This window comes from Oncorhynchus nerka, linkage group LG18 (genome assembly GCF_034236695.1).
Source record: "Oncorhynchus nerka isolate Pitt River linkage group LG18, Oner_Uvic_2.0, whole genome shotgun sequence".
Taxonomy (NCBI): Eukaryota; Metazoa; Chordata; class Actinopteri; order Salmoniformes; family Salmonidae; genus Oncorhynchus; species Oncorhynchus nerka.
In genome coordinates this window covers 14,006,876-14,075,762 of record NC_088413.1, presented here as the reverse complement: position 1 = coordinate 14,075,762, position 68,887 = coordinate 14,006,876, and the positions used below count along the sequence as shown (strand labels likewise).

The 68,887-nt window shown below is 46.2% G+C and overlaps 2 protein-coding genes, 4 non-coding genes and 1 pseudogene across 10 annotated transcripts; 2 read left to right on the top strand and 5 right to left on the bottom strand.

Annotated features, from left to right (window-relative positions):
* Positions 1-9,535: 9,535 nt before the first annotated feature.
* Positions 9,536-9,609, bottom strand: trnai-aau (transfer RNA isoleucine (anticodon AAU)). The gene has a single exon. It is a non-coding gene; the product is annotated as a tRNA-Ile (tRNA).
* A 4,362-nt stretch (positions 9,610-13,971) lies between these two features.
* On the top strand, positions 13,972-29,034 carry LOC135561999 (short coiled-coil protein B-like; annotated as a pseudogene).
* A 2,611-nt stretch (positions 29,035-31,645) lies between these two features.
* clgn (calmegin) lies at positions 31,646-51,952 on the bottom strand. Of its 4 annotated transcripts, XR_010459636.1 has the most exons (15): positions 51,758-51,952; positions 50,087-50,320; positions 49,406-49,538; positions 48,618-48,759; positions 48,383-48,464; positions 47,551-47,743; positions 42,913-43,102; positions 41,584-41,697; positions 41,154-41,310; positions 39,213-39,428; positions 37,409-37,525; positions 34,392-34,548; positions 33,730-33,884; positions 32,819-33,451; positions 31,646-32,782 (listed from the first exon to the last, which is right to left on the bottom strand). XR_010459636.1 is itself a non-coding variant. In XM_065003541.1 (14 exons), the coding sequence occupies exons 2-14, from the start codon at positions 50,318-50,320 to the stop codon at positions 33,365-33,367; spliced, it is 1,977 nt and encodes a 658-aa protein (XP_064859613.1). In that variant the 5' UTR covers positions 51,758-51,952; the 3' UTR covers positions 31,646-33,364. The 4 variants fall into 4 exon arrangements, 3 of the variants coding, with proteins under 3 accessions (XP_064859613.1, XP_064859614.1, XP_064859615.1); XM_065003541.1 differs by having other exon boundaries at positions 31,646-33,451; XM_065003542.1 differs by having other exon boundaries at positions 31,646-33,448.
* Positions 51,953-52,366: 414 nt separating this feature from the next.
* On the top strand, positions 52,367-60,702 carry exosc9 (exosome component 9). Of its 2 annotated transcripts, none has more exons than XM_065003544.1 (12): positions 52,367-52,538; positions 52,838-52,932; positions 54,608-54,727; positions 54,883-54,985; positions 55,856-55,993; positions 56,254-56,336; positions 56,934-57,066; positions 57,967-58,055; positions 58,220-58,366; positions 58,553-58,704; positions 59,091-59,163; positions 60,255-60,702. In XM_065003544.1, exons 1-12 carry the CDS (start codon positions 52,473-52,475, stop codon positions 60,340-60,342), a joined length of 1,287 nt encoding a protein of 428 aa, XP_064859616.1. In that variant the 5' UTR covers positions 52,367-52,472; the 3' UTR covers positions 60,343-60,702. The 2 variants fall into 2 exon arrangements, with proteins under 2 accessions (XP_064859616.1, XP_064859617.1); XM_065003545.1 differs by having other exon boundaries at positions 59,091-59,167; positions 60,259-60,332.
* Positions 60,703-61,998: 1,296 nt separating this feature from the next.
* trnaq-cug (transfer RNA glutamine (anticodon CUG)) lies at positions 61,999-62,070 on the bottom strand. Its single transcript has one exon. It is a non-coding gene; the product is annotated as a tRNA-Gln (tRNA).
* Positions 62,071-62,454: 384 nt separating this feature from the next.
* trnai-aau (transfer RNA isoleucine (anticodon AAU)) lies at positions 62,455-62,528 on the bottom strand. Its single transcript has one exon. It is a non-coding gene; the product is annotated as a tRNA-Ile (tRNA).
* Positions 62,529-62,832: 304 nt separating this feature from the next.
* trnaq-cug (transfer RNA glutamine (anticodon CUG)) lies at positions 62,833-62,904 on the bottom strand. The gene has a single exon. It is a non-coding gene; the product is annotated as a tRNA-Gln (tRNA).
* Positions 62,905-68,887: the final 5,983 nt, after the last annotated feature.

The following is a 68,887-nucleotide window of genomic DNA, read 5'->3' as shown; positions in this document are numbered from 1 at the left end:
GAGAGAGTAAGGAGTGGAGAAAGACAGAAAGAGAGAGTAAGGAGTGGAGAAAGACAGAAAGAGAGAGTAAGGAGTGGAGAAAGACAGAAGAGAGAGTAAGGAGTGGGAGAAAGAGAGAGTAAGGAGTGGAGAAAGAGAGAGTAAGGAGTGGAGAAAGAGAGAGTAAGGAGTGGAGAAAGACAGAAAGAGAGAGTAAGGAGTGGAGAAAGACAGAAAGAGAGAGTAAGGAGTGGAGAAAGACAGAAAGAGAGAGAGTAAGGAGTGGAGAAAGACAGAAAGAGAGAGTAAGGAGTGGAGAAAGACAGAAAGAGAGAGTAAGGAGTGGAGAAAGACAGAAAGAGAGAGTAAGGAGTGGAGAAAGGAGAGTAAGGAGTGGAGAAAGAGAGAGTAAGGAGTGGAGAAAGACAGAAAGAGAGAGTAAGGAGTGGAGAAAGACAGAAAGAGAGAGTAGTGGAGAAAGACAGAGTAAGGAGGAGAAAGACAGAAAGAGAGAGTAAGGAGTGGAGAAAGACAGAGTAAGGAGTGGAGAAAGAGAGTAAGGAGTGGAGAAAGACAGAAAGAGAGAGTAAGGAGTGGAGAAAGACAAAAGAGAGAGTAAGGAGTGAGAAAGACAGAAAGAGAGAAAGGAGTGGAGAAAGACAGAGTGGAGAAAGACAGAAAGAGAGAGTAAGGAGTGGAGAAAGAGAGAGAAAGAGAGAGTAAGGAGTGGAGAAAGACAGAAAGAGAGAGTAAGGAGTGGAGAAAGACAGAAAGAGAGAGTAAGGAGTGGAGAAAGACAGAAAGAGAGAGTAAGGAGTGGAGAAAAGACAGTAAGGAGTGGAGAAAGAGAGAGAGTAAGGAGTGGAGAAAGACAGAGAAGAGTAAATGGTGGAGAAAGACAAAGAGAGAGTAAGGAGTGGAGAAAGACAGAAAGAGAGTAAGAGTGGAGAGAAAGACAGAAAAGTAAGGAGTGGAGAAAGAGTGGAGAAAGACAGAAAGAGAGTAAGGAGTGGAGAAAGACAGAAAGAGAGAGTAAGGAGTGGAGAAAGACAGAAAGAGAGAGTAAGGAGTGGAGAAAGACAGAAAGAGAGAGTAAGGAGTGGAGAAAGACAGAGAGTAAGGAGTGGAGAAAGACAGAAAGAGAGAGTAAGGAGAGAAAGAGAGAGTAAGGAGTGGAGAAAGACAGAGTAAGGAGTGGAGAAAGACAGAAAGAGAGTAAGGTGAGAGAAAGACAGAAAGAGAGAGTAAGGAGTGGAGAAAGACAGAAAGAGAGAGTAAGGAGTGGAGAAAGACAGAGTAAGAGTGGAGAAAGAGAGAGTAAGGAGTGGAGAAAGACAGAAAGAGAGAGTAAGGAGTGGACAAAGAGAGAAAGAGAGAGTAAGGAGTGGAGAAAGACAGAAAGAGAGAGTAAGGAGTGGAGAAAGACAGAAAGAGAGAGTAAGGAGTGGAGAAAGACAGAAAGAGAGAGTAAGGAGTGGAGAAAGAGAGAGTAAGGAGTGGAGAAAGACAGAGAGTAAGGAGTGGAGAAAGACAGAAAGAGAGAGTAAGGAGTGGAGAAAGAGTGGAGAAAAAGAGAGAGTAAGGAGTGGAGAAAGACAGAAAAAGAGAGTAAGGAGTGGAGAAAGACAGAGTAAGGAGTGGAGAAAAAGAGAGAGAGAGTAAAGAAGGAGTGGAGAAAGACAGAAAGAGAGAGTAAGGAGTGGAGAAAGAGAGAAAAGAGAGTAAGGAGTGGAGAAAGACAGAAAGAGAGAGTAAGGAGTGGAGAAAGAGAGAGAAGTGGAGAAAGAGAGTGGAGAAAGACAGAGTAAGAGTGGAGAAAGACAGAAAGAGAGAGTAAGGAGTGGAGAAAGACAGAAAGAGAGAGTAAGGAGTGGAGAAAGAGTAAGGAGTGGAGAAAGACAGAAAAGAGAGTAAGGAGTGGAGAAAGAGAGAGTAAGGAGTGGAGAAAGAGAGAGTAAGAAGTGGAGAAAGAGAAAGAGAGAGTAAGGAGTGGAGAAAGACAGAAAGAGAGTAAGGAGTGGAGAAAGACAGAAAGAGAGAGTAAGGAGTGGAGAAAGGAGAAAGAAAGACAGAGTAAGGAGTGGAGAAAACAGAAAGAGAGAGTAAGGAGTGGAGAAAGACAGAAAGAGAGAGTAAGGAGTGAGAAAGACAGAAAGAGAGAGTAAGGAGTGGAGAAAGACAGAAAGAGAGAGTAAGGAGTGGAGAAAGACAGAGTAAGGAGAGAGAAAGAGAGAGTGGAGAAAGACAGAAAGAGAGAGTAAGGAGTGGAGAAAGAGAGAGTAAGGGTGGAGAAAGACAGAGTAAGGAGTGGAGAAAGACAGAAAGAGAGAGTAAGGAGTGGAGAAAGACAGAAAGAGAGAGTAAGGAGTGGAGAAAGACAGAAAGAGAGAGTAAGGAGTGGAGAAAGACAGAGTAAGGAGTGGAGAAAGAGAGAGTAAGGAGTGGAGAAAGACAGAAAGAGAGAGTAAGGAGTGGAGAAAGAGAGAAAGAGAGAGTAAGGAGTGGAGAAAGACAGAAAAGAGAGAGTAAGGAGTGGAGAAAGACAGAGAGAGAGAGTAAGGAGTGGAGAAAGACAGAAAGAGAGAGTAAGGAGTGGAGAAAGACAGAGAGTAAGAGTGGAGAAAGACAGAGTAAGGAGTGGAGAAAGACAGAAAGAGAGAGTAAGGAGTGGAGAAAGACAGAAAGAGAGAGTAAGGAGTGGAGAAAGACAGAAAGAGAGAGTAAGGAGTGGAGAAAGAAAGAGTGGAAAAGAGAAAGAGAGAGTAAGGAGTGGAGAAAGACAGAAAGAGAGAGTAAGGAGTGGAAAGACAGAAAGAGAGAGTAAGGAGTGGAGAAAGACAGAAAGAGAGAGTAAGGAGTGGAGAAAGACAGAGTAAGGAGTGGAGAAAGAGAGAGTAAGGAGTGGAGAAAGACAGAAAGAGAGAGTAAGGAGTGGAGAAAGACAGAAAGAGAGAGAGTAAGGAGTGGAGAAAGGAGAAAGACAGAGTAAGGAGTGGAGAAAGACAGAAAGAGAGAGTAAGGAGTGAAAGACAGAAAGAGAGAGTAAGGAGTGGAGAAAACAGAAAGAGAGAGTAAGGAGTGGAGAAAGACAGAAAGAGAGTAAGGAGTGGAGAAAGAGAGAGTAAGAAGTGGAGAAAGACAGAAAGAGAGAGTAAGGAGTGGAGAAAGACAGAAAGAGAGTAAGGAGTGGAGAAAGACAGAAAGAGAGAGTAAGGAGTGGAGAAAGACAGAAAGAGAGAGTAAGGAGGGGAAAAGAGAAAGGAGTGGAAAGAAAGAGAGTAAGGAGTGGAGAAAGACAGAAAAGAGAGAGTAAGGAGTGGAGAAAGACAGAAAGAGAGAGTAAGGAGTGGAGAAAGACAGAGTAAGGAGTGGAGAAAGAGAGAGTAAGGAGTGGAGAAAGACAGAAAGAGAGAGTAAGGAGTGGAGAAAGACAGAAAGAGAGAGTAAGGAGTGGAGAAAGACAGAAAGAGAGTAAGAGAGTGGAGAAAGAGAGAGTAAGAGTGGAGAGAGAGTAAGGAGTGGAGAAAGACAGAAAGAGAGAGTAAGGAGTGGAGAAAGGAGAAAGAGAGAGTAAGGAGTGGAGAAAGACAGAAAGAGAGAGTAAGGAGTGGAGAAAGACAGAAAGAGAGAGTAAGGAGTGGAGAAAGACAGAAAGAGAGAGTAAGGAGTGGAGAAAGAGAGAGTAAGGAGTGGAGAAAGACAGAAAGAGAGAGTAAGGAGTGGAGAAAGAGAGAGTAAGGAGTGGAGAAAGAGAGAAAGGAGTGGAGTGGAAAGACAGAAAGAGAGTAAGGAGTGGAGAAAGACAGAAAGAGAGAGTAAGGAGTGGAGAAAGAGAGGGAGTGGAGAAAGAGAGAGTAAGGAGTGGAGAAAGAGAGAGTAAAGTGGAGAGAGTAAGGAGTGGAGAAAGACAGAAAGAGAGAGTAAGGAGTGGAGAAAGACAGAAAGAGAGAGTAAGGAGTGGAGAAAGAGTAAGAGTAAGGAGTGGAGAAAGAGAGAGTAAAGGAGTGGAGAAAGACAGAAAGAGAGAGTAAGGAGTGGAGAAAGAGAGAGTAAGGAGAGAAAGTAAGGAGTGGAGAAAGACAGAGAGAGAGAGTAAGGAGTGGAGAAAGACAGAAAGAGTAAGGAGTGGAGAAAAAGAGAGAGTAAGGAGTGGAGAGTGGAGAAAGACAGAGTAAGGAGTGGAGAAAGACAGAAAGAGAGAGTAAGGAGTGGAGAAAGACAGAAAGAGAGAAAGGAGTGGAGAAAGACAGAAAGAGAGAGTAAGGAGTGGAGAAAGACAGAAAGAGAGAGTAAGGAGTGGAGAAAGACAGAGAGAGAGAGTAAGGAGTGGAGAAAGACAGAAAGAGAGAGTAAGGAGTGGAGAAAGAGACAGAGTGGAGAAAGACAGAGTAAGGAGTGGAGAAAGACAGAAAGAGAGAGTAAGGAGTGGAGAAAGACAGAAGAGAGTAAGAGTGGAGAAAGACAGAAAGAGAGTAAGGAGTGGAGAAAGACAGAGTAAGAGTGGAGAAAGAGAGAGTAAGGAGGAGAAAGACAGAGAGTAAGGAGTGGACAAAGAAAGAGAGAGTAAGGAGTGGAGAAAGACAGAAAGAGAGAGTAAGGAGTGGAGAATTGTAGAGAGAGTGGAGAAAGACAGAGTAAGAGAGGAGTGGAGAAAGTAAGGAGTGGAGAAAGACAGAGTAAGGAGTGGAGAAAGACAGAAAGAGAGAGTAAGGAGTGGAGAAAGACAGAAAGAGAGAGTAAGGAGTGGAGATAAGACAGAAAGAGAGAGTAAGGAGTGGAGAAAGAGAGAGAAAGAGTGGAGAAAGACAGAAAGAGAGAGTAAGGAGTGGACAAACCAGTAAGGAGTGGAGAAAGAGAGAGTAAGAGTGGAGTGGAGAAAGACAGAGTAAGAGTGGAGAAAGAGAGAGAAAGAGAGAGTAAGGAGTGGAGAAAGACAGAGGAGTAAGACAGAAAGACAGAGAGTAAGGAGTGGGAAAGACAGAAAGAGAGAGTAAGGAGTGGAGAAAGACAGAAAGAGAGAGTAAGGAGTGGAGAAAAAGAGAGAGTAAGGAGTGGAGAAAGAGAGAGTAAGGAGTGGAGAAAGACAGAAAGAGAGAGTAAGGAGTGGAGAAAGACAGAAAAAGAGAGTAAGGAGTGAGAAAGACAGAAAGAGAGAGTAAGGAGTGGAGAAAGACAGAAAGAGAGAGTAAGGAGTGGAGAAAGAGAGAGTAAGGAGTGGAGAAAGACAGAGTAAGGAGTGGAGAAAGACAGAAAGAGAGAGTAAGGAGTGGAGAAAAAGACAGAAAAGAGAGTAAGGAGTGGAGAAAGACAGAAAGAGAGAGTAAGGAGTGGAGAAAGACAGAGTAAGGAGTGGAGAAAGAGAGAGTAAGGAGTGGAGAAAGACAGAAAAGAGAGTAAGAAGTGGAGAAAGACAGAAAGAGAGAGTAAGAGAGAAGAGAGTAAGGAGTGGAGAAAGACAGAGTAAGGAGGAGAAAGAGAGAAAGAGAGAGTAAGGAGTGGAGAAAGACAGAAAAGGAGTGGAGAAAGACAGAAAGAGAGAGTAAGGAGTGGAGAAAGAAGAAAGAGAGTAAGTGGAAAAGAGTAAGGAGGAGAAAGAGAGTAAGGAGTGGAAAGACAGAAGAGAGAGTAAGGAGTGGAGAAAGACAGAAAAAGAGTAAGAGTGGAGAAAGAGAGAGTAAGGAGAGAAAGGAGAAAGACAGAAAGAAAGAGAGAGTAAGAGTGGAGAAAGACAGAAAGAGAGAGTAAGGAGTGGAGAAAGACAGAGAGAGAGAGTAAGGAGTGGAGAAAGACAGAAAGAGAGAGTAAGGAGTGGAGAAAGAGAGAGTTTTGAGAAAGACAGAGTAAGGAGTGGAGAAAGACAGAAAAGAGAGAGTGGAGAAAGACAGAAAGAGAGTGGAGAAAGACAGAAAGAGAGAGTAAGGAGTGAGAAAGACAGAAAGAGAGAGTAAGGAGTGGAGAAAAAGAAAGGTGGAGAAAAGAGAGTAAGGAGTGGAGAAAGACAGAAAGAGAGAGAAAGGGAGTGGACAAAGAGAGAAAAGAGAGTAAGGAGTGGAGAAAGACAGAAAGAGAGAGTAAGGAGTGGAGAAAGACAGAAAGAGAGAGTAAGGAGTGGAGAAAGACAGAAAGAGAGAGTAAGGAGTGGAGAAAGAGAGAGTAAGGAGTGGAGAAAGACAGAGTAAGGAGGAGAAAGACAGAAAGAGAGAGTAAGGAGTGGAGAAAGACAGAAAGAGAGAGTAAGGAGTGGAGAAAGACAGAAGAGAGAGTGGAGTGGAGAAAGAGAGAGTAAGGAGTGGAGAAAGAGAGAGTAAGGAGTGGAGAAAGACAGAAAGAGAGAGTAAGGAGTGGACAAAGAGAGAAAAGAGAGAAAGAGAGAGAGTAAAGTGGAGAAAAGAGAGTAAGGAGTGGAGAAAGACAGAAAGAGAGTGGAGTGGAGAAAGACAGAAAGAGAGAGTAAGGAGTGGAGAAAGAGAGAGTAAGGAGTGGAGAAAGACAGAAAGAGAGAGTAAAGTGGAGAAAGAGAGAGTAAGGAGTGGAGAAAGACAGAGAGAAAGACAGAGAAAAGAGAGTAAGGAGTGGAGAAAGACAGACAGAGTAAGGAGTGGAGAAAAGAGACAGAGTAAGGAGTGGAGAAAGACAGAAAGAGAGAGTAAGGAGTGGAGAAAGACAGAAAGAGAGAGTAAGGAGTGGAGAAAGAGAGAGTAAGGAGGAGAAAGGAGAAAGAAAGAGAGAGTAAGGAGTGGAGAAAGACAGAAAGAGAGAGTAAGGAGTGGAGAAAGAGAGAGTAAGGAGTGGAGAAAGAGAGAGTAAGGAGTGGAGAAAGAGAGAGTAAGGAGTGGAGAAAGACAGAAAGAGAGAGTAAGGAGTGGAGAAAGACAGAAAGAGAGAGTAAGGAGTGGAGAAAGACAGAAAGAGAGAGTAAGGATGGAAAAGACAGAGAGTAAGAGTGGAGAAAGAAGAAGAGAGTGGAGAAAAGACAGAAAGAGAGAGTAAGGAGTGGAGAAAGAAAGAGAGAGTAAGGTGGAGAAAGACAGAAAGAGAAGGGAGGAGAAAGACAGAAAGAGTAAGGAGTGGAGAAAGAGTGAAGTGGAGAAAGACAGAAAGTAAGGAGTGGAGAAAGACAGAGTAAGGAGTAGAAGGGTGGAGAAAGACAGAAAGAGAGAGTAAGGAGTGGAAAAGACAGAGAAAGAGAGAGTAAAGTGGAGAAAGACAGAGTAAGGAGTGGAGAAAGACAGAAAGAGAGAGTAAGGAGTGGAGAAAGACAGAAAAGAGAGTAAGAGTGGAGAAAGACAGAGTGGAGAAAGACAGAAAGAGAGAGTAAGGAGTGGAGAAAGACAGAAAGAGAGAGTAAGGAGTGGAGAAAGACAGAGTAAGGAGTGGAGAAAAGACAGAAAAGAGAGTAAGGAGTGAGAAAGACAGAGTGGAAAGAGAGAGTAAGGAGTGGAGAAAGAAGAAACAGAGTAAGGAGTGGACAAAGAGAGAAAGAAAGAGAGAGTAAGGAGTGGAGAAAGACAGAAAGAGTGGAGAAAGACAGAGTAAGGAGTGGAGAAAGAGAGAAAGAAGAGAGAGTAAGACATACACAGTGGAGAAAGACAGAGTAAGGAGTGGAGAAAGACAGAAAGAGAGTAGGAAGAAAGAAAAAAGGTGGAGAAAGACAGAAAGAAGCCAGAGTAAGAGAGTGGAGAAAGACAGAGAAAGAAAAGTGGAGAAAGAGAGAGTAAGGAGTGGAGAAAGACAGAAAGAGAGTGGAGTGGAAAAGACAGAAAGAGAGAGTAAGGAGTGGAGAAAGACAGAAGAGAGAGTAAGGAGTGGAGAAAGACAGAGTAACCCAGAGAGAGTAAGTGGAGAAAGACAGAAAGAGAGTAATTGAGTGGAAAAGACAGAAAGAGAGAGTAAGGAGTGGAGAAAGACAGAAAGACAGAGGTAGTGGAGAAAAGTGGAGAAAGACAGTACTAAAAAGAGAGTAAGGGAGAAAGACAGAAAGGAGAGTAAGGAGTGGAGAAAGACAGAAAGAGAGAGTAAGGAGTGGAGAAAGACAGAAAGAGAGAGTAAGGAGTGGAGAAAGAGAAAGAGAGAGTAAGGAGTGGAGAAAGAGAGAGTAAGGAGTGGAGAAAGACAGAAAGAGAGAAAGGAGTGGAGAAAGACAGAAAGAGAGTAAGGAGAGGAGAAAGACAGAAAGAGAGAGTAAGGAGTGGAGAAAGACAGAAAGAGAGAGTAAAGAGAGAAAGAGTGGAGAAAAAGACAGGAGTGGAGAAAGAACTTCTTTATGTAAAGAGAGTAAGGAGTGGAGAAAGACAGAAAGAGAGAGTAAGGAGTGGAGAAAGACAGAAAGAGAGAGTAAGGAGTGGAGAAAGACAGAAAGAGAGAGTAAGGAGTGGAGAAAGACAGAGAGAGAGAGTAAGGAGTGGAGAAAGACAGAAAGAGAGAGTAAGGAGTGGAGTAAGAGAGAGAGGAGTGGAGAAAGACAGAGTAAGGAGTGGAGAAAGACAGAAAGAGAGAGAGTAAGAGTGGAGAAAGACAGAGTAAGGAGTGGAGAAAGAGAGAGTAAGGAGTGGAGAAAGACAGAAAGAGAGAGTAAGGAGTGGACAAAGAAGAAAGAGAGAGTAAGGAGTGGAGAAAGACAGAAAGAGAGAGTAAGGAGTGGAGAAAGACAGAGAGAGAGAGTATGAGTAAGGAGTGGAGAAAGACAGAAAGAGAGAGTAAGGAGTGGAGTGGAGAAAGACAGAGTAAGGAGTGGAGAAAGACAGAAAGAGAGAGTAAGGAGTGGAGAAAGACAGAAGAGAGAGTAAGGAGTGGAGAAAGACAGAAAGAGAGAGTAAGGAGTGGAGAAAGACAGAGTAAGAGTGGAGAAAGAGAGAGTAAGGAGTGGAGAAAGACAGAAAGAGAGAGTAAGGAGTGGAGAAAGACAGAAAAGAGAGTAAGGAGTGGAGAAAGACAGAGAAAGAGTGGAGAAAGAGAGAGTAAGGAGGTGGAGAAAGACAGAAAGAGAGAGTAAGGAGTGGAGAAAAGAGAGTAAAGTGGAGAAAGACAGAGTAAGGAGTGGAGAAAACAGAAGAGAGAGTAAGGAGTGGAGAAAGAAAGAGAGAGTAAGGAGTGGAGAAAGACAGAGTAAGGAGTGGAGAAAGAGAGAGTAAGGAGTGGAGAAAGACAGAAAGAGAGAGTAAGGAGGGAAAGAGAGAAAGAGAGAGTAGGTGGAGAAAGACAGAGTGGAGAAAGACAGAGTAAGGAGTGGAGAAAGAGAGAGTAAGGAGTGGAGAAAGACAGAGTAAGGAGAAAGAGTAAGGAGAAAGACAGAAAGAGAGAGTAAGGAGTGGAGAAAGACAGAAAGAGAGAGTAAGGAGTGGAGAAAGACAGAAAGAGAGAGTAAGGAGTGGAGAAAGACAGTGGAGAAAGAGAGAGTAAGGAGTGGAGAAAAGACAGAGAGAGAAAACAGAGTAAGGAGTGGAGAAAGACAGAGAGAGAGAGTTATACTACTAATTTAAAATGCACATTGTAGACCCCAATCAATACAGTTATGTGACACTGTAGACATACACAGTAAAGTAAAAACAAAATCTCCTGGCCAGTACGGGTATCGAACCCACGACCTTCGCGTTATTAGCACGACGCTCTAACCAACTGAGCTAACCGGCCTTAGATAATGCTCATTCGACGGATAAAGGTGGAAATAACTACACCGTACTAAATAAGAGCTCAAGACATTCCATAACAAATCCATCACCTATTGAGAAATAAACTATGAGCCCCTAAGCAAGCTGGTTCGGGGCTCTGTTCACAAACACACCCCACAGGGCTCCAGGACAGCAACACAATTATGTGTGTGGATGAAGCTCTTAATTTGGCATTGGGAAAAACACGAGATGTGGGCGGGGCTAGGTCTACAAAGGGTGCCAAATTAAAAATAAAAATAAATTTAACTCACAAAAGCCATGAGGCCGATAAGTAAAGCTTATTAAAGATCAGTGATACTATCAAGACTGGTGTGCGGTTTCCTTTTCCCTGGAACTTCTTTATGTATAATGTTTACTGTATATTTTTATTGTTTATTTCACTTTTGTATATTATCTACTTCACTCGCTTTGGCAATGTTAACATATGTTTCCCATGCCAATAAAGCCCCTTGAGGTGAATTGAAATTGAATTGAGAGAGAGAGATAGATAAGCAATGAAACACAGAAAGAGAGAGTAAGGAGTGGAGAAAGACAAGAGAGAGTAAGAAGTGGAGAAAGACAGAAAGAGAGAGTAAGGAGTGGAGAAAGACAGAGTAAGGAGAGGAGAAAAAGAGAGAGAGAAAGTGGAGAAAGAAGAGAGAGTAAGGAGTGGAGAGACAAAGAGAGAGAGAGTAAGGAGTGGAGGACAGAAAGAGAGAGTAAGGAGTGGAGAAAGAGAGAGTAAGGAGTGGAGAAAGACAGAAAGAGAGAGTAAGGAGGAGAAAGACAGAAAGAGAGAGAGTAAGGAGTGGAGAAAAGAGTAAGAGTGGAGAAAGAGTGGAGTAAAAAGAGAGAGAGTAAGGAGTGGAGAAAGACAGAAAGAGAGAGTAAGGAGTGGAGAAAGACAGAAAGAGAGAGTAAGGAGTGGAGAAAGACAGAAAGAGAGAGTAAGGAGTGGAGAAAGACAGAAAGAGAGAGTAAGGAGTGGAGAAAGACAGAGAGAGAGAAGGGAGAAAGACAGAAAGAGAGAGTAAGGAGTGGAGAAAGAGAGAGTAAGGAGTGGAGAAAGACAGAGTAAGGAGTGGAGAAAGACAGAAAGAGAGAGTAAGGAGTGGAGAAAGACAGAAAGAGAGAGTAAGGAGTGGAGAAAGACAGAAAGAGAGAGTAAGGAGTGGAGAAAGACAGAGTAAGGAGTGGAGAAAGAGAGAGTAAGGAGTGGAGAAAGACAGAAAGAGAGAGTAAGGAGTGGACAAAGAGAGAAAGAGAGAGTAAGGAGTGGAGAAAGACAGAAAGAGAGAGTAAGGAGTGGAGAAAGACAGAGTAAGGAGAGAGAGTAAGGAGTGGAGAAAGAGTGGAGAAAGAGAGAGTAAGGAGTGGAGAAAGACAGAAAGAGAGAGTAAGGAGTGGAGAAAGACAGAAAGAGAGAGTAAGGAGTGGAGAAAGACAGAAAGAGAGAGTAAGAGTGGAGAAAGAGAGTAAGGAGTGGAGAAAGACAGAGAGAGAGTAAGAGAAAGGAGAAAGAGAGAGTAAGGAGTGGAGGACAGAAAGAGAGAGTAAGGAGTGGAGAAAGACAGAAAGAGAGAGTAAGGAGTGGAGAAAGAGAGAAAGAGAGAAGAGTTAAACTACTAAAAGGAGTAAGGAGTGGATAAAGACAGAAAGAGAGAGTAAGGAGTGGAGAAAGACAGAGTAAGGAGTGGAGAAAGACAGAGTAAGGAGTGGAGAAAGACAGAAAGAGAGAGTAAGGAGTGGAGAAAGACAGAAAGAGAGAGTAAGGAGAGAAAGACAGAAAGAGAGTAAGGGTGGAGAAAGACAGAAAGAGAGAGTAAGGTGGAGAAAGACAGAAAGAGAGAGTAAGGAGGAGGCCAGAAAAAAGAGTAAGGAGTGGAGAAAGACAGAGTAAGGAGTGGAGAAAGACAGTTATAGAGTAAGGGTTTAGAAATGACAGTAGACAGAATCAATAGAGTATGTGACTCTGGAGAAAGACAGTAAAGTGAAAGACAGAAAAGAAAAGGAGTGGAGAAAGGAGAAAGAGAAAGAGAGAAAAGAGAGAGTGGAGAAAGAGAGGAGGAGTGGAGAAAGAGAGAAAGAGAGAGTAAGGAGTGGAGAAAGACAGAAAGAGAGAGTAAGGAGGTGGAAGAAAGAGAGAGTAAGTGGAGAGAGGAGTAAGGAGTGGAGAAAGACAGAAGTGGAGAAAGAGAGCTCAAGACATTCCAAAGAAATCCATCACCTATTGAGAAAGACAAGTAAGACAGAGTAAGGAGTGGAGAAAAGAGTAAGGAGTGGAGAAAGACAGAAAGAGAGAGTCTGTGGAGAAAGACAGAAAGAGAGAGTAAGGCTGGAGAAAGACAGAGTAAGGAGTGGAGAAAGACAGATTAAGGAGTGGAGAAAGACAAAGAGAGAGTAAGGATTGGAGAAAGGAGAAAGACAGAGAGGAGTGGAGAAAGACAGAAAGAGAGAGTAAGAGTCTGGAGAAAGACCAAATTAAAAAGAAAAAAGACTGGAGAAAGCCAGAGAGAGTAAGGAGTGGAGAAAACAGAAAGAGAGAGTTAGTGGAGAAAGACAGAAAGAGAGAGTATCAAGAGTGGAGAAAGACAGAAGAGAAAGAGATTTTAAGGAGTGGAGAAAGACAGAAAGAGAGAGTAAGGAGTGGAGAAAGACAGAAAGATGAGTAAGGAGTGGAAAGAAGAGTAAAGAGAGAGTAAGGACTGAAATGGAGAAAGAGAGAAGAGAGGAGTGGAGAAAGACAGAAAGAGAGAGTAAGGAGTGGAGAAAGACAGAAAGAGAGAGTAAGGAGTGGAGAAAGACAGAGAAAAGAGAGAGAGTAAGGAGTGGAGAAAGACAGAGAGAGAGTAAGGGTGGAGAAAGACAGAAAGAGAGAGTAAGGAGTGGAGAAAGACAGAGTAAGAGTGGAGAAAGACAGAGTAAGAGTGGAGAAAGACAGAAAGAGAAAAACAGAGTAAGGAGTGGAGAAAGACAGAGAGAGAGAGTTATACTACTAATTTAAAATGCACAGAGACCCCAATCAATACAGTTATGTGACACTGTAGACATACAGAGAGTAAAGTAAAACAAAAGGAGTACGGGTATCGAACCCACGAGTTATTAGCACGAGCTCTAACCAACTGAGCTAACCGGCCTTAGATAATGAGACGGATAAAGGTGGAAATAACTACACCGTACTAAATAAGAGCTCAAGACATTCCATAACAAATCCATCACCTATTGAGAAAGTAAGCAAGCTGGTTCGGGGCTCTGTTCACAAAGACACCCACAGGGCTCCAGGACAGCAACACAATTATGTGTGTGGATGAAGCTCTTAATTTGGCATTGGGAAAACACGAGATGTGGGCGGGGAGGTCTACACAAGGGTGCCAAATTAAAAATAAAAATAAATTTAAGACAAAAGCCATGAGATAAGTAAAGCTTATTAAAGATCAGTGATACTATCAAGAGTGGTGTGAGAGTTTCCTTTTCCTGGAACTTCTTTATGTATAATGTTTACTGTATATTTTTATTGTTTATTTCACTTTTGTATATTATCTACTTCACTGGAAATGTTAACATATGTTTCAGCCAATAAAGCCCCTTGAGTTGAATTGAAATTGAAGAAAGATAGATAACAATGAAACACAGAAAGAGAGAGTAAGGAGTGGAGAAAGACAGAGAGAGAGAGTAAGGAGTGGAGAGAGACAGAAAGAGAGAGTAAGGAGTGAAGAAAGAGAGAGTAAGGAGTGGAGAAAGAGAGAGTAAGGAGTGGAGAAAGAGAGAGCAAGGAGTGGAGAAAGACAGAAAGAGAGTAAGGAGTGGAGAAAGAGAGAGTAAGGAGTGGAGAAAGACAGAGTAAGGAGTGGAGAAAGACAGAAAGAGAGTAAGGAGTGGAGAAAGAGAGAGTAAGGAGTGGAGAAAGAGAGAGTAAGGAGTGGAGAAAGACAGAAAGAGAGTAAGGAGTGGAGAAAGAGAGAGTAAGGAGTGGAGAAAGAGAGAGTAAAGGAGTGGAGAAAGACAGAAAGAGAGAGTAAAGGAGTGGAGAAAGAGCGTGCAGCTGTCTGCTGGTTCTTTACCTCTCTGTACTTAATGTCCTTCTCTAGTTAATGTGTGACCAAGTGAGCATGGGGAAAGGTAGGTGTGTGTGTGTGTGTGTGTGTATGTGTGTGTGTGTGTGTGTGTGTGTGTGTGTGTGTGTGTGTATGTATGTGTGTGTGTGTGTGTGTGTATGTGTGTTTATGGCACTTGATTGTGTTTCTTTTCAACCAACAAATAACCCTCCTGAACTTTGAATCCTTTATGAGCCAATCAGCAACTGCTTCCCAGGACAAAACTAGTGTCACCTGTCCAGTAACTAAGGTTATCTGGGCAGGTAACCGTGACAACATAAATAATTCAGAAGGAGAGGGAGCCAGCCGCCTGTGAAAAAGAGAGACAGAGAGAGAGAGAGAGAGACGGGGGTGAAGGAGAGGCAAGGGAGTGACACAGACGAAGAAAGCAGGTTGAGAAAACAAATGTCCAAAAAGAGGGACTGTGAGAAAAGAGTCAAACGATAAGGAGAGATAGAAAGCAGGAGTGAGGGAGTGAAAAACAGGCCGACGGGGAGAATGGAACGGTTAGGCTAGAGACCAGAGACCAGAGTCCAGAGACCAGAGACCAGAGACCAGAGTCCAGAGATCAGAGACCAGAGACCAGAGTCCAGAGTCCAGAGAGAAAAATAAACTACGAGGGTGAATCAGGGAAAACTCCAGTCCGGTCATGGAAGCAGAGCTGGAAGAAGAGGACGGGAGTTTCACTAACATCTCCCTCGCCGATGACAGACCTACAGGTAAGACAAACTCACCTTTAATTACAAAGCTAGTAGCTCTGTCCATTCACCTACACACCTGCAGGGGAGAGGGGGGTAAAGTTGAGCCACCCTTGTTTCTAGGAAACCACAGACAGACAGACAGACAAACACACACACAGACACACACACACACACACATACTGTAAAGGCCTCATTCCCCCAGAGAGACAGAGACAAACACACTGTAAAAGCCAGAGAGACAGAGACAAACACAAAGCTACAGAACACAGAGGTACAATAAGCTACAGAACTATAACCTACAGAACAGAGGTACTATAACCTACAGAACACTGAGGTACTATAAGCTACAGAACCTTAGGACTAGAGGTACAGAACCTTAGGACTGGAGGTACAGAACCTTAGGACTGGAGGTACAGAACCTTAGGACTAGAGGTACAGAACCTTAGGACTGGAGGTACAGAACCTTAGGACTAGAGGTACAGAACCTTAGGACTAGAGGTACAGAACCTTAGGACTAGAGGTACAGCACCTTAGGACTAGAGGTACAGAACCTTAGGACTAGAGGTACAGAACCTTAGGACTAGAGGTACAGAACCTTAGGACTAGAGGTACAGAACCTTAGGACTTAGGACTAGAGGTACAGAACTCAGACAGAGGTACAGGACTAGAGGTACAGAACCTTAGGACTAGAGGTACAGAACCTTAGGACTAGAGGTACAGAACCTTAGGACTAGAGGTACAGCACCTTAGGGCTAGAGGTACAGCACCTTAGGACTAGAGGTACAGCACCTTAGGGCTAGAGGTACAGAACCTTAGGACTAGAGGTACAGGTGTTGCCAACCGCTGTTGCTCCGCTAGCCTGTCTAGCTGCAGTGTGTGTGTGTTTACGGTGTCTGAGGCTGTACTATCGGCACAAACAGATACAACCTTCAGAAACAATGTACGCATACAGACGCACACAGTGCTGCCACACCTAATCGGATGTCAAATGTCCTTCACGTTTTCCCTTCATCAGACTACTAGTCTACGTCTAGTGGAAGGAGCAAGTAGACAAGAGGAGGGAATGAGTTCATACAAGCGTATTGTTTCGGGGCCCAATAAATGTGGTGTTATATTTTGCTTCCGGCTGTGTCTGTTTGCATTGCGCTGCTCCCCCTGTCGGCCGCGTCGGTTCCTACACCCAGATAATGCGAGGACGTCCCATCGCCGACTGTCATACATGGAAATCCGCAGTGTCGTCTAGCACATAACAACGTTATCCACACAAAACCCCGGCTAACGTTTTGACACAATATTGTTATTATATCGAAGGGTAAGTGACTGACATTTCAGAAATGTAACGAGACTACGAGGCTTGTCGTTGTTGAGAATCGCACGTCAATTCTACGGATTTGACAGATTTTCTGAGATTTTAGCTGTCTAACTTGCTACTGTAACGAGCATTGTGACTAACTACGAGTTAGTTAGGTACACAAACTAACATCATAATATCGCGGTTATTAATGTGATAGCCGGTAGTTAGATACAGGAGTCGTTTTCTTCCTTCTCTGTAAAAGGTGAGCATATCGTATGAACCAGCTAGATGGCTAACATTAGCCTGCCGCTATGCTAACTTACCAGCTGGCTGGTCTTGGGTGTGTTTAGTTACTGTAACAGCTAGAGAGACAGCTAGCTGGCTGGTCTTGGGTGTGTTGTTGTTTAGTTACTGTAACAGCTAGAGAGACAGCTAGCTGGCTGGTCTTGGGTGTGTTTAGTTACTGTAACAGCTAGAGAGACAGCTAGCTGGCTGGTCTTGGGTGTGTTTAGTTTAACAGCTTACTTGGGTGTGTTTAGTTACTGTAACAGCTAGAGAGACAGCTAGCTGGCTGGTCTTGGGTGTGTTTAGTTACTGTAACAGCTAGAGAGACAGCTAGCTGGCTGGTCCTGGGTGTGTTGTTTAGTTACTGTAACAGCTAGAGAGACAGCTAGCTGGCTGGTCTTGGGTGTGTTGTTTAGTTACTGTAACAGCTAGAGAGACAGCTAGCTGGCTGGTCCTGGGGGTGTTGTTTAGTTACTGTAACAGCTAGAGAGACAGCTAGCTGGCTGGTCCTGGGTGTGTTTAGTTACTGTAACAGCTAGAGAGACAGCTAGCTGGCTGGTCCTGGGTGTGTTTAGTTACTGTAACAGCTAGAGAGACAGCTAGCTGGCTGGTCTTGGGTGTGTTTAGTTACTGTAACAGCTAGAGAGACAGCTAGCTGGCTGGTCCTGGGTGTTGTTTAGTTACTGTAACACTAGAGAGACAGCTAGCTGGCTGGTCCTGGGTGTGTTTAGTTACTGTAACAGACAGCTAGCTGGCTGGTCTTGGGTGTGTTGTTTAGTTACTGTAACAGCTAGAGAGACAGCTAGCTGGCTGGTCCTGGGGTGTTGTTTAGTTACTGTAACAGCTAGAGAGACAGCTAGCTGGCTGGTCTGGGTGTGTTTAGTTACTGTAACAGCTAGAGAGACAGCTAGCTGGCTGGTCCTGGGTGTGTGTTTAGTTACTGTAACAGCTAGAGAGACAGCTAGCTGGCTGGTCTTGGGTTGTTTAGTTACTGTAACAGCTAGAGAGACAGCTAGCTGGCTGGTCCTGGGTGTGTTTAGTTACTGTAACAGCTAGAGAGACAGCTAGCTGGCTGGTCTTGGGTGTTGTTTAGTTACTGTAACAGCTAGAGAGACAGCTAGCTGGCTGGTCCTGGGTGTGTTGTTTAGTTACTGTAACAGCTAGAGAGACAGCTAGCTGGCTGGTCCTGGGTGTTGTTTAGTTACTGTAACAGCTAGAGAGACAGCTAGCTGGCTGGGTGTGTTTAGTTACTGTAACAGCTAGAGAGACAGCTAGCTGGCTGGTCTTGGGGTGTGTTTAGTTACTGTAACAGCTAGAGAGAGAGCTGGCTGGTCTTGGGTGTGACAGCTAGAGAGACAGCTAGCTGGCTGGTCCTAGAGACAGGGTGTCTTGTTGTTTAGTTACTGTAACAGCTAGAGAGACAGCTAGCTGGCTGGTCTTGGGTGTGTTTAGTTACTGTAACAGCTAGAGAGACAGCTAGCTGGCTGGTTCTTCCTGGGTGTGTTTAGTTACTGTAACAGCTAGAGAGACAGCTAGCTGGCTGGTCTTGGGTTGTTTAGTTACTGTAACAGCTAGAGAGACAGCTAGCTGGCTGGTCCTGGGGTGTGTTTAGTTACTGTAACAGCTAGAGAGACAGCTACTGGGGGTGTTGTTTAGTTACTGTAACAGCTAGAGAGACAGCTAGCTGGCTGGTCCTGGGTGTTGTTTAGTTACTGTAACAGCTAGAGAGACAGCTAGCTGGCTGGTCCTGGGTGTGTTTAGTTACTGTGCTCTTAGCTGGCTGGTCCTGGGTGTGTTTAGTTACTGTAACAGCTAGAGAGACAGCTAGCTGGCTGGTCCTGGGTGTGTTTAGTTACTGTAACAGCTAGAGAGACAGCTAGCTGGCTGGTCCTGGGTGTGTTTAGTTACTGTAACAGCTAGAGAGACAGCTAGCTGGCTGGTCCTGGGTGTGTTTAGTTACTGTAACAGCTAGAGAGACAGCTAGCTGGCTGGTCCTGGGTGTGTTGTTTAGTTACTGTAACAGCTAGAGAGACAGCTAGCTGGCTGGTCCTGGGTGTGTCTAGTTACTGTAACAGCTAGAGAGACAGCTAGCTGGCTGGTCCTGGGTGTGTTGTTTAGTTACTGTAACAGCTTCGAGAGACAGCTAGCTGGCTGGTCCTGGGTGTGTTTAGTTACTGTAACAGCTAGAGGACAGCTAGCTGGCTGGTCCTGGGTGTGTTTAGTTACTGTAACAGCTAGAGAGACAGCTAGCTGGCTGGTCCTGGGGCTGTGTTTAGTTACTGTAACAGCTGGACAGCTAGCTGGCTGGTCCTGGGTGTGTTTAGTTACTGTAACAGCTAGAGAGACAGCTAGCTGGCTGGTCCTGGGGGTGTGTTTAGTTACTGTAACAGCTAGAGAGACAGCTAGCTGGCTGGTCCTGGGGGTGTGTTTAGTTACTGTAACAGCTAGAGAGACAGCTAGCTGGCTGGTCCTGGGTGTGTTTAGTTACTGTAACAGCTAGAGAGACAGCTAGCTGGCTGGTCCTGGGGGTGTGTTTAGTTACTGTAACAGCTAGAGAGACAGCTAGCTGGCTGGTCCTGGGGGTGTGTTTAGTTACTGTAACAGCTAGAGAGACTGCTAACATCACGTGTCATCTTGGCCTCTTATGTCTTCCTCTGTCTTCTTGTTTGGGTATGTAGATGATGGTAGCCAGCTAACGTAGTAGTACTGGTGTTCACTTCTCTAGCTACTTTTACCCGTTGTTAGAGTAGTCCGTTAGGCAGGTGGAGGAGTTAACTGGGGACCGTTAGTTGGAGACCAAGGGCTTTTGGTTTCGGGACAGATGTCCCTGAATGAGATGGCAACATCCTGCACATGTTACGTTGCTTTGGACCTTTGTATCACAGTGGTTTAAGGCACTGCATCTCAGTGCTGCGTCACTACAGACCGTGGTTCAGCGGTCTGAGGCGTCACTACAGACCGTGGTTCAGCGGTCTGAGGCGTCACTACAGACCCTGGTTCAGCGGTCTGAGGCACTACAGACCCTGGTTCAGCGGTCGAAAGGCACTGTGTCTCAGTGCTAGGCGTCACTACAGACCCTGGTTCAGCGGTCTGAGGCACTGTGTCTCAGTGCTAGAGGCGTCACTACAGACCCTGGTTCAGCGGTCTAAGGCACTGTGTCTCAGTGCTAGAGGCGTCACTACAGACCCTGGTTCAGCGGTCTAAGGCACTGTGTCTCAGTGCTAGAGGCGTCACTACAGACCCTGGTTCAGCGGTCTAAGGCACTGTGTCTCAGTGCTAGAGACGTCACTACAGACCCTGGTTCGATTCCAGGCTGTATCACCACCGGCCGTGATTGGGAGTCCCGTAGGGCGGCGCACAATTGTCCCAGCGCTTGTCCTGCTTAGGGTTTGGCCGGGGGTTTGGCCGTCGTAAATAATAATTTGTTCCTAACTGACTTACCCAGTTAAATAAAGATGTATAATATAAATCATATGATCTAACTATATGTTTCGCTCACCTTGATGTGTCTACAGGGGACAGAGGAACTGCAGTCCTGCTCACCAAACAGGACAACGAGGACTTCACCATGAACTGTCACATGGATGGTAATGAACAACAACACATCCTCTGGTCTGCCTGCCTGCCTGCCTGCCTGTCTGATTACGTGTGTGTTCAGTAATATAGTGTGTGTGTGTTCAGTAATATAGTGTGTGTGTGTTCAGTAATATAGTGTGTGTTGTGTTTGTCAGGAGACATGGAGAACCAGGTTGAGATGGAGGAGAAGACGAGGCTCATCAACCAGGTGCTGGAGCTACAACACACACTGGAAGGTAACATCTCTCTGTTACACATCTCTCTCTCTGTTACACACATCTCTCTCTCTGTTACACACATCTCTCTCTCTCTGTTACACACATCTCGCTCTCTGTTACACATCTCTCTCTGTTACACACATCTCTCTCTCTGTTACACACATCTCGCTTCCTGTTACACATCTCTCTCTCTGTTACACACACCTCTCTCTCTGTTACACACATCTCTCTCTCTGTTACACACATCTCTCTCTGTTACACACATCTCTCTCTCTGTTACACACATCTCTCTCTCTGTTACACACATCTCTCTCTGTTACACACATCTCTCTCTGTTACACACCTCTCTCTCTGTTACACACATCTCTCTCTCTGTTACACACACCTCTCTCTCTGTTACACACATCTCTCTCTCTGTTACACACATCTCTCTCTCTGTTACACACATCTCTCTCTCTGTTACACACATCTCTCTCTCTGTTACACACATCTCTCTCTCTGTTACACACATCCTCTCTCTCTGTTACACACACATCTCTCTCTGTTACACACATGTTCATCTCTCTCTCTGTTACACACATCTCTCTCTCTGTTACACAGTGGAGGTGTGTTCTCTCTCTCTCTGTTACACACATCTCTCTCTCTCTGTTACACATCTCTCTCTCTGTTACACATCTCTCTCTCTGTTACACACATCTCTCTCTCTGTTACACACATCTCTCTCTCTGTTACACACATCTCTCTCTGTTACACACATCTCTCTCTGTTACACACATCTCTCTCTGTTACACACATCTCTCTCTGTTACACACATCTCTCTCTCTCTGTTACACACATCTCTCTCTCTGTTACACATCTCTCTCTGTTACACATCTCTCTCTGTTACACACATCTCTCTCTCTGTTACACACATCTCTCTGTCTCTGTTACACACATCATCTCTCTGTTACACACATCTCTCTCTGTTACACACATCTCTCTCTCTGTTACACACAGGTGTGTTCATCTCAGTGGAAGGTGTGTTCTCTCTGTTACACACATCTCATCTCTCTGTTACACAGTGGAAGGTGTGTTCATCTCTCTCTCTGTTACACAGTGGAAGGTGTGTTCATGTCTCTCTCTGTTACACAGTGGAAGGTGTGTTCATGTCTCCTCTCTGTTACACAGTGGAAGGTGTGTTCATGTCTCCTCTCTGTTACACAGTGGAAGGTGTGTTCATGTCTCTCCTCTCTGTTACACAGTGGAAGGTGTGTTCATGTCTCTCCTCTCTGTTACACAGTGGAAGGTGTGTTCATGTCTCTCCTCTCTGTTACACAGTGGAAGGTGTGTTCATGTCTCTGTTACACAGTGGAAGGTGTGTTCATGTCTCTGTTACACAGTGGAAGGTGTGTTCATGTCTCTCTGTTACACAGTGGAAGGTGTGTTCATGTCTCTGTTACACAGTGGAAGGTGTGTTCATGTCTCCTCTCTGTTACACAGTGGAAGGTGTGTTCATGTCTCTCTGTTACACAGTGGAAGGTGTGTTCATGTCTCTGTTACACAGTGGAAGGTGTGTTCATGTCTCTGTTACACAGTGGAAGGTGTGTTCATGTCTCTGTTACACAGTGGAAGGTGTGTTCATGTCTCTGTTACACAGTGGAAGGTGTGTTCATGTCTCCTCTCTGTTACACAGTGGAAGGTGTGTTCATGTCTCTCCTCTCTGTTACACAGTGGAAGGTGTGTTCATGTCTCTCCTCTCTGTTACACAGTGGAAGGTGTGTTCATGTCTCTCTGTTACACAGTGGAAGGTGTGTTCATGTCTCCTCTCTGTTACACAGTGGAAGGTGTGTTCATGTCTCTCTGTTACACAGTGGAAGGTGTGTTCATGTCTCTCTGTTACACAGTGGAAGGTGTGTTCATGTCTCTCCTCTCTGTTACACAGTGGAAGGTGTGTTCATGTCTCCTCTCTGTTACACAGTGGAAGGTGTGTTCATGTCTCTCTGTTACACAGTGGAAGGTGTGTTCATGTCTCTGTTACACAGTGGAAGGTGTGTTCATGTCTCCTCTCTGTTACACAGTGGAAGGTGTGTTCATGTCTACACCTCTCTGTTACACAGTGGAAGGTGTGTTCATGTCTCCTCTCTGTTACACAGTGGAAGGTGTGTTCATGTCTCTCTGTTACACAGTGGAAGGTGTGTTCCTCTCTGTTACACAGTGGAAGGTGTGTTCATGTCTCTGTTACACAGTGGAAGGTGTGTTCATGTCTCTGTTACACAGTGGAAGGTGTGTTCATGTCTGTTACACTCCTCTCTGTTACACAGTGGAAGGTGTGTTCATGTCTCTCTCTGTTACACAGTGGAAGGTGTGTTCATGTCTCTCCTCTCTGTTACACAGTGGAAGGTGTGTTCATGTCTCTCTCTGTTACACAGTGGAAGGTGTGTTCATGTCTCCTCCTCTCTGTTACACAGTGGAAGGTGTGTTCATGTCTCTCTCTGTTACACAGTGGAAGGTGTGTTCATGTCTCCTCTCTGTTACACAGTGGAAGGTGTGTTCATGTCTCTCTCTCTGTTCAGTGGAAGGTGTGTTCATGTCTCTGTTACAGTGGAAGGTGTGATTCATCTTCTCTCTGTTACACAGTGGAAGGTGTGTTCATGTCCTCCTCTCTGTTACACAGTGGAAGGTGTGTTCATGTCCCTCTCTGTTACACAGTGGAAGGTGTGTTCATGTCCTCTCTGTTCACAGTCTGTTCAAGTGGAAGGTGGTCATGTCTCTAATTCTCTGTTACACAGTGGAAGTGTGTTCATGTCTCTGTGTTACACAGTGGAAGGTGTGTCCCATTTGTTACACAGGGAAGGTGTGTTATGTCTCTCTGTTACACAGTGGAAGGTGTGTTCATGTCTCTGTTACACAGTGGAAGGTGTCATGTTCATTCTCTGTTACACAGTGGAAGGTGTGTTCATGTCTCTGTTACACAGTGGAAGGTGTGTTCATTGATGTGGTCTCTGTTACACAGTGGAAGGTGTGTTCATGTCTGTTCCATGTCTCTGTTACACAGTGGAAGGTGTGTTCATGTCTCTTGTTACACAGTGGAAGGTGTGTTCATGTCTCTGTTACACAGTGGAAGTCTCTGTTACACAGTGGAAGGAGTGTCTCTCTGTTGGCACAGTGGAAGGTGCTAAAACATGTCTAGTCTGTTACACAGTGGAAGGTGTGTTCATGTCTCTCCTCTCTTGTTACACAGTGGAAGGTGTGTTCATGTCTCTGTTACACAGTGGAAGGTGTGTTCATGTCTCTCTCTGTTACACAGTGGAAGGTGTGTTCATGTCTAGTCTGTTACACAGTGGAAGGTATGTTCATGTCTCCTCTCTGTTACACAGTGGAAGGTGTGTTAGTCTCTGTTACACAGTGGAATGTGTTTCTCATCTGATGTGGAATAAGCTAAAACAGTCTAGTCTGTTACACAGTGGAAGGAGTGTTTGTCTCTGTTACAAGTGGAAGGTGTAAAACAGTCTCTGTTCAGTGGAAGGAGGATATTTCTCATTGATGTACACAGTGGAAGGTAAAACAGTCTCTGTCTACACAGTGGAGGGTGTATTTGTCATCTGATGTGGAATAAGCTAAAACAGTCTCTCTGGCAGGGAAGGTGTATTTGTCATTGATGTGGAATGCTAAAACAGTCTAGTCTGGCAGTGGGAGGTGTGTTTGTCTTGATGTGGAAGTGGAAGCTAAAACAGTCTAGTCTGGCAGTGGAAGGTGTGTTCATGTCATTGATCTGTTACACAGTGGAGTCTGGCAGGGGATGTGTTCATGTCTCTCTGTTACACAGTGGAAGTATTTGGCATCTCTGATGTGGAATAAGCTAAAACAGTCTAGTCTGGCAGGGAGGTGTTTCATGTCTCTGTTACACAGTGGAATGTAAAACAGTCTAGTCTGTTACACAGTGGAAGGTGTATTTGTCTCTGATGTGGAAATGTAAAACAGTCTAGTCTGGCAGGGAGGAGTATTTGGCATTGATGTGGAATAAGCTAAAACAGTCTAGTCTGGCAGGGAGGAGTATTTGTCATTGATGTTGGAATAAGCTAAAACAGTCTAGTCTGGCAGTGGAAGGAGTATTTGTCTCATTGATGTACACAGTGAAAAGCTAAGGTTTCTCTAGTCTGTTTCATCCACAGTGGAAGGTGTTCATGTCTGTCCTCTCTGTTACACAGTGGAAGGTAAAACATGTCTATTCTGTTACACAGTGGAAGGTGTGTTCATGTCTCTCTGTTACACAGTTGATGTGGAATGTCTCTGTTACAAAACATGTCTCCTCTCTGTTACACAGTGGAAGGTGTGTTTGTCTCTGTTACACAGTGGAAGGTGTGTTCAAAACAGATCTGTTCAGTGGCAGGTGTGTTCATGATCTGTTACACAGTGGAAGGTGTGATGTCTCTGTTACACAGTGGAAGTCGTGTCTCTCCTCTCTGTTACACATGTGTTCTCCTCTCTGTTACACAGTGGAAGGTGTGTTCATGTCCTCTCTGTTACACAGTGGAAGGTGTGTTCAAACCTGTTACACAGTGGAAGGTGTGTTCATGTCTCTCTGTTACACAGGGAGGTGTGTTCATGAACCACATGTCTCTGTTACACAGTGGAAGGTGTGTTCATGTCTCTGTTACACAAAGGTCATGTCTCTGTTACACAGTGGAAGGTGTGTTCATGCAACATCCTCTCTGTTACACAGTGGAATCATGTCTCTCTGTTACACAGTGGAAGGTGTGTTCAGTCTACACAGTGGAAGGTGTGTTCATGTCTCTCTCTCTGTTACACAGTGAAGGTGTGTTCATGTTCTGTTACACAGTGGAAGGTGTGTTCATGTCTCTCCTCTCTGTTACAAGTGGAAGGTGTGTTCATGTCTTTCTGTTACACAGTGGAAGGTGTGTTCATGGCTCTGACAGTGGAAGGTGTGTTATGTCTCCTCCTCTCTGTTACACAAAGGTGTGTTCATGTCTCCTCTCTGTTACACAGTGGAAGGTGTGTTCATGGCTCTGTTACACAGTGGAAGTTATGTCTCTACTCTCTGTTACACAGTGGAAGGTGTGTTATGTCTCTCCTCTCTGTTACACAGTGGAAGGTGTATTTGTCATCTCCTCTCTGTTACACAGTGGAAGGTGTGTTCATGTCTCCTCTCTGTTACACAGTGGAAGGTGTGTTCATGTCTCCTCTCTGTTACACAGTGGAAGGTGTGTTCATGTCTCTCCTCCTCTCCAACTACACAGTGGAAGTGTTACATTCTTGTTTGACCTGGAAGGTGTGTTTACCCTCCTCCTGTTACACAGTGGAAGGTGTGTTCATGATTTAACTGTTTTTATGTCTCTCTGTTACTGTTTTGTGTTGTTCATGTCTCTGTTACACAGTGGAAGTGAGTTATGACATCAGACCTCTGTTTGGAATTTTGATGACTTGTTGTTACACAGTGGAATGTGTGTTCATGTCTGTTACACAAACTCTCTGTTACACAGTGGAAATATGTCTCTCCTCTCAAACACAGTGGAAGGTGTGTTCATGTCTCTGTTACACAGTGGAAGGTGTGTTCATGTCTCTGTTACACAGTGGAAGGTGTGTTCATCTGTTACACTCTGTTCTCTCTCTGTTACACAGTGGAAGGTGTGTTCAAACAGTGGAAGTGTGTTCATGTCTCTGTTACACAGTGGAAGGTGTGTTCATGTCTCTGTTACACAGTGGAAGGTGTGTTCATGTCTCTGTTACACAGTGGAAGGTGTGTTCATGTCTCTCTGTTACACAGTGGAAGGTGTGTTCATGTCTCTCTCTCTGTTACACAGTGGAAGGTGTGTTCATGTCTCTCATCTGATTACACAGTGGAAGGTGTGTACATGTCTCTCCTCTCTGTTACACAGTGGAAGGTGTGTTCATTCTCTCCTCTCTGTTACACAGTGGAAGGTGTGTTCATCTCTGTTACACAGTGGAAGGTGTGTTCATGTCTCTGTTACACAGTGGAATGTGTTCATGTCTCTGTTACACAGTGGAAGGTGTGTTCATGTCTCTCCTCTCTGTTACACAGTGGAAGGTGTGTTCATGCTCTCTGTTCCACAGTGGAAGGTGTGTTCATGTCTCTCAGTGGAAGGTGTGTTCATGTCTCTGTTACACATGGAAGGTGTGTTCATGTCTCCCTCTCTGTTACACAGTGGAAGGTGTGTTCATGTCTCTGTTCTGTTACACAGTGGAAGGTGTGTTCATGTCTCTACACAGTGGAAGGTGTGTTCATCCCTGTTACACAGTGGAAGGGTGTTCATATCCTCTCTGTTACACAGTGGAAGGTGTGTTCATGTCTCTCCTCTCTGTTACACAGTGGAAGGTGTACCCATGTCTCTGTTACACAGTGGAAGGTGGATTCATGGAAGGTCGTCACCTCTGGAGTGGAAGGTGTGTTCATGTCTCTGTTACACAGTGGAAGGTGTGCTTCATGTCCTGTTACACAGGAAGGGTGTTTATGTCTCCTCTGTCATGTGAGGCTCCAGTTGTGTTAATGGAGCTCCTAAATGGGTCTCGATTCTATCTGGCAACCAAGTTTTGTGTGGAGGTGTAAAACATTCAGTCTAGGCAGGAGGGAGGAGTATTTGGCATTGATGTGGAATAAGGTAAAACAGTCTAGTCTGGCAGGGAGGAGTATTTGTCATTGATGTGGAATAAGCTAAAACAATCAGTCTAGTCTGGCAGTGAGGAGTATTTGGCATTGATGTGGAATAAGCTAAAACATTCAGTCTAGTCTGGCAGGGAGGAGTATTTGTCATTGATGTGGAATAAGCCAAAACATTCAGTCTAGTCTGGCAGGGAGGAGCATTTGGCATTGATGTGGAATAAGCTAAAACAGTCTAGTCTGGCAGGGAGGAGATTTGGCATTGATGTGGAATAAGCTAAAACAGTCTAGTCTGGCAGGGAGGAGTATTTGTCATTGATGTGGAATAAGCCAAAACATTCAGTCTAGTCTGGCAGGGAGGAGTATTTGGCATTGATGTGGAATAAGCCAAAACATACCCAGTCTAGTCCAGGGAGGAGTATTTGGCATTGATGTGGAATAAGCCAAAACATTCAGTCTGGCAGGGAGGGAGGAGTATTTGTCATTGATGTGGAATAAGCCAAAACATTCAGTCTAGTCTGGCAGGAGGGAGAGTATTTGGCATTGATGTGGAATAAGCTAAAACATTCGGGGTCTAGTCTGGTAGGGAGGAGTATTTGTCATTGATGTGGAATAAGCCAAAACATTCAGTCTAATCTGGCAGGATGGAGGAGTATTTGGCATTGATATGGAATAAGGTAAAACAGTCCAGTCTGGCAGGAGGGTATTTGGCATTGACCATGGAGGTAAAACAGTCTAGTCTGGTAGGGAGGAGCATTTGGCATTGATGTGGAATAAGCTAAAACAGTCTAGTCTGGCAGGGAGGAGTATTTGGCAATGATGTGGAATAAGCTAAAACAGTCTAGTCTGGCAGGGAGGAGTATTTGGCATTGATATGGAATAAGGTAAAACAGTCTAGTCTGGCAGGAGGAGTATTTGGCATTGATTGGAATAAGGTAAAACAGTCTAGTCTGGCAGGGAGGAGTATTTGGCATTGATATGGAATAAGCTAAAACAGTCTAGTCTGGAAGGGGATTCATATTGGCACCATGAGGATTCCCAAATGCATGTGGAATAAGTAAAACAGTCTAGTCTGGCAGGGAGGGTATTTGTCAATGATGGAATAAGCTAAAACAGTCTAGTCTGGCAGGGAGGAGTCCACCATTGATGTGGAATAAGCCAAAACATTCAGTCTAGTCTGGTAGGGAGGAGTATTTTGCATTGATGTGGAATAAGCTAAAACATTCAGTCTAGTCCACCAGGGAGGAGTATTTGGCATTGATGTGGAATAAGCTAAAACAGTCTAGTCTGGCAGGGAGGAGTATTTGGCATTGATGTGGAATAAGCTAAAACAGTCTAGTCTGGCAGGAAGGGGTATTTGTCATTGATGTGGAATAAGCTAAAACAATCAGTCTAGTCTGGCAGGGAGGAGTATTTGGCATTGATGTGGAATAAGCTAAAACATTCAGTCTAGTCTGGCAGGGAGGAGTATTTTCATTGATGTGGAATAAGCCAAAACATTCAGTCTAGTCTGGTAGGGATGAGCATTTGGCATTGATGTGGAATAAGCTAAAACAATCAGTCTAGTCTGGCAGGGAGGAGCATTTGGCATTGATGTGGAATAAGCTAAAACAGTCTAGTCTGGCAGGGAGGAGTATTTGTCATTGATGTGGAATAAGCTAAAACAATCAGTCTAGTCTGGCAGGGAGGAGTATTTGTCATTGATGTGGAATAAGAAAACATTCAGTCTAGTCTGGTAGGGAGGAGTATTTGGCATTGATGTGAATAAGCCAAAACAGTCTAGTCCAGGAAGAGTATTTGGCATTGATGTGGAATAAGTCAAAACATTCAGTCTAGGCAGGATGAGGAGGAGTATTTGTCATTGATGTGGAATAAGCTAAAACATTCAGTCTAGTCTGGCAGAGGGAGGGAGGAGTATTTGGCATTGATATGGAATAAAAATATTCAGTTTAGTCTGGCAGGGATGAGTATTTGGCATTGATGTGGAATAAGCCAAAAACCCAGTCCAGTCTGGTAGGGAGGATTATTTGGCATTGATGTGGAATAAGGTAAAACATCAGTCTAGTCTGGTAGGGAGGAGCATTTGGCATTGATGTGGAATGGTAAAACAGTCTAGTCCAGGGAGGAGGGCAATGATTGGAATAAGCTAAAACAGTCTAGTCACCATGGAGTGATTTGTCATTGATGTGGAATAAGCCAAAACATTCAGTCTACCCAGTCCACCAGGAATGGGAATTCAAAACATTCAGTCTAGTCCATGGAGTGATTTGTCATTGATGTGGAATAAGCCTGGTATTCAGTCCAGTCCACCAGGAAGGGGATTCATTGATATGGAATAACCATGGAGTGATGTGTTTCATCCATCATTACTTAGGCGGGGTGGCCTCCCTGTCAACCTCTGTTGCACCCAGTCCACAAGGAAGGGGAAACACTGGTCTGTCTAGTTCTAAGTGATCTGTTGTTCCAGATCTGTCCACCGTGTGGATGCGGTCAAAGAGGAGAACCTGAAGTTGAAGTCGGAGAACCAGGTTCTAGGCCACCATCGAGAACCTCATGTCGGCCTCCAGTGTGTTCCAAACCCCGACAACAAGAGCAAACGGAAGTCCACCAGGAAGGGGAGTTGAGACCACCTACAAAAGCCTGGAGCAGGTCTGTTTGTGCCGACACAAACCTGGCATGATGGCACAGACAGACTGGCACCAGGAACCTGCAACATCTCCTCTCCCAAATGACAGCATGGAGGTAGATGATGTTTGTTGACCACAGTTCTAGGGACAGATCCACCAGGTTCCAAATGGCAGATTATTTCCTAAGTAGTGCACTATGTAATGCACAGAATGCCATAAGCTCTGGTTAAAAGTAGTGTACTATGTAGGAATAGGATGCCATGAGCTCTGATTTAAAAGTAGTGTATATGTAGAGTAGTCTGATCCTAGATCTGTGGTTAGGGGCAACCCATTCCAGACCCAGGAATCCTTCCACTCCAACTCACCCCTATGGTCCAGTTTACATTCTTGTTTGACCTCTTTTTACCCTGGTATGCTACCCAGTCCACCAGGAAGGGGTTTTATAATTCACCATTATATGTTTTGTGTTGTCATGTCAAGGGGATTCATCTCTAATGAGTTATGACATCAGTCCTTTTTACCAGGACTGGTTGGATTGGAAGGAACCATGGACTTGTTGATGTGAATATGGCCAAACTCCCTGGCCCCAAAATATGAATCAAACATATTGAATCCACCAGGAAGGGGATTATAATAACGTCACCATGGACTGTTCTCTCTCATCTGATTGGTCAAAAGGTCCCTGTGTCTTTTTTTAAAAATTGCCACCCTTATTGTCCACCAGAAATATGAATGGTGTTGTTTTTTTAAGCACCATGGAGTGATGTGTGTTGTCGTCCCTGGTATGCTACCCAGTCCACCAGGAAGGGGATTCATATCGTCACCATGGAGTGATGTGTGTTGTCGTCCCTGGTATGCTACCCAGTCCACCAGGAAGGGGATTCATATCGTCACCATGGAGTGATGTGTGTTGTCGTCCCTGGTATGCTACCCAGTCCACCAGGAAGGGGATTCATATCGTCACCATGGAGTGCTGTGTGGAGTCAGTAGGGGAAGGCAAAAGCACAGTGAACGTGTATTCTGCTGTACATAACAAACGATGCCCTCTTGAATGCAACCCTGGACTAGGGTCAAGTTACACTACAGGGTGAGACGGCCTCCTTTACCTATGATGGGTGGAGGGAGGGAGGAAAGGGAGGACAGAAGAGAGCTCTGCTTTTTACAGTTAAGAACCTTGAGTGGTATTGATTAGAACACTCAGGCTGTAGAACACTCCGGAAGGTTCCGTCAGTGCATTAACAGAGCTGCTGATAAGGAACGTTGTTATTCCTGCTTATGGTAATGGACTGTGGAAGCATGACTGTGCTGTCCTAGGCTGGTTATAGTAGAGAGAAATAAGGTACAGGTACCAGCACGAGATTCTATGAGAGCCTTTATCAGGGATGTGATCAGGACAACATGAAGAGTTGGGGTTTTGGCTGGGAGAAAGCTAGGTCCGTTTCAATTCTATTTCAATAGGAGGACAAAATGGTCAGAAATGCCTAATTAAAATCAGGAAGAATCACAACACTCAATTGTACGGAGATCAGCGTTTTGAGCAAGAGGTTCTACCAGAGAGAACCATTCTGTGGTTCCAGGTGCTAAAGGAAAAGATTGGGGAATATTGAGATGATTCCACTGCACTTCAATGCATCACGTTATTTATTTTTATTTCAATATAAAATTGTATTTTTTATTTTGTTAAAAATGTTATTATATTGTATGTTCCACTGACTCTTGTTAGTCCCAAATGGCACCATATTCCCTACATAGTGCACTACTTTGGGCCTATAGGACCCTGGTCAAAAGTAGTCCACTATCTAGGGAACAGATTGCCAGTTTGGGACATTAAACTTAGTTTTTCCTTCAGGCATGTTGATAATACACACACATCCCATGGAACTAACTGCCTGCTGTGTAGAAGTTTAGAGATTCTATGACTATGTTGCCTTTTAACACTTTTGTTTTAATAAAAAAATAAATACTTCTGATGCTTTTGTATGAGTCGGGAGTGTAACTTTGTTTCAATATGGAAAAGAGTGAAGGAGGCAAGGGAGTAGGAAAGGAGACAAGAGAAGGATAAAAGGCCTCTTGACATGTATCCTTAGTGAGAGATTAGTTTATATAGGTTCTCTAGACGACAGAGAAGTCTAGTGATTAGAGCGTTAGACTTGCAACCGAATCGAATCCCTGAACCGACAAAGGTTCGTTCTGCCCCTGAACAAGGCAGTTAATCCACTGTTCCTAGGCCATCATTGAAAATAAGAATGTAATCTTAACTGATATGTCTATTTAAATAAAGGTTAAAAAATAAATGAAAGAGTAGACCTTGTTCCAGTGCAACCCAGGCAAGTCAAGAACGCTCTGTTCCCGACCCAGAGGGTGATGTTCCCTTTCAAGGCCACACTTCAGACAACTCCTTGGGTGGAGCAGCCGAGTACAACACTAGTCATAGTTAATCATACAATGACTCAGCACTTCTCATGGACACCAAACCAAACAGTACAATGACAAGTTAGCCTGAGAGCCAGTCTGTTTGACAGTGTTAAACCAACTCCTTGACAATGACAGATATGGGTTTGGCAAGACCACAAACAGATCTGGGACCAGGCTTTACAACAAGTACGACTTATTGTATTTAAATATTTAATTTTCCAAGAGCAATGTACAATTTGCAACTTATTGAAAACAGGGAAATATGCCTGGTTGTCGTACAAGAACACAAAACATTTTACTAGAAAACTCTGGAGAAAACAGAACAAACAAAAAGCAGAACTCTGCACATCTCTTTCCATACAAGACGGAATTGTTTATAATTCATTCCGGAACCGGAGTTTGGATATTCCGGAATACCCAGCTCCCTCGGGTGGAGAACAGAGGGTTTTAATGCCGACTTTGGGGGAAACAAGTTGTTTGTTCTGACGTAGGCTCACAATAAGCAAAACAGTGGTAAAACTAACTACAAATTATTAATATATATATATTTTTTAAACAACCAAAACATTTCCATTCACTCAAAAGAGAAAAAACTGCATTGTAATATTTTCTTCTGTTTTAAATTTAGCCGTAAAATGAACAAGAGGGAGAAGTTTCAAATAAATAGATACATTTTTATCAGTGCCGATTTTCAATCCTCAAGTTTTAAATCCATATAATTTAGTTTAAAAAAACAAAATAACACAAAGAACTGACATATTATATTATGAACTTCCTTTTATAAGTTAATGAATGAAAAACAAAACACTTATCAATCTAAAGTAGATGTGTAAAACCTTAAACCTGACGTAAGGCGCCTTCTTGTCTGAAAATATCCTTCTGGCTCTGTAGTCAAACTTTAAGACTGGTCCCAGATCTGTATATCTACATCCCAAATGGCACCCTATTCCCTATATAGTATACTACTTCTGACCAGAGCCCTATTCCCTATATAGTATACTACTTCTGACCAGAGCCCTATTCCCTATATAGTATACTACTTTAGACCAGAGCCCTATTCCCTATATAGTGCACTACTTTAGACCAGGGCCCATTAGGGTAGCTCAATATAAACGGGAACGGGGTGCCATTTGGGATGCCCGGTTTGTATTTTAGAGCCAAATCTTGTCCCAATAATAGTCAGAGGACTTGACTCCAACGACAAGCAGATCTGAGACCAGGAGAAACATGGCACCTTCAGTCACACAGCAGCAATACAGTAGCATGGCTATAGAGGTCTTCTCTCTCTCTGACCAGCCTATTCCCCATGTAGTGCACTACTTTTTAACTCCTTATTCCCCCCATGTAGTGCCCTACTTTTTAACACCTTACACGCCCCCATGTAGTGCCCTACTTTGACCAAAGCTCTTCTTCAGGGAATAGGGTGTCATTTGAGACACAAGCCAGAGAGAGCTGCCCTTTTAACTTTAGTTTGAATTAAACAAAATACTTCTGAAGCTTAACAAAATGTCAACAATAAACCAGAACTAGGAACTATAGTCAGGAAGACTGGAAGCTGAAGAGGGGGGGTGAGTAGGGAGAGGGGGAGTTGCAGCTGATGAAGAGGATGGGGGAAAGAGGAAGGAGACGAGGGGGCATAGTATTCATTTTGGAAGAAAGGAGGGTTGGGGGGGATCAGGGTAGCCTTGATGGCCTTAGAGAGGCGTAACGGATGGAGAGAACAAAGGAAGATAAGAAAGAACGGGGGGGGGGGTTGTCATTTGACTGATGGAGGAGGGGTAGTATCTTGGTCACTAGGACCACCAGAGGGCATGCAGAGAGGAGAGAGAGAGAGGAGGAGAGAGAGAGAGCGAGAGAGAGGAGAGAGAGAGAGAGAGAGAGAGGAGGCTTAATTTGTTGTCGTTGGTCTTCATCAGTCTTTCCGTACCCTCCTCTTCCTCACGGCCTGTTTGTGTCCGTCGCCAACGCTGTGGCCCCCCTCGTCTGCCTCCACCTTCTGCTTGGAAACGAGGGATGAAAAAGAAGGGATGAATGAAAGACAAGGTGTCCCAATGTCTACTTTCTCCTGAAGTGTGCACTTCTTCCCACAAATCTAGAAGCATTGGATTGGAGGAGGACTAGTGGGAGTTTCCACCATATTTCTCACACCAGTCATTTCAGTGAAGGGAAGTGAACAAGTGCACACTTTGGGAGGAAGGAGAGATAATTTGGGTGAAGCCAGAGTTTCAGAGGGTGAAATGTGTGACGTTTTGATCTTTCAGAAAACTAAGAGAGTACCTCAGCACTGACATTATCCGATGCTGCCTCATTGGACTTGGTCTCTTCTTCCTCCTCTCCTTCATCCTCCTCCTCCTCCTCATCGTCCTCTTCATCTTCTACGCTGTCCCCTCCAGCTGCCCCACTCTCCTCCTCCGCCTTCTCTTTCTTCTCTTCTGAAAGACAAAAGGAGAAAGAGAGGATATATTAACTAAGGAAAGGAGAAGAAAACATATGGAAGAGAGAACAAGTGAGGGGAGAGGGGGGGAGAGGGAGAGAGGAAGAGAGGGGGGAGGAAGAGAGAGGGAAAACGGGAGAGAGGGGGGGGAGAAAGAGGGAGAGCGGGAAGAGGGAGAAAGAGGGGGAGAGGGAGAGAAAGAGGGAGAGAGAGGGGGAGGGAGAGAGGAAGAGAGGGGGAGGAAGAGAGAGGGAAAGCGGGAGAGAGGGGGGGAAGAGGGAGAAAGAGGGGCGAGAGGGAAAGAGGGAGAGAGAGGGGGAGGAAGAGGGAGAGAGAGGGGGAGGAAGAGGGAGAGAGAGGGGGGAGGAAGAGGGAGAGAGAGGGGGGAGGAAGAGGCAGAGAGAGGGGAGGAATAGGCAGAGAGAGGGGAGGAGGAATAGGCAGAGAGGGGGAGGAAGAGGGAGAGAGAGAAAGAGGGAGAGAGATCTCATGTCTTCTCTCTGACCTGCAGGTTTTGGACTCTCAGTAGCTTTGGCCTTAGCTGCTTGGTCTCCCTTCTCCTCTTCTTCTTCCTCCTCCTCCTCTTCATCATCCTCTTCCTCCTCTTCTACATCGGGTTTAGGCGGGTCCACCTTCTTGTACACATAGTCATCATCTGATTTCTGTCAGAAAGAGAGTCAGAGAGAGAGAGAGAGAGTCAGACAATGAGCTGGTGGTTAGATAGATAAATACCCTCTTAACCTCTTCAACCTATGGGGGCGCTATGTCATTATTGGATAAAAAAACGTGCCCGTTTTAAGCGCAATATTTTGTCACGAAAAGATGCTCGACTATGCATATAATTGCCAGCTTTGGAAAGAAAACATTCTGACGTTTTCAAAACTGCAAAGATATTATCTGTGAGTGCCCCAGAACTGATCTTACAGGCGAAACCAAGATGAAACTTCAAACCGGAAATGAGCAGGATTTTTGACGCTCTGTTTTACTATCGTCTCCTTATAAGGCTGTGAATATGCTGTGAACGAGCTTATGCGCTCTGCCGTTCGTCCAAGATGTCTGCAGCATTGTGACGTGTTTGTAGGCATATCATTGGAAGATTGACCATAAGAGACTACATTTACCTGGTGTCCCGCCCGGTGTCCTGTGTGCGTAATCTGTAGGTCCATGCGCGTTCCATTTCTTCAGAAGAGAAAGTCAACTGCCACGAAGGATTTTATCGTCGATAGATATGTGAAAAACACCTTGAGGATTGATTCTAAACATCGATTTGCCATGTTTCTGTCGATATTATGGAGTTAATTTGGAAAAAAGTTTGCGTTTTAATGACTTAATATATATATATATTTTTTTTTTCTTACCCAAACGTGATTAACAAAACGGAGCGATTAGTCGACACAAATAATATTTTTTGTAAAAACAGAACATTTGCTATCTAACTGAGAGTCTCCTCATTGAAAACATCTGAAGTTCTTCAAAGGTAAATGATTTTATTTGAATCCTTTTCTGGTTTTTGTGAAAATGTTGCCTGCTGAAAGACAGACATAATCCTATGCTAGGCTATCAATACTGTTACACAAATGCTTGTTTAGCTATGGTTCAAAAGCTTGCGGATAGATTTACACAATCCTGGATACAGGTTTTTTTCGTAGCTAAACGTGACGCAGAAAACGGAGCGATTTGTCCTAAACAAATAATCTTTCAGGAAAAACTGAACATTTGCTATCTGAGAGTCTCCTCATTGAAAACATCCGAAGTTCTTCAAAGGTAAATGATTTTATTTGAATGCTTTTCTGGTTTTTGTGAAAATGTTGCCTGCTGAATGCTAACGCTAAATGCTACGCTAAATGCTACACTAGCTATCAATACTGTTACACAAATGCTTGTTTTGCTATGGTTGAGAAGCATATTTTGAAAATCTGAGATGACAGTGTTGTTAACCTCTTCCCTCTACTTTTTTGAACATTCTGTTAAAAATCGCGCAACATTTCAGCGCCCTGCTACTCATGCCAGGAATATAGTATATGCATTTGCTTAGTCTGTGTGGATAGAAAACACTCAGACGTTTATAAAACTGGTTAAATCACTGCTGTGGCTTTACCAGAACGGCATTTACATCGAAAAGCACAGGAAAAACTGATCACTGAAAATGGAAAAATATATCCATGCGCTACTTGAACCCATTGATAAAGGTGAACCACAATTAATTGACTGAGGTTGCAGTACCTACAGCTTCCACACGGTGTCTAGAGTCTTGTCATTTGCCTTCGAGTTTTTTCTTGGTCAAACACATGCAAGGCACCGTATTTCTTCAGGTCTAGGACCGGATATTTTGGTTGAGTTTCTAGCCGGACATTTTTCCAGACGAACAGCTAATGATTTTTACATCGCCTCCTGATGAATTTTATCGCTTATTAACGTTTACTAATACCTAAAGTTGCATTACAAAAGTATTTCGAAGTGTTTTGTGAAAGTTTATCGTCGACTTTTTGAATTTAAAAAAATGACGTTACGTTTTGAAACGATGTTTTTTTCGTTTATCACACAGTCTACATATAACGATATCTAGGCTTTATATGGACCGATTTAATCGAAATAAAGACCCAATAGTGTTTATGGGACATCTAGGAGTGCCAACAAAGAAGATGGTGAAAGGTAATGAATGTTTTCTATTTTATTGTGCGGTTTGTGTAACGCCGAAATGCTAATTATTTTGTTTACGTCCCCTGCGGGTCTTTTGTGTTGTAGTGTATTGTTTCATGCTATCAGATAAATTAGCTTCTCATGCTTTCGCCGAAAGGCATTTTAAAAATCTGACTTGTTGCCTGGATTCACAACGAGTGTAGCTTTAATTCGATACCCTGCATGTGTATTTTAATGAACGTTTGAGTTTTAACTAATACTATTAGCATTTAGCGTAGTGCATTTGCATTTCCAGAGCTCTAGTTGGGACGCAAGCGTCCCGAGTAGAGGGAAGAGGTTTTAACAAAAGGCTAAGCTTGAGAGCAAATAGATTAATTTCATTTCATTTGCGATTTTCATGAATAGTTAACGTTGCGTTATGGTAATGAGCTTGAGGCTGTAGTTACGATACCGGATCCGGGATGGCTCGACGCAAGAAGTTAAGTACAAAGTGGAGGACAGAAGAGCCTCTTAAAGAAGAAGTTACAGGTCTGTGAGAGCCAGAAATCTTGCCTGTTTGTAGGTGACCAAATACTTATTTTCCACCATAATTTGCAAATAAATTCATAAAAAATCCTACAATGTGATTTTCTGGATTTATTTTTCTAATTTTGTCTGTCATAGTTGAAGTGTACCGATGATGAAAATTACAGGCCTCTCTCATAATTTTTAAGTGGGAGAACTTACACAATTGGTGGCTGACTAAATACTTTTTTGCCCCACTGTAGGAGTGTTGTTTGGCTGTATAGTGAAAATGACAACAAGATGAATTGAATATGAAACAGGCAAGAGCAGGAAACACCAGTTTGTGTGAGTAACAAGTCCGTAGTGTTGGTGTGTTACCTTGGGCCAGCAGAATAACACAGTCAGTCCTATGGGCAGACCAACAGTCAGTATGTAGACCACCCAGAGCCACGGTCTCTCCTCTGCTGCCATGGTCAACTGGGAAAACACACCCGGCTGGGGAGGGGGGGGATAATAAGCAAATATAACTGTGTGTTTATGTGAATGAACATTCAGTGAGGAAATATATAAAAAGTGTATGTCTGTGTTCTGCATGTTTGTAAACACAGAAAAACAAGTAACGTCCTCTCACTGTCAACTGTGTTTACTTTCAGCCCTCACCCTCCTATCCAACAGGTCCCAGACATGCCCTAGCCCTCACCCTCCTATCCAACAGGTCCCATACGTGCCCTAGCCCTCACCCTCCTATCCAACAGGTCCCATACGTGCCCTAGCCCTCACCCTCCTATCCAACAGTTCCCAGACGTGCCCTAGCCCTCACCCTCCGATCCAACAGTTCCCAGACGGGCCCTAGCCCTCACCCTCCTATCCAACAGGTTCCAGACGTAATCAATGGGACTGAGATCCGGGCTCTTCGCTGGTCCATGACAGAACACTGATATTCCTGTCTTGCTGGAAATCACGCACAGAACGAGCAGTATGGCTGGTGGCATTGTCATGTTGGAGGGTTATGTCAAGATGAGCCTGCAGGAAGGGTACCACATGAGGGAGGAGGATGTCTTCCCTGTAACGCACAGCGTTGAGACTGGCTGCAATGACAACAAGCTCAGCCCGATGATGCTGTGACACACCGCCCCAGACCATGACGGACCCTCCACCTCCAAATCGATCCCCTCCAGAGTACAGGCCTCTGTGTAAACGCTCATTCCTTCCTCACCTCTAGTGAGACAAAACCGCGACTCATCGGTGAAGAGCACTTTTGCCAGTCCTGTCTGGTCCAGCGACGGTGGGTTTGTGCCCATAGGTAACGTTGTTGCCAGTGATGTCTGGTGAGGACCTGCATTACAACAGGCCTACAAGCCCTCAGTCCAGCCTCTCTCAGCCTATTGCGGACAGTCTGAGAACTGATGGAGGGATTGTGTATTCCTGGTGTAACTCTGGTAGTTGTTGTTGCCATCCTGTACCTGTCCTGTAGGTGTGATGTTTGGATGTACCGACCCTGTGCAGATGTTGTTACACGTGGTCTGCCACTGCGAGGATCATCAACGGTCCATCCTGTCTCCCTGTAGCGCTGTCTTAGGCATCTCACAGTACGGACATTGCAATTTATTTCCCTAGCCACATCTGCAGTCCTCATGCCTCCTTGCAGCATGCCTAAGGCACGTTCAGGAAGATGAGCAGGGACCCTGGGCATCTTTCTTTTGGTGTTTTTCAGCGTCAGTAGAAAGGCCTCTTTAGTGTCCTAAGTTTTCATAACAGTGACCTTAATTGCCTACCGTCTGTAAGCTGTTAGTGTCTTAACGACCATTACACAGGTGCATGTTCATTAATTGTTTATGGTTCACTGAACAAGCATGAAAAACAGTGTTAAACCCTTTACAATGAAGATCTGTGGAGTTATTTGGATTTTTACAAATGATCTTTGAAAGACAGGGTCCTGAAAAAGGGACATTTCTTTTTTTCCCGAGTCTATCTACGTGTGTGTGTGTAGGGTGTGTGTGTCAGTGTGTGTGTACCTCTTTGGCACTAGCCAGTAGTTTCTTAAGTACCCAGCTGTCTTCAGCCCAGCGATCAGCCAACTTTTTATACAACATGTGTTTGCATGTGTTATATATATATATATATCCATCTGTGTGTGTATGTATAAATGTACGCTGAGTGTGTGTGTGTGTGTCATACACACCTCGTTGGCACTAGCCACCAGTTTCTTGAGTCCCCAGCTGTCTCCAGCCCAGCGATCGGCCACCTCTTTATATGAAGTGATGATGAAGTTGTCGAAGTAGATCTCGGAGGTCATGGACCAGAGCTCCAGCCCCACGGCTCTGAACGACGTCATCTGGAACGGAGCCAGGTCCTCGAAGTAGTCCGGGTTCTGGATCTTACGCGGGTTCCACACACCCTGGGAGGGGAGAGGTCACATGTTACAGGACAAGAGACGCTTTTGTGTCCCCACACCCTGGGAGAGGAGAGGCTCCATACACCCTGGGAGAGGAGAGGGGTTCCACACACCCTGGGAGGGGAGAGGTCACATGTTACAGGACAAGACATGCTTTAGTGTCCCCACACCCTGGGAGAGGAGAGGGGAGGGGCTCCACACACCCTGGGAGAGGAGAGGGGAGGGGCTCCACACACCCTGGGAGGGGAGAGGTCACATGTTACAGGACAAGACATGCTTTAGTGTCCCCACACCCTGGGAGAGGAGAGGGGAGGGGAGGGGCTCCACACACCCTCGGAGAGGGGCTCCACACACCCTGGGAGAGGAGAGGGGAGGGGCTCCACACACCCTGGGAGGGGAGAGGTCAAATGTTACAGGACAAGAGACGCTTTAGTGTCCCCACACCCTGGGAGAGGAGAGGGGAGGGGCTCCACACACCCTGGGAGGGGAGAGGTCACATGTTACAGGACAAGAGACGCTTTAGTGTCCCCACACCCTGGGAGAGGAGAGGGGAGGGGCTCCACACACCCTGGGAGAGGAGAGGGGAGGGGCTCCACACACCCTGGGAGGGGAGAGGGGAGGGGCTCCACACACCCTGGGAGGGGAGAGGGGCTTCAGACTGGATAACAGGATATGAAAGGGACAAGTCACTCAGTAGCGATGGACTCAGAGTGGTATTCTGACCTGAGGTCTGTACATGCAGATTGTCATGTACATTTGGGTGAAGCTCTGAACATCAGCCTTACAGACCGACAACAAGACAGGGATCTCAGCCTTACAGACCGACAATAAGACAGGGATCTCAGCCTTACAGACCGACAACAAGACAGGGATCTCAGCCTTATAGACTGACAATAAGACAGGAATCTCAGCCTTATAGACTGACAACAAGACAGGGATCTCAGCCTTATAGACCGACAATAAGACAGGGATCTCAGCCTTATAGACTGACAATAAGACAGGGATCTCAGCCTTATAGACCGACAATAAGACAGGGATCTCAGCCTTATAGACTGACAATAAGACAGGAATCTCAGCCTTATAGACTGACAATAAGACAGGAATCTCAGCCTTATAGACTGACAATAAGACAGGGATCTCAGCCTTATAGACCGACAACAAGACAGGGATCTCAGCCTTATAGACCGACAACAAGACAGGGATCTCAGCCTTATAGACTGACAATAAGACAGGGATCTCAGCCTTACAGACTGACAATAAGACAGGGATCTCAGCCTTATAGACTGACAATAAGACAGGGATCTCAGCCTTATAGACTGACAATAAGACAGGGATCTCAGCCTTATAGACCGACAATAAGACAGGGATCTCAGCCTTATAGACTGACAATAAGACAGGGATCTCAGCCTTATAGACTGACAACAAGACAGGGATCTCAGCCTTACAGACCGACAACAAGACAGGGATCTCAGCCTTATAGACCGACAATAAGACAGGGATCTCAGCCTTATAGACTGACAATAAGACAGGGATCTCAGCCTTATAGACTGACAATAAGACAGGGATCTCAGCCTTATAGACTGACAATAAGACAGGGATCTCAGCCTTACAGACTGACAATAAGACAGGGATCTCAGCCTTACAGACTGACAATAAGACAGGGATCTCAGCCTTATAGACTGACAATAACCTAATGAAAACAGTGCCTTCAGGAAGGGATTATGTTACCTGGTAGTGGGGGTTGTCCACCAGAGGAGCCTTCCACTTGCCCTTGTACTGAGGGTTGTTGATGGTAGGGGGTTTCCACTGCCCACATCCAGGGGCTGTCTCACACACTGGGTTAGGAACCTGAGGGGCCTCCCACTCTCCATCCATCTCTTCATCCCTACAGAGAGATAAAGGAGAGAGAGATAAAAGAGAGAGACAGAGAGATGAGAGATGGTGAGAGATAGAGAGAGAGACAGAGAGATGGTGAGAGGAGAGATAAAGGAGAGAGAGAGATGGTGATTGTAGATAAAGGAGCGAGAGAGAGATAGAGATAAAGGAGAGAGAGATGGATGTAAAGAAATGAGAGAAAGACAGAAAAAGAGGAGTTGCTCAACACATCTTTCTTCCCAAAACAAGCGTTTTTATTGATGTGTGTGTTCAGGGTGTTTACCAGTCGTCTGGTTTCTCGGCGGCAGGGTCGGCTACAAACTCCGGCTCGTCGTCCAGCCATCCCTCTGGCTTCACAGCATCAGGGTCCTGGATCGTAGCCGGAGCCTCCTCATCCCTGGAACACAAGATGCCAAATGGTTTGGCATTAAAAACCAGGCACGTTGCTCAACATTACCCCTAGAGGCACAATATGTAGAAATCACAAACACCATCACATGGCTGCAAATAATAGTTTCACAATAGTTTTGCATCATTTTCAGTTTGTGACAAAACAAAGGTAGAGAATCATTGTACCATCTAAACCTCTGTGACAGCTGGTGGACAAAAAAATAAAACGTTTTTAAAAATCAACTTAAGGGCAGGAAGCATAGAAACGGCACATATAGAACATATCTACCCCTCATCAGACTTGCTTCCAATGATAGATATACACTCAGTGGACAGTTTATTCGGTACACCCATCTAATACTGGGTCGGGACCCCCTTTGCCTCCAGAACAGACTGAATTCTTTGGGGCGTTGAAACCATTGCTCAATTGTTATCAGGGGGACCGAACATGTGCCAGGAAAACATTCCCCACACCACGTGACTCATTGTCTTGAATGGGGTGGTGTACCTAATAAACTGACCACGGAGTGTAAACTCACATTTCTATGTGAATTTGGTCAGGTGGCCTACAAAGCTATATGATACAGCTTTAATAGATGCGTTATATCTACAGTCCTTAAAGAAGTTACGTTTTAGAATACAAATCCTTCAGAACTAGACGCTCTTCCTCAGTCACGCTCTTCCTCAGTCACGCTCTTCCTCAGTCACGCTCTTCCTCAGTCACGCTCTACCTCAGTCACGCTCTACCTCAGTCACGCTCTACCTCAGTCACGCTCTACCTCAGTCACGCTCTACCTCAGTCACGCTCTACCTCAGTCACGCTCTACCTCAGTCACGCTCTACCTCAGTCACGCTCTACCTCAGTCACGCTCTACCTCAGTCACGCTCTACCTCAGTCACGCTCTACCTCAGTCACGCTCTACCTCAGTCACGCTCTACCTCAGTCACGCTCTACCTCAGTCACGCTCTACCTCAGTCACGCTCTACCTCAGTCACGCTCTACCTCAGTCACGCTCTACCTCAGTCACGCTCTACCTCAGTCATGCTCTACCTCAGTCATGCTCTACCTCAGTCATGCTCTACCTCAGTCATGCTCTACCTCAGTCATGCTCTACCTCAGTCATGCTCTACCTCAGTCATGCCTGCCAACACCTGATTTTCTTTTAGTCACAACTCCCCCCAAAAAAGAATTCACAAAAAGTGTTGTTGAAGTTGAACCCACCAGTTGTCAGGTTTGACAGCCTCTGGGTCTGGTATCTTGGCCCTCTCGTCCCAGTCTTCAGGTTTAGAGTCAGTGGGATCGTCTATCTCCTTGGTGGGGTTAACAGGAGGAACCACATCATGAAGCAGAGAGCCACGACTGACACTGCTCTGGTCTACCAGGATCTCATAGCTGTTGTCTGGGTTCAGGACTTGATGGGGGAGAGAGGAGGGAGGGGAGAGAGGAGGAAGGGGAGAGAGGGAGGGGGAGAGAGGGAGGGGGGAGAGAGGGTGGGGGAGAGAGAGGAGGAAGGGGAGAGAGGAGGAAGGGGAGAGAGGGAGGGGGAGAGGGGGAGGAGGGAGGGAGGGAGAGAGGGTGGGGGGGGGGGAGAAGGGAGGGGGAGAGGGGGAGGAGGGAGGGAGGGAGAGAGGGTGGGGGGAGAGAGAGGAGGAGGGGGAGTAACAGACAGTTACATGAGTTCGGAAAAGAGAGTAACTTGTCCTGGACACACACATCGTCTCTTATCTCAATGTGTCTGTTACAAATTCCCTTCCGGTCAGTGTCATCAGCACAACCCTGAGGTCCATCCCCCCATCGGAGCCTGAGGTCCATCCCCCCATCGGAGCCTGAGGTCCTTCCCCATCCCCCCCACGTCTCCATCAGGTAGTAATATCTGTCTCTACAATACTGTCAGTCTCCATCAGGTAGTAACATCTGTCTCTACAATACTGTCAGTCTCCATCAGGTAGTAACATCTGTCTCTACAATACTGTCAGTCTCCATCAGGTAGTAACATCTGTCTCTACAATACTGTCAGTAACATCTGTCTCTACAATACTGTCAGTCTCCATCAGGTAGTAACATCTGTCTCTACAATACTGTCAGTCTCCATCAGGTAGTAACATCTGTCTCTACAATACTGTCAGTCTCCATCAGGTAGTAACATCTGTCTCTCTGTCAGTCTCCATCAATATCTGTCTCTACAAGTCTACAATACTGTCTCCATCAGGTAGTAACATCTGTAACATCTGTCAGTCTCCATCAGGTAGTAACATCTGTCTCTACAATACTGTCAGTCTCCATCAGGTAGTAACATCTGTCTCTACAACTGTCAGTCTCCATCAGGTAGTAACATCTGTCTCTACAATACTGTCAGTCTCCATCAGGTAGTAACATCTGTCTCTACAATACTGTCAGTCTCCATCAGGTAGTAACATACTGTCAGTCTCCATCAGGTAGTAACATCTGTCTCTACAATACTGTCAGTCTCCATCAGGTAGTAACATCTGTCTCTACAATACTGTCAGTCTCCATCAGGTAGTAACATCTGTCTCTACAATACTGTCAGTCTCCATCAGGTAGTAACATCTGTCTCTACAATACTGTCAGTCTCCATCAGGTAGTAACATCTGTCTCTACAATACTGTCAGTCTCCATCAGGTAGTAACATCTGTCTCTACAATCTGTCAGTCTCCATCAGGTAACATCTGTCTCTACAATACTGTCAGTCTCCATCAGGTAGTAACATCTGTCTCTACAATACTGTCAGTCTCCATCAGGTAGTAACATCTGTCTCTACAATACTGTCAGTCTCCATCAGGTAGTAACATCTGTCTCTACAATACTGTCAGTCTCCATCAGGTAGTAACATCTGTCTCTACATACTGTCAGTCTCCATCAGTAGTAACATCTGTCTCTACAATACTGTCAGTAACATCAGGTAGTAACATCTGTCTCTACAATACTGTCAGTCTCCATCAGGTAGTAACATCTGTCTCTACAATACTGTCAGTCTCCATCAGGTAGTAACATCTGTCTCTACACTGTCAGTCTCCATCAGGTAGTAACATCTGTCTCTACAATACTGTCAGTCTCCATCAGGTAGTAACATCTGTCTCTACAATACTGTCAGTCTCCATCAGGTAGTAACATCTGTCTCTACAATACTGTCAGTCTCCATCAGGTAGTAACATCTGTCTCTACAATACTGTCAGTCTCCATCAGGTAGTAACATCTGTCTCTACAATACTGTCAGTCTCCATCAGGTAGTAACATCTGTCTCTACAATACTGTCAGTCTCCATCAGGTAGTAACATTTCTGTCTCTACAATACTGTCAGTCTCCATTAGGTAGTAACATCTGTCTCTACAATACTGTCAGTCTCCATTAGGTAGTAACATCTGTCTCTACAATACTGTCAGTCTCCATCAGGTAGTAACATCTGTCTCTACAATACTGTCAGTCTAACTCAGGTAGTAACATCTGTCTCTACAATACTGTCAGTCTCCATCAGGTAGTAACATCTGTCTCTACAATACTGTCAGTCTCCATCAGGTAGTAACATCTGTCTCTACAATACTGTCAGTCTAACTCAGGTAGTAACATCTGTCTCTACAATACTGTCAGTCTCCATCAGGTAGTAACATTTCTGTCTCTACAATACTGTCAGTCTCCATCAGGTAGTAACATCTGTCTCTACAATACTGTCAGTCTCCATCAGGTAGTAACATCTGTCTCTACAATACTGTCAGTCTCCATCAGGTAGTAACATCTGTCTCTACAATACTGTCAGTCTCCATCAGGTAGTAACATCTGTCTCTACAATACTGTCAGTCTCCATCAGGTAGTAACATCTGTCTCTACAATACTGCCAGTCTCCATCAGGTAGTAACATCTGTCTCTACAATACTGTCAGTCTCCATCAGGTAGTAACATCTGTCTCTACAATACTGTCAGTCTCCATCAGGTAGTAACATCTCTGTCTCTACAATACTGTCAGTCTCCATCAGGAAGTAACATCTGTCTCTACAATACTGTCAGTCTCCATCAGGTAGTAACATCTGTCTCTACAATACTGTCAGTCTCCATCAGGTAGTAACATCTGTCTCTACAATACTGTCAGTCTCCATCAGGTAGTAACATCTGTCTCTACAATACTGTCAGTCTCCATCAGGTAGTAACATCTGTCTCTACAATACTGCCAGTCTCCATCAGGTAGTAACATCTGTCTCTACAATACTGTCAGTCTCCATCAGGTAGTAACATCTGTCTCTACAATACTGTCAGTAACATCTCTGTCTTTACAATACTGTCAGTCTCCATCAGGTAGTAACATCTCTGTCTCTACAATACTGTCAGTCTCCATCAGGTAGTAATAACTGTCTCTACAATACTGTCAGTCTCCATCAGGTAGTAACATCTGTCTCTACAATACTGTCAGTCTCCATCAGGTAGTAACATCTCTGTCTCTACAATACTGTCAGTCTCCATCAGGTAGTAACATCTGTCTCTACAATACTGTCAGTCTCCATCAGGTAGTAACATCTGTCTCTACAATACTGTCAGTCTCCATCAGGTAGTAACATCTGTCTATACAATACTGTCAGTCTCCATCAGGTAGTAACATCTGTCTCTACAATACTGTCAGTCTCCATCAGGTAGTAACATCTGTCTCTACAATAACATCTGTCAGTCTCCATCAGGTAGTAACATCTGTCTATACAATACTGTCAGTCTCCATCAGGTAGTAACATCTGTCTCTACAATACTGTCAGTCTCCATCAGGTAGTAACATCTGTCTCTACAATACAGTCAGTAACATCTCTGTCTCTACAATACTGTCAGTCTCCATCAGGTAGTAACATCTGTCTCTACAATACAGTCAGTAACATCTCTGTCTCTACAATACTGTCAGTCTCCATCAGGTAGTAACATCTGTCTCTACAATACTGTCAGTAACATCTCTGTCTCTACAATACTGTCAGTCTCCATCAGGTAGTAACATCTGTCTCTACAATACTGTCAGTCTCCATCAGGTAGTAACATCTGTCTCTACAATACTGTCAGTCTCCATCAGGTAGTAACATCTGTCTCTACAATACTGTCAGTCTCCATCAGGTAGTAACATCTGTCTCTACAATACTGTCAGTCTCCATCAGGTAGTAATAACTGTCTCTACAATACTGCCAGGACACCGCCCTTAGCCGTGGTATATTGGCCATATACCACACACCCCTGAGGTGCCTTATTGCTATTATAAACTGGTTACCAACGTAATTTGAGCAGTACAAATAAAATGTTTTGTCATACCCGTTGTATACGGTCTGATATACCACGGCTGTCAGCCAATCAGCATTCAGGGCTCCAACCACCCAGTTTGTAATGTATCCAGTCCCCAGCCATGTATTTCTGCTCTGTGACTTGGTGTATGTACTCATTACCTCTGTTTCTGTCCCTTACAGAGCCACCACCATCCCCATGTTCATCTCCAGTGTGTATCAATTAAAATGTCTGTGTGTGTCAACTGTTGGGGTGCAGGGTTCCCCTCTAACCGGGGGCGGAGTCAGTGGGTCACAAACCAGTAAACACGTAGAGCGGGGTTGCTCACTATCACGGTCTTTCCACGATTCCTCTCCCCCCCCCCCCCCCCTCTCTCTCCCCTCCACCCACCGCCTCCTCTCCTGCCCACCCCCTCTCCTGCCCACCCCCCCTCTCTCTCCCTTACCCCCCCATCTCCCCCCCCACCCCCTCCTCTCTCTCCCTTACCCCCTCCTCTCTCCCTTACCCCCCCATCTCCCCCCCACCCCCTCCTCTTCTCTCCCCTACCCCTCCACCCCCTCCTCTCTCTCCCCCACCTCCCCCCCTACCCCCTCATCCTACCCAGTGTGTAGAGATGAGTCTTCTTGTCGGTGTAGAACTTCTTCAGGTCGACGTCGGGCCTCTTGGCGTGTTTCTCCTCCAGGTCGTTGTTCAGAGGGCTCCTGTGGCGGAAGATGAAGTGCAGCTTGTAGTCCTCTCCACACTTATCAGGCCCAAACATGATGCTGTAGGAGGTACGGTCATTAAACTGATCCTAGAACAGCACAACAGTAAGGTACATGGTTACACACTTATCAGGCCCAAACATGATGCTGTAGGAGGTACGGTCATTAAACTGATCCTAGAACAGCACAACAGTAAGGTACAGGGTTACACACTTATCAGGCCCAAACATGATGCTGTAGGACTTTTCGGTCATTAAACTGATCCTAGAACAGCACAACAGTAAGGTACAGGGTTTACAGTATAAATAGAGAGTTAACTTTAGAAGTGGGAGCCAGGTCAAAGGTCAAGTATATATAGTAACAACACCAACAGATCTGGGACTAACCAACAACATAGATCAGATTATAGTAGACAACACCAACAGATCTGTGACTAGACTAACCAACAACATAGATCAGATTATAGTAACAACACCAACAGATCTGTGATCTGGGACTAGACTAACCAACAACATAGATCAGATTATAGTAACAACACCAACAGATCTGTGACTAGACTAACCAACAACATAGATCAGATTATAGTAACAACACCAACAGATCTGTGATCTGGGACTAGACTAACCAACAACATAGATCAGATTATAGTAACAACACCAACAGATCTGTGATCTGGGACTAGACTAACCAACAACATAGATCAGATTATAGTAACAACACCAACGTACCAGATCCAGGCCATCTTCGTCCGACAGCAGTTTGATGTAGGCTCCACCACAGTCAATACCATCCTGGAAGTTCACCTCATACCTAAGATAAACGCACACAGGTTTCTCTCTAAACGTTCAGCAGTTAATATAAATGAGCTTCAAGTCAAAAGGCTCATTTTGAAAAGGCACTTTTTATAATACATACACAAAAAAAAGGGTAAGTCAAAGGTGAGAGGTTAAAGGTCAAACTCACTGTACGACCAGGGCATCGTCCCGGAAGAGGAAGGGTCTGTCCAACAGGGAGGCGATGGCGTGATGTTTGGCCCGGGACTTCAGAACCAGACCCATGTCTCCTGGTACTTTATTCTCCTTCAGCTGCTCCACAGACCACTTACCTGGAGAGGAGAGAGGGGCCAGGAGAGGGGTCAGGAGAGGAGAGAGGGGTCAGGAGAGGAGAGAGGGGTCAGGAGAGGGAGAGAGGGGTCAGGAGAGGAGAGAGGGGTCAGGGAGGGGTCAGGAGAGGAGAGAGGGGTCAGGAGAGGAGAGAGGGGTCAGGAGGGGAGAGAGGGGTCAGGAGAGGAGAGAGGGGTCAGGAGGGGAGAGAGGGGTCAAATTGTAGAAGAAACGGGGTCGTCTCTCACTGACACACTGGCAAAAAGACACGTGTGAGGGCCCATACAAGTGGAGAGTGTAGAGTGGGGGCAAAAACTGTCTGGCTCTTCCCATCATAGAGAAGGGTCCGCTGGTGAACTCAAACTGACACAACGACTAGATTCCAGTTTAACAACGTTAACTAAACTGTATTTCCACAATACATGTGTGCCATTGCACTCGGGTCCATCAACAGAGAGACTACTGCCCAGCAGTACTAATAACAGAGTGACAGCGCCGTAATAACAGAGATACAGGGATACGTGACCTTAACAGTGGTGGTTGAAGAAACAGGGTCGTCTCTCACTGACACACTGGCAAAAAGTGTCCATAAAACACACACAAGTGGAGAGTGTAGAGGGGGGGGGGCAAGAATGGTCTGTTTCTCACCATCATATTTAGCAATTTCATCGTCTGCGTCTTCCTTCATCGTCTTTGACACCTGCCACCTGTCCAGTGAGCCGTCATCAAAGGTCTCTGAGAAGTACACTTCTCCGATGGGAACAGGAGTCTTGTAGGTCACCTGTGTGTTTCAGCCAATGGGGCGGAGGGATTACTTTGTGTGTGAAATGGAACACAAACTGAGGGATATATAATGTAGGGCTCCAGATTCTTCACCCTTTTTCCAGAAGTGTACACTTGCACACTACCCGTCATGGATTTAAATAAGATGTCTGGGGGGATTTTCCATCATCATTATAAAACCCAGAACCGTGGAGAATCGGGACTCGGCCTAGTACACATTTACTGACATGATTTCCTGAAGGCCCCGGCTAAAATTGGGGTTATGACAGTGAGGTTGTAGTTAGGTTTTAGCTAGCTAAGGGAACACAAAAAGAATAGGCAAATTATGAGAGTTTCAAACTCAAAACGGTAGAGAGACACTTGGAGGGCGTAAAGAAAACACACCAGGCATCCAAAATGGCACCCTATTTCCAAGAGACGGCACGGCACGACTTCTGACCAGGCCCCACACACGTGGGACACTACATAGGGAGAAGGGTGCCATCTCAAATGTCCCCACCTAGTTCATCCTACTTCCTATTGGGTGACGTTTGACCCTTTACTGACCTGGAAGGAGACGTTGGCATCGGTTCCCTTCTCCTCTTCCGCCTCCCCTTCCATCTCCGCCTCTCCCTCCATCTCTGCTGAGTCTTCCCTATCTTCTACCATGTCTTCCACCATAGCTTCCTCCATTTCATCCTCCATCTCCAGGTCCAGGTCACCCTGAGCTTCAGCCTGGGACTCAGAGAGAGCCAGGAGGGAGAGGAGCAGCACACACGTCCAGCCCCACCACAGCTTCATCTGGAGAGAGACGTGGAGATGGACAGTAGGGGGAAGGGAGGAGAGTGGGAAAGGGAATAAAGAGGGTGGGAGAGGTGAGGGGTTGGGAAGGACAATGTGAGAGGAGGGGGGAATGGAGTGGGTGGGGGGGGGTTGAGAGAGGGAGTGACGTGACAGTGGGGATGGGGAGCGTGTGAAGTAAGGGTGGAAATGGAGGATTTGAGGAAGAGGGACCAAGAGAGAGAGAAAAGCAAAGAAAGAGGTCAGGAATAAGGTTAATACACTTCTGATTTCAAAAGCATTTTTCCAGAAACTATCTTTCCATCTACAAATATTTTCTAAAAACAAATTAAGGTTTTGTCACTGTACTACAATTTGGCAGTATGCAAGGAAATGGATGGTTTTCACCAGAGAAAGATTATACATGGCTCTGCTTTTTACAATGAAAATATATTTCTGAATTTAAAAAAAACAGACACCCTAAATCAGGTTTCAAAGATGACTCATGAATCCATGCAAAAATGGTTTTCTGCATTTCAATGACTTGCAAAATATTCACTCGTCATCGACCAGGCCACTTTTCAGTATATACCTCGACAAGCATTTCATCATCTTGAATCAATACGATTGCCAGCTACAATTGAGTAAATGTTGAATATGGCTTGATACAGTATTTTAGAAATAAATGTCCCTCGGGGTTGGAGTAAACATAACGATTGACGGAGCGTCTGGGGGAGGTGGATGTGGGTCGCCAACAAAAGCAAGGAGCCACTGTCCCTCAGGCCAAACTACAGTTCCCTAGGGGATGCCCATATGCCCCGAGAGAGAGCAACACAATTAACCTACAGCTGCCGACCAGAAGTGTCCACAAAACTCCACAGAGCCAGGATTGTTAGCAAGGACTACTGTAGCTACTACTACTTCTAGAACAATCTGTCAGGCTACGCGCATTATCAAGACATCACATCAGCAAGCTATCTTTCATCATATTTCTATCACGTCTTTTTTTTATAGGAAGCAAGTTATTTCAGATATATTTAAGTTATGTGGAATGTCGGCAATTTTGGCATTAGCTAACGTTACTGCACAAGCAAAGCTAAATAACGAACTAGGTAACGTCAGTTAACCAACGTTTTTCGCGACAGTTCACCGGACGTCCCTCGTTATCAACCCCGGTCCGTGTGAGGCGCGAATTAGCGGGCTAGCAGAGCGTTAACAATAGCTAGCTATGTGGTTACTAAATGCAGCGACATTGCAGACATATTCATAAAGCCTAACGTGTCAAATGTAAACATATTCACATTTTGAGAAAACGTGCCTGTCTGAGAAAAATGCACTACGTTAGAAAGCTAAGTTTAGCCAGCTAATGGCTATGCTAAACTAACAAAATGTTGTGTTGCAGTTGTCAGGGAAGAATGAATGAGTGTAGCTAACTAGATACATATTAAGCAAACAAACCTTGTGCAGTTGGGGGAGAAAAAAAAAGATTCCAAGTTGTGTGATGTTTTCTACGCCAATATCCTCAAACAACTTTATTTTCACTGCGTTCGACCCAGTTGGAGTAAAACCGCGGGTACCGAGGCCTGGAGGAGCGGGATGGACGGATCACCGTGGAGACCCTCGAACGGCGATGACGGGAAGAGACTTCTGCTCACTGCGCATGCCTGAACCAGACAACCAGAGAACGCCATTGGGGTGCCCATTTCAAAATAAAAGTGCTCTGCCTTGTAATAACAAACTAATTTTCGATCTATCGTTCTATGTACATCCTCAATGCATAACAGTTTAGATATTTGTAATTTAAATGTTATGAAATAATTAGCTTGTGTCCGTTATCTTGTGAGATAAATCCATGCAGAAAGAGATTTGTCCAAAAGTAGACAATTAATGCAAGTTATTGGATAAACATCCAACATTTATTATTATTTTAATTATTATTTTATTTAAATAATTATGACTTTAGAAATACATTGTGGATGGTTGCTACAATTTGAAGAATAGTGTAATACATTTGAGCAAATATACCTCATTTTGATTACTTTTATTGTGATAACTTCTATGTTGCTCTTCCGGAGCAGAGTTCATGAATGTTGACGATTGTTGAAACGTGAACACATGTTAATTAACAAAAAAACACACCGGCATAGCAATATACAATTCATAGACAGCCAACATGAGAGATACGCCGTTATCAAACTGCGAGCGGGACTTTTTACTCAAAGCTATTCAAGAAAAAAAGGTAGCTGATGCAATTTGTGTATTCTTCCATGTGAATGAAACGTGCTAGCTGAGATAGCCAGATATGCTAGTTAGCTGACATAAATGGCCAATTTAGATGTGGGAACCCAAACTAAAATATTGTACAGTGTCTATCTCTGTCTACCAACGTTACAGAGTTTGTTAGAGTTCTGGGTCATTGTACATAACCTGTTGTAAACTTGAGCTACCTAGCTAGCTAATTATCTGTCGATGCATCGTTGCTATACTAGCTATAAATATTTACGATACATAATCTCGCTCAATAATGTGTACCTGCAGCGCTTGGATGGGAGACAGACCTATGACTACAGGAGCATCAAGATCTCGTTCGGGACAGATTATGGATGCTGCTTTGTTGACCTGGGGAAGACGAGGCGAGTGTTCCTGCCTTCGAAGGCAAAGAAATTACAGTTGACCAGTGGCTCTCAACCAAAGCTACTGGCCTATCTAAAGCGGATCGTTGAGAAGACCCAAGGCTTACTGCTAAAAATGTAGATGACGGGTGCCAAATGCACTTGGTGGCACAGTAACCGAAAATGGTTGACAGCCATTCTTAGTGGAGTTGGCTTTCTTGTTACTAACATGGCAGGCTTTTGCACTACGTTTGCATACATCTGAAAGGCCTGGATACAAGTATGGCATTAGCTGTACCTTGCTATCTGATTGGATTGGCAGAATTGTTTTGCCATATATCCATCCTTTCAGATCTATAAAGCAGCATAGGTGACAGTGGTAGGGGCTAGGTGACAGTGGTAGGGGCTAGGTGACAGTGGTAGGGGCTAGGTGACAGTGGTAGGGGCTAGGTGACAGTGGTAGGGGCTAGGTGACAGTGGTAGGGGCTAGCTGACAGTGGTAGGGGCTAGCTGACAGTGGTAGGGGCTAGCTGACAGTGGTAGGGGCTAGCTGACAGTGGTAGGGGCTAGGTGACAGTGGTAGGGGCTAGGTGACAGTGGTAGGGGCTAGGTGACAGTGGTAGGGGCTAGGTGACAGTGGTAGGGGCTAGCTGACAGTGGTAGGGGCAATGTGACAGTGGTAGGGGCTAGGTGACAGTGGTAGGGGTTAGGTGACAGTGGTAGGGGATAGCTGACAGTGGTAGGGGCTAGCTGACAGTGGTAGGGGATAGCTGACAGTGGTAGGGGCTAGCTGACAGTGGTAGGGGTTAGCTGACAGTGGTAGGTGCTAGGGGCTAGGTGACAGTGGTAGGGGCTAGGTGACAGTGGTAGGTGCTAGGTGACAGTGGTAGGGGCTAGGTGACAGTGGTAGGGGCTAGGTGACAGTGGTAGGTGCTAGGGGCTAGCTGACAGTGGTAGGGGCTAGCTGACAGTGGTAGGGGCTAGGTGACAGTGGTAAGGGCTAGGTGACAGTGGTAGGTGCTAGGGGCTAGGTGACAGTGGTAGGGGCTAGGTGACAGTGGTAAGGACTAGGTGACAGTGGTAGGTGCTAGGGGCTAGGTGACAGTGGTAGGGGCTAGGTGACAGTGGTAGGTGCTAGGGGCTAGGTGACAGTGGTAAGGGATAGGTGACAGTGGTAGGGGCTAGGTGACAGTGGTAAGGGATAGGTGACAGTGGTAGGTGCTAGGGGCTAGGTGACAGTGGTAGGGGCTAGGGGCTAGCTGACAGTGGTAGGGGCTAGGTGACAGTGGTAGGGGCTAGGTGACAGTGGTAAGGGCTAGGTGGTAGGGGGTAGGGGCTAGGTTACAGTGGTAGGGGCTAGGTTACAGTGGTAGGGGCTAGGTGACAGTGGTAGGGGCTAGGTGACAGGGGTAGCGGCTAGGGGCTAGGTGACAGTGGTAGGGGCTAGGTGACAGTGGTAGGGGCTAGGTGACAGTGCTAGGGGTGGTTTGAGATTAACTTTGTACGTTTGGGCTCCTGAGTGGCGCAGCAGTCAAACGCACTGCATCTCAGTGCAAGAGGCGTCACTACAGTCCCTGGTTTGAATCCAGGCTGGTTCTGGCCGGGGTAGGCCGTCATTGTAAATAAGAATTTGTTCTTAACCGAGTTGTCTGGTTAAATAAAAAAAAATAAAAAATGGTGTGTTCCTAACCTCCAGGATCATGGCCCAGGTGTCCTGTGAGCTCATTACTCCGAAAGAGAACCGACCGAATGAAGGACTCATTTTCTTCAACATTGAGCTGTCTCCCATGGCTTCTCCAGCATTTGAGATGGGCAGGTACGAGTCCTACTATGTTTTTACTTCATAAGGCTATAGTGTAAATTGCATCTGAAAAACGATCACTGAAAATGTTTTATCTGCGTGGTTGTCCTTCCCCCTTCTTGATCTCTCTCTCTCTCTCTCTCTCTCTCTCTGTCTCTCTCTATCTCTAGGCAGTCAGAGCTGTTGGTGAAGCTGAACAGACAGCTGGAGAGATGCCTCAGGAACTCCAAGTGTATAGACACAGAGTCTCTGTGTGTGGTGTCTGGAGAGAAGGTACACACAAACACACACCTGAAGTTTGGCATGAAGGCTGTGAACGAAAGTCCCCAAATTGGGTTTCAATTCCAGTCAATTCAGGAAGTAAACCAAATTCCAATTTGAAATGTTCTCCATTGAAAAGCATTTGAAGATAATTGTTATTTCAGTCTAATTCCTGAATTGACAGGAACTCAATATTTGGAAGGTGTTTTTAATGTTTTGTACACTCAGTGTATATCTACTGGTCTTCCAAGGTATAATGCCTATCTGTCTACCTGTCTATTTCTCCAGATGTGCTACAGATCTATAATGCCTATCTACCTGTCTATTTCTCCAGATGTGGTACAGATCTATAATGCCTATCTACCTGTCTATTTCTCCAGATGTGGTACAGATCTATAATGCCTATCTACCTGTCTATTTCTCCAGATGTGGTACAGATCTATAATGCCTATCTACCTGTCTATTTCTCCAGATGTGCTACAGATCTATGTCTATATCTACCTGTCTATTTCTCCAGATGTGGTACAGATCTATGTCTATATCTACCTGTCTATTTCTCCAGATGTGCTACAGATCTATGTCTATATCTACCAGTCTATTTCTCCAGATGTGGTACAGATCTATGTCTATATCTACCTGTTTATGTCTCCAGATGTGGTACAGATCTATGTCTATATCTACCTGTTTATGTCTCCAGATGTGGTACAGATCTATGTCTATATCTACCTGTTTATGTCTCCAGATGTGGTACAGATCTATGTCTATATCTACCTGTTTATGTCTCCAGATGTGGTACAGATCTATGTCTATATCTACCTGTCTATGTCTCCAGATGTGGTACAGATCTATGTCTGTGTAATTAGTGTGTCTGTGTATCTCCAGGTGTGGCAGATTAGGGTGGACGTCCACTTGCTGAACCACGATGGTAACCTAATGGACGCTGCCAGCATTGCTGCCATCGCGGCCCTCTGTCACTTCAGACGGCCCGATGTGGGCATCCAGGGAGAGGAAGTCACTGTGGTGAGGAGAGGGGTGGGGTGGGGGCGACGCTATCGACAACTAATGCCATGGCAACAATCTTTGACATTGATTACACCCCTGGGTGGTGTTAATTAGGAACCAAACTGACAAACAGGGAAGGACCACCTGGATTTGTCTAATAAGACACACACATTTTTGTCACACGTTGCAAAAGGTTTTAAAAATGTCACCTGTTGCATGCCCTAATGAACACAACCCCAATTTATTATGATTTAACCCTTCATGTGTCTGTTCCACAGTACAGTACAGAGGAGAGAGACCCCATTCCCCTCAGCATCTACCACATGCCCATCTGTGTCAGTTTCTCCTTCTTCCAACAAGGGTAGGTCCCTGTTATATAAGATCACCTGTATGTTTGATATCACTATCAGACAGTGATGGCTGCCATTGCAGATCTCTCACTGCCTCTCTTCCCTTTCCTCTCCTGTTCTCCTTCTCTCTCTCTTCCCTTCCCTTTCCTCTCCTGTTCTCCTTCTCTCCTCTCTCCCTTTCCTCTCCTGTTCTCCTTCTCTCCTCTCTTCCCTTTCCTCTCCTGTTCTCCTTCTCTCCTCTCTTCCCTTTCCTCTCCTGTTCTCCTTCTCTTCTTCCCTTTCCTCTCCTGTTCTCCTTCTCTTCCCTTTCCTCTCCTGTTCTCCTTCTCTCCTCTCTTCCCTTTCCTCTCCTGTTCTCCCTCTCTTCCCTTTCCTCTCCTGTTCTCCTTCTCTTCCCTTTCCTCTCCTGTTCTCCTTCTCTTCCCTTTCCTCTCCTGTTCTCCTTCTCTCCTCTCTTTCCTCTCCTGTTCTCCTTCTCTCCTCTCTTCCCTTTCCTCTCCTTTTCTCCTTCTCTCCTCTCTTCCCTTTCCTCTCCTGTTCTCCTTCTTTCCACTGTTCTCTATGTCCTATCTCATATCCCCTCTCCTATCCCTCTCTCTCTGCTCCAGGACCTACCTGTTGGTTGACCCGTGTGAGCGTGAGGAGCGTGTGATGGACGGCCTGCTGATGATAGCCATGAACAAACACAGAGAGATCTGCTCCATCCAGTCTAGTGGAGGCATCATGCTGCTCAAAGACCAGGCGGGTACTGGGGAGCCATAAAGATAGTCAGCTGCTCAAAGACCAGGCGGGTACTGGGGAGCCATAAAGATAGTCAGCTGCTCAAAGACCAGGCCGGTACTGGGGAGCCATAGAGATAGTCAGCTGCTCAAAAGGCCAGGCGGGTACTGGGGAGCCATAGAGATTAGTCAGCTGCTCAAAAGACCAGGTGGGTACTGGGGAGCCATAGAGATACAGTCAGCTGCTCAAAAGACCAGGCGGGTACTGGGGAGCCATAGAGATACAGTCAGCTGCTCAAAAGACCAGGCGGGTACTGGGGAGCCATAGAGATAGTCAGCTGCTCCAAAGACCAGGCGGGTACTGGGGAGCCATAGAGATACCGTCAGCTGCTCAAAGACCAGGCGGGTACTGGGGGGCCATAGAGATAGTCAGCTGCTCAAAGACCAGGCGGGTACTGGGGGGCCATAGAGATAGTCAGCTGCTCAAAGACCAGGCGGGTACTGGGGGGCCATAGAGATAGTCAGCTGCTCCAAAGACCAGGCGGGTACTGGGGGGCCATAGAGATAGTCAGCTGCTCCAAAGACCAGGCGGGTACTGGGGGGCCATAGAGATAGTCAGCTGCTCCAAAGACCAGGCGGGTACTGGGGAGCCATAGAGATACCGTCAGCTGCTCAAAGACCAGGCGGGTACTGGGGAGTTAATGCAACTCTGGATCCTTGTCCCTGTACGGTCAGACCCGGGATGCCAACCCACGACCACAACAACACTTTCTACGCTCAAATCAGCATGCTAAACACTTGTCTAGATATCATAACCATGGCTTTGGTAGGCCAGGGGGCTGATAATATTCAGGATGGATACGAGCATACTCTAGCTACTTCACTGTGAATTGTATCTCTAAAACATGCTGTGTTTGTACAGGTCCTCAGGTGCAGTAAGATCGCTAGTGTCAAAGTGTCAGAGATCACAGAGCTAATCAACAAAGCCTTGGAGAACGACAAGAAAGCCAGGTGGGTCACGTCAACTTGGTCTCGTTAACGTTCATTTTGACTTTGTGGCTGTGCTATCGAGTGGAAACCCGTTTATATAAACTCCGTGACTGGTGTTGCTACTTTGGCGTCATTTCATTTTTGGATTCCAATCAATTTCTCTTTTTGAATATCGGTTATTTCAGAAAAACTGGGGGTAAGTTTGGCTTCGCAGAGTCGTTGCCCAAGGAGCGAATCACAGCGCTGAAAACAGACGTGTCACCTGTGGAAATGAGTGACGTCAAGGAGAAGGCCAATGAGATCGTCCAGAGAGCTGAGGTCCCACCCCAAACGTATCCCTTCAAAGAAAGTCTTGAAGTTACTCTGAATACATTTGTAGTAGAAGACTATTTTCTCCAAGGGGGAAGGTCATTGTTTGTGAGCGAGTGACTTGGTGTGCCTGTACTCTTGTCTGTTTTCTCAATGCTACTGAGCCATGGTTTACTCTAGACTCTAGTCCTTAACCAACCGCGGGACAGCGTTCCCTCTCCAGTGTTAACTGCCCCAGGTACAGGCCAGGTGGGGGAGGGGCTAGAGAACTCCTGGGGTCTGAAGGAAGAGGAGGAGGAGGAAGATGAGACGGTGGAGTTGAAGATGGAGTTGGAAGAGGGAGATGAGGAGAAGGGGAGAGGTAACTATTTGCCTAAGTTTTGTTTTCCTTGGGTGAGTGAAACTGACTCGCCTGGTCCCAGATCTGTTTGTGCTATCTTCTATGGTCATAGTTGGCAAGACAGCACAGAATGATCTGGAATCAGGCTACAAAAATGAATCAATCGCTCCAGGGGCGCTGAGCTACGCCTGACCCATCCCTCACTCACCACCCCAGATAACACCCCTCTACGCCTGACCCATCCCTCACTCACCACCCGGGTAACACCCCTCTACGCCTGACCCATTGCCTCCAGCCCCTCTGGAGGGTTGGAGGTTTGGTTTGTGAGCATAAAGGCACTTTTCTGTTCTTTAAGTTTAACGATCAATAAAGTACACCTCATCTTATTGTGTGATTGTGTTTCCTAGGTGACGTGGTGGTCATCTCAGACAGTGACAGCGAGGAGGAGGATGTTGTCATCTTGAACCAGGTAACAACAAAGTAAGTGACACTTTTAGATTTTTTTTCTTCTAAGTTCTATAGAACCCCTTTCTGTGTCTCCCAAGCATTGCCTCACGAGGGCGACGCGCGCAAGTTGGTGGCAGAACACCAGGGAGTTCTTCTAGAACGGCAGCAAGTTGGTGGCAGAACACCAGGGAGTTCTTCTAGAACGGCAGCAAGTTGGTGGCAGAACACCAGGGAGTTCTTATAGAACGGCAGCAAGTTGGTGGCAGAACACCAGGGAGTTCTTCTAGAACGGCAGCCCCAAAAAATGCCTCTGTTTACATGTTGCTTATGAGTGGATTTGACAGTACATGTCTATTATAATTGGATTTTACGGCTTGTACGTATGTCCTTCTTAATATAAAGTTTGTGTCATCATCGCAAATCAACTGCATTATACTTTTAAAAAACAACACTTCAACCAGTAAAATGGCTCTTTGGAAAGCTTTTGCTACAGCCTATGTCAATGAGGGTTAGCATTCTATGCTGACAACTTCTGCATCCAAAAAGTAGTTTTTTTTGTTTGTTGCAAAGATCAAAACCAAATATAATCTTAACGACCGTTCAAGCGAGAATCAAAACACCATTGTCAGCGTATGAGAACCCCCCAAAAATGTATTTTTGTTTAGAAGTAATAAAAGCGCAAGTCTTAGACTGTTGAATGGGTGCAGATGGTGATGATTTCCTTACTGCAGACGAGAGTCGTGTGCATCTGTCCGTGACGTCAGTGTGTTGTGTACTGGAAAGGGGTCTAGGCGTTAAATACAGATTACACACCAAATACACACCACACAAGTTCCATAGAAATGACACCTTCACTTTCAGATGGATTTATTTTTTTGGTTACACCCACAAGCACATCGTCTCATTGCTGTTGTAAATGCAAACCATTCAAGTTGTAATGTAAGGTTGGGTTCTTTCTAAAAAAAACAACAGAACATCCTTCTGATCTACTGAGAATCAGATATAGTGATTCTCATTTCATGTGTATATTATACATGATTATAATCATGAAAACAATAACCTTTTTACAAGTGAAGTTGTGCTTACTTTGAGGAAGAAATGTACCAGACTTTGTTCTCTCTCAGGGAGAAGGCCTCCAGCTCTAACCAACAGGGGGCAGTTGCCTCCAAGCAGCAGCAGAAGAAGAAGAAGAAGAAGAAGAGGGGGCAGTAGCCTCCAAGCAGCAGAAGAAGAAGAAGAAGAGGGGGCAGTAGCCTCCAAGCAGCAGAAGAAGAGGGGGCAGTAGCCTCCAAGCAGCAGAAGAAGAGGGGGCAGTAGCCTCCAAGCAGCAGCAGCAGAAGAAGAAGAAGAAGAAGAGGAAGAGGAAGTGAAATATGTTTGTTTTTTCTTGAGCGGATGGAACATAAATACAAATAAATAGTAGACTGGAAATTGACCACAAGAAGCTACAAAATATATGACTAAAACAATCATTTCAAACCATGCTTACATTTGTATACAAACAATTGTCTCTCTGTTATGTGTGAGAGAACTTGGGAACAGATTTCCTAAATTAAAATAATTCCTAAGATGTTTTCCTGGTCTTTTTACAGTCTGTCTCCAACAATGAAAAAATATTTTGTTTTTTTTTTGCTCAGAAAATGGGGGGCCCAATAAAACCACCCGCGGGCCAAATTCAGCCAGTTGGGGAACCTTGCAGTAAATGTATTGTTTATTAGGCATCACCTGAAGCATACGGTAGATGTATTGTTTATTAGGAACTATATTCAGGGGGTACCGGTACAGAGTCAATGTGGAGGCTATATACAGGGGGTACTGGTACAGAGTCAATGTGGAGGCTATATACAGGGGGTACTGGTACAGAGTCAATGTGGAGGCTATATACAGGGGTACCGGTACAGAGTCAATGTGGAGGCTATATACAGGGGTTACCGGTACAGAGTCAATGTGGAGGCTATATACAGGGGGTACTGGTACAGAGTCAATGTGGAGGCTATATACAGGGGTACCGGTACAGAGTCAATGTGGAGGCTATATACAGGGGGTACTGGTACAGAGTCAATGTGGAGGCTATATACAGGGGGTACTGGTACAGAGTCAATGTGGAGGCTATATACAGGGGGTACCGGTACAGAGTCAATGTGGAGGCTATATACAGGGGTACAGTACAGAGTCAATGTGGAGGCTATATACAGGGGGTACCGGTACAGAGTCAATGTGGAGGCTATATACAGGGGGTACCGGTACAGAGTCCATGTGGAGACTATATACAGGGGGTACCGGTACAGAGTCAATGTGGAGGCTATATACAGGGGTACTGGTACAGAGTCAATGTGGAGGCTATATACAGGGGGTACCAGTACAGAGTCAATGTGGAGGCTATATACAGGGGGTACCGGTACAGAGTCAATGTGGAGGCTATATACAGGGGGTACCAGTACAGAGTCAATGTGCTTATGCACAAAGCATTGTGGAGTGCCCAAATACAGCCATTAGCTGTGGTATATTGGCCACAAACCCCTGAGGTGCCTTATTGCTATTAAAAACTGGTTACCAGCGTAATTAGAGCAGGAAAAACAAATGTTGTGTCAGCCAATCAGTATTCATGGCTTGAACCACACAGTTTATAAATACCTTTTTACACTGTAAACAAAATGGAGACAATGTATATGAGTTTTATTTGACGAGGCTCTAGGAGTGAGTTACACTATGAAAGGCAGATTTAACAAAAATTAATGGGAAAATGTTTGTTAAGACTGATGGCGTCAATATTTTGTGTTAATTGTTTAGGAATACAATAACATTGACAACAGATTGAATGATACCTAATCAACCTTCCATGTGAAGAGTCAGCCGCAAAAGACAGGCAGGTCCTACCGAGATTTGAACTCGGATCGCAGGATTCAGAGTCCTGAGTGCTAACCATTACACCATAGAACCTGTTGTGGCAAGACGGACTGAAATTACATTTTTCAATTAAATATGGCAGTGTGGACAAGTATAACAATTATGGCACTGTCGTTTGCGCATTAATCGCAAGGACTTCCTTTTGAGGAACTAGGAACTGGCTTTGAAAAGTTACGTAGACGTGTTAAACCAGAGAATATCAACAACCTCACGATTTTAGAGGAGGAAAAGCGCTCCGAATTTGACATGTTTGAGTTGAGATTCCGTGTTGAAGGACGCCAGTTTACAGGAGACACGTGTTATGAATGCTCATAGTCCAATGTTTGAGTTGAGATTCCGTGTTGAAGGACGCCAGTTTTACAGGAGACACGTGTTTTGAATGCTCATGGTACAACTCGAGAAAAAACAAACAAATATTGGCCAGTACGGGTATCGAACCCGCGACCTTCGCGTTATTAGCACGACGCTCTAACCAACTGAGCTAACCGGCCTTCGTAATGTTTGAACATTTACATATTTCCAACGCAATTAACGATGCTGGAAGAAGTGTTTTTAAAAGTATGTATGACTATTTTTTGGAGTAGCAAGTAGTGAACTAATTTACCATATTCCCTTCATAGTAGGAATTTCTTGTGGGTTCGTATTATTTCAGTCTCTACCACGCTTTCACCTCACCCTTGGTATGAAGGCTCTTGTCAGAAAAAGGGCAATGTCGTTCCGAAACGGGCTCAATCGGTTAAAAAGATGGGAGGCTTGACCCTCGCAGAAGACTCAAGTTAATCGCAAAAAACAGACAGGTCCTACCGAGATTTGAACTCGGATCGCAGGATTCAGAGTCCTGAGTGCTAACCATTACACCATAGAACCACACAGTACCATAGAGCACTAACAACTTACTAAGGCCTTGACCTCGGTCAATCGTCTTCCAGGTGTTATGGTTAGCACTCTGTACTCTGCTAATTACTGCTTATCGACTCCCACCAACTTGTTTCTTTCACGAACAACTCGGAGGCTGGATTCAAAGTCCAGAGTGCTAACCATTACACCATAGAACAATATTCTAAATCCACATGGAAATTGAAAAAATAAAAATTCTGCGTTTAATTAGCAAGAGCGGACTGTCGTTCCTTCACGTGTTGCAAATACTGTAATGACCTGACTAGATCATAAATGAACAATTGTCCAGACAGAGGCTTTAGTTTGCGAATTGACGGTTTATTGAACCAACTTTACACAGGCTACTGTTTGGGCCGTAGCACACGCCAAATAGATGACAGATAACCCACAAGCCAATCGTGACCTTCTCTTGTGAAGCCCAGATGTAAGAGAGAGAGAACAAAGGCTGAACCTGGTCTTAACTTCCAATGCCCAACCCCCCTCCACGCCACTCCGCCAACCACCAGGATGCCCGGCATCAGAACATTCCAGGCATTCCCGTGATTGGCAGATAGCAGGTTGATTGACATGTCGGACCCCGCGAACACCGGGTACTGGTCAGTACAACACAACCACCTCCTAGCCTAGCACATAACACACAGCTGTCTGTGCGGGTCGCTACACAGCCCCCCCACCACAAAGTCCCTCGTCCCCGAGGGAACAAACAAAGTCTCTGAAGCGACCCGGAGGTCTCCTTTGCCTGCGTGGCCGTGATGGTCGCAGAGTGCCCCTCTGGGAACCAGGGGATGAAGGCAGGGATATGGGGGACAAGGAAGTGGGAACGGGTAATACAGTCCGTGGTTCTGGGGAACCACGCGGTGACACAGGGGGAGACAGGGGAGTGGGCTGTCTGGAGCCTTGTCTGCGGCACCTGAGGGTGGGTGCCTGGAGAATGTCATTGCCAGAGAGGGGAATTGTGGGGGTTCCTGGGGTTTGGGGAGAAGAGGCCCCTCTGTATGCGGCTAACCTGTCCCGGTGCAGTGCCACCTTTCTCCACCTGGGAGGAAGCTGCACCCGGTACACAACCTCCCCTACCCTCTCCAGGACACTGCAGGGTCCCACCCAGTGACTGTCCAACTTGGGGCATCTGCCTTTTTTCCTTAGGGGCTGTAGACCCAGACCAGCTCCCCAGCTACAAAGTGCCTTCCCCGGGTGTGCACGTCATAGTTCCTTTTCTGCCTCACACCTGCATTCACCAGCTGCTCTCTGGCGAAGGTGTGGGCTGTCTCCAGGCGGTCCTGGAGTCTCCGGGCATACTCCGGCCCCGGAGGAACATGAGGGCTATCCAGGGGCCGACCAAACGCCATCTCCGCAGGGGTGCGGATCTCTCTCCCCAGCATGAGGAGGGCAGGCGTGCAGGAGGTGGAGTCTTGGACAGCGGAGCGGCATGCCATGAGGACCATAGGTAGGTGTTGTCCCAGTCACGCTGGTGTTTGGAAGAGACGATGGCCAGCTGCTGTCCAAGCGTTTTGTTGAAGCGCTCCACAAGGCCATCACTTTGAGGATGGAGAGGAGTAGTGCGGGTCTTGTGCATACCCAGCCTCTCACACATGGTGGCGAACACACGGGACTCAAAGTTTCTGCCTTGGTCGCTGTGGATGGACTCTGCAGCTCCAAACCTGCTGAACATCCCCGCTGTCAGGGCGTCGACGATGGTCTCTGCCTCCTGGTCAGGCAGAGCATAGGCCTCGGGCCATTTTGTGAAATAGTCCATGGCCGTGAGCACCCAGCGGTTTCCACTGTCTGTGGTGGGGAACGGTCCAACTACATCCACTCCCACCCTCTCCATGGGAGCCCCAACTGGGAACTGTTGGAGCTGAGCATGAGAGCGGCCTGGGGGGCCCTTTCTCGCTGTGCAGTTGTCACAGCGGCGACAAAAGTCCTCCACATCCCTCTTGTGCTGCCCCCAGTAGAAGCCCTGACGGAGACGGCGCAGTGTATTTTGTGACCCCAAAGTGTCCAGTCCCCACCCCCATGAGTACTCTGGAGCACAGCCTCCCGCAATGAAATAAAAATAAAATAAAATTTTGGGACCACCACCTGCCACCTCTCCTCTCCCGTAGCTGACTCCTTCCATGCCCGCTGTAGCACGCCATCAGCCAGCCGCAGTCTCTCAAACTTCGACCACAACCCTTTGGTCGCGAGTGAGAGCGCTGTCACCTCTTCCCATGGTGGCCTCACCTGCGCCTCTACCCACTGTAGCACTGGCTGTAGGTCTGTGTCCCGTCCCTGCTGCTGCCGCCATTCAGCCACGTCGACAGTCTGCAGCTCACAGCAGACAGGCCCGCTCGCCCGACACACTGTGGCACAGACACCCTCCTCTGCCCGCAGCTCTCTCTCCCGTCCCTCTCTCCGTTCACAGTGGCGGCAGCCGTCTGCAGTACAGGGCCGACGGGACATGGCGTCGGCGTTGGAGTGGCGTGCCCCTGCCCTGTGCACCACCGTGAAGTCATACGGCTGAAGCTCCTCCAACCAGCGTGCCACCTGCCCCTCTGGCTCTCTGAAAGACATGAGCCACTGGAGAGCAGAGTGGTCAGTCCTTACAGTAAAGGGCAGACCACCCAGGTAGTACTTGAAGTGTTTGACGGAAGCCACAACAGCCAAGAGCTCCCGCCGGGTGACACAGTAGCGGCGCTCATGTTTGTCAAATGTCTTGCTGAAGTACGCCACCACTCTCTCCCCTCTGGCCCCACCTGGGCCAGCACCCCACCCATGCCCACATTGCTCGCGTCTGTGTCCAGGATAAAGGGCAAGGTGAGGTCAGGGGGCGAGCACGGGGCCTCGATCAGTGCACGTTTGAGGGTGTTGAACGCCTCCTCACACTCCACTGTCCAAGTGAAAGCCTTGTCCTTCGGCAGCAGGCGGTTCAGTGGAGCAGCAACGCTTGAGAAGCCAAGAGTACAAACCTCCTGTAGTACGAGGCAGGCCCAGGAAGCTCTTCAGCTGACGCTGGTCGGTGGGGGTGGGCCAGTCTCTGACAGCCCCTACCTTGTCCTCCATGGTGCTGATCCCCTCCTTCCCCACTCGGTGGCCCAAGAAGGACACCTCTCTCCTCATGAAGTGGCACTTCTCGGGGTGGAGCTTCAGACCTGCGGCAGCCACCCTCTCCAGCACACGCCGTAGCGCCCCAGGGCTGACTGGAAGGAGCTGCCATGGGCCAGGATGTCATCGAGGTATACCAGACACTGCTGTCGGGGGATGCCATCCAGCACCCTGTCCATCAAACGCTCAAAAGTAGCTGGAGCGTTGCACAGGCCAAAGCACAGGACCTTGAACTGCCAGTGTCCTCTGTTAGTGGAGAACGCAGTTTTGGCTCTGGCCTCTGGGGAGAGGGCACCTGCCAGTAGCCGCTGCGGAGGTCTAGTGAGGAGAACCAGGAGGACCCCTAACCAGGTCCAGCGACTCATCGATACGTGGTATGGGGTATGAGTCCTTCCTGGTTACCTCATTCAGCCGCCTGTAGTCCGCACAGAACCTCAGCTTGCCCCCCTTCTTCGGAACCATGACGACTGGCGCTGCCCAGGGGCTGTCTGAGGGCTCAATGAAGTCTGCCCGCTGCATCTCCAACACAGCCTTGTCTGCCGCCTCCTGGCGTGCCAGCGGGATACGGCGGGGACGCATCTTGATGGGTCGAGCATCACCTGTGTCGATCTCATGCTGCACCAGATGGGTCTGACCCACCTCTTCCTCACTCAACACAAAGCTGTCTCTGAATTCAAACAGCAACCGCCACAACCGTTCCTGCTGCTCGGGGTCAAGACCAACACAGTTCCTCCCCCATATCTCCCTCACTGCAGACAGTGTCCTCTCCTCTCCCATCTGGGGTAGCTGGGCTGGGGGGTGCGGCCCGGGCTCACAGAGGGCTGTGTCATGGAGGTAGCTGGGGGAATGTAACACACCGCCGTAGGTGACAGGGGGACTGGGGAAAAGTCACACACAGCTGTGGGGGAGGGGGCGCAGCCATGAGTCTCTGCTGCTTTAACTGTTGGAGTAAAGGGTTTGTTGGGTTGAGTGAATGTGACATTAGGGGGGGCCATGGTGACTTCCGTCCCTCCCTGGAAGCTCAGTGTGCCCCTATTTAGGTCTAACTGGCAGCCTGTGCTCCTAAGAAAGTCCAACCCCAGGATACAAGGGTCCTGCACAGCCGCCACCCACACAGGATGACGCACAGTCCTGCCCCCTACTGTCAGAGTCATTATTCCCTTCCCTTTCATGGGTGCCAGCTCACCTGTGACTGTGCGGAGCTGCACAGTTGTAGGCTCACACTGAGTCCAACCTGGCACAATATCTGGCCTCACCAGGGTTACTGTGGACCCAGTGTCCACCAGGGTGGAGCAGGGCACCCCCTCCACAGTGACAGGGACATGACAAAAGTCCCCAACACAGGTCCGGCCCACCACAACAACAGGCTCCATCCGCTTGCCCTCGTCTGCTTCTGGGGAAGTGGAGCCTTGCTTCCCGTCTGTGCCGGTGGGCTCCTCCTGAAGATGATGGTGGTTGGGATAGAAAGCCAGGGGTCCGCACTACCCGGTCTATGCGGACCCCGAGCCGTTTCCCTGAGCTCTGGGGGACATGGGGCAATCTCGGCGCAGATGGCCTGGCTGGCCACAACCCCAGCAGACCCTGGGACCAGGGCTTGTGTTTCGTGCCGCCTGTAGCGACACAGCCCGAATGAGTTCTGTCATTTCGGCCACCCAAGCAGGCTTTTCCGGCCCGGGCTGCTCTGCCCCCAGCTCGCACAGAGGGTGTGTCTCCCTGCACCCCCACCAAAGCCCCAGCTGAAGCCCCAGCCCACACCAGCTCCCTCTCCAAAGCCATCTCCAAGGCTGTCTGCAATGACTCAGGATGAGCCAGCTGGGTCTGTATGCGCAGCTCCGTAGGGGAGAGCGCCTGTATGAACTGGTCCCGTGCTAGCTCGCTCTGCACGGAGGGGGCATGTGAGCATATGCCCGCCGAGAGAGGCTCTCAATGTCATTAGCTAGCACCCGTAGAGGCTCTCCAGGCTGCCTGCGTCTATTCCTCAGTTCGGAGCGCAGTAGCCCGGGCTGTACACATTGTCCATAGCGCCTCCTCAGTGCTCCCACTAGAGCACCATAATCATGCCTGTCCTCGGGGCTAATCAATATCAAACAGGCCAGAGCTTCATCCGTGAGGCATAAAGCCAACTGCAGTGCCCTTTCTTCATCCGACCACCCCTAAAATGAGCTAACAGTTCAAACTGAGCATGAAAAGCTTCCCAATCCGCCTTACCGGAATACTTCGGGGTCTTAACAGATACGGACGCAGCCGGGAACTGGGCGCCGCCATGTTTGTTTACATCCTGAGCCCCAGATTCCTCGTCACGCCGCGTCGACGTCGCCACTTCGGTCCGCCCACCAGAATCCGCGCAAAATACACTCGACGAAGCACTCATGCCCGCTTCAGCGGCCATCACTCTAACGTCCTCCCTCAAGCGGCCTCTGCGCTCCGACGCCCTGGCGATCTCCTCAGACAGAACCCCCGACGTCCATTCACACGCACATCCTTGGCCATAATCGTCCCCTACCTCCACCTTCACATTCGGATTCCCTCGAAGCATTTTCAATCCCCGTTCTCACCTACGGTAGCTAGCCACATAAGTCAGCTAGCTAGCTGGCTAACTTGTATCAACGTTTTTACTTCTGACACCAATGTAATGACCTGACTAGATCATAAATGAACAATTGTCCAGACAGAGGCTTTAGTTTGCGAATTGACGGTTTATTGAACCAACTTTACACAGGCTACTGTTTGGGCCGTAGCACACGCCAAATAGATGACAGATAACCCACAAGCCAATCGTGACCTTCTCTTGTGAAGCCCAGATGTAAGAGAGAGAGAACAAAGGCTGAACCTGGTCTTAACTTCCAATGCCCAACCCACCTCCACGCCACTC

Coding starts and splice junctions, on each gene's coding strand:
- exosc9 (XM_065003544.1), top strand. CDS start 52,473: ATGAGAGATACGCCGTTATCAAACTGCGAGCGGGACTTTTTACTCAAA. Junction 52,539..52,837: donor AAGCTATTCAAGAAAAAAAG/GTAGCTGATGCA, acceptor GTGTACCTGCAG/CGCTTGGATGGGAGACAGAC. Junction 58,705..59,090: donor AGATGAGGAGAAGGGGAGAG/GTAACTATTTGC, acceptor TGTGTTTCCTAG/GTGACGTGGTGGTCATCTCA.
- clgn (XM_065003541.1), bottom strand. CDS start 50,320: ATGAAGCTGTGGTGGGGCTGGACGTGTGTGCTGCTCCTCTCCCTCCTG. Junction 47,744..48,382: donor ACGAAGATGGCCTGGATCTG/GTACGTTGGTGT, acceptor GTGCTGTTCTAG/GATCAGTTTAATGACCGTAC. Junction 34,549..37,408: donor TGTTATTCTGCTGGCCCAAG/GTAACACACCAA, acceptor TCTTTCTGACAG/AAATCAGATGATGACTATGT.